This window comes from Choloepus didactylus, chromosome 3 (genome assembly GCF_015220235.1).
Source record: "Choloepus didactylus isolate mChoDid1 chromosome 3, mChoDid1.pri, whole genome shotgun sequence".
In the NCBI taxonomy this organism is placed as follows: domain Eukaryota; kingdom Metazoa; phylum Chordata; class Mammalia; order Pilosa; family Megalonychidae; genus Choloepus; species Choloepus didactylus.
In genome coordinates this window covers 84,478,055-84,550,143 of record NC_051309.1, presented here as the reverse complement: position 1 = coordinate 84,550,143, position 72,089 = coordinate 84,478,055, and positions in this window count along the sequence as shown.

Below are 72,089 nucleotides of genomic sequence, written 5' to 3'. Positions count from 1 at the left end.
AAAAGGGCAACAGCACAGGCACAAGCACCAAGAGGGGTAAATCCTGGTTTACCCTGTGAATTGGATGTGGCTAGTATTGACCTGGGCTTTGGGTGAGGTCTGTGGAAAGGCAACATTCTAAGTGAGTGTCCCTAGGGTTCTCATCACAATTACAGAAAGGGGCCAAATTAAGATATAGCCCTTTAGAAAAGCAACTGTGTGCTGCATATAATGCTCTGTTGCAAGTGGAATGCCTGATGCAGAAAGGTCCTGTAACCTTGAGGACTCCTGTAAATGCGTGGATTATAGACATGGCCAATAAGTCACACTCTGGCAGTATACAATTAAATATCTTAACAAAGTGAAAAGCTTATTTGTTGCAATGCAGTGTTTTCAATACCAGCCCTCTTAGTGCCAAGATGCATAAAATTTTAGGAGCAGTGTCATCTGTAGAAGATTCAACAACTAAAATTGCCACACCTGAAATAGATGTTAAAATACCCACTATAGAGGACACAGGAACAATTCCTGATTCTGCTTCGTATACCAATGGATCTGCTATTGGGCAGCCTCCCACATGAAAAGTTGTGGTACAACCCAATACTGACACTAGACAGTGGGAGACTGGTGTTATGCAAAGCATTCAATGGGCTGAATTAAGAGTGGTATTGATGGTTATAGTGCATGAACCAGGAGATGTGCTACCTGTACAAACAGTTGGGCTGTTTACAAATGCCTCATGACCTGGAATGGTAACCTGGAAAGAAGAACAATGGACAGCCATAGGTTACCCCTATGGGGACAAGAACTGTGGCAACACATCTAGGACACCTGCTACTGATGAAAGGTAACTGTCTATCATGGCCTGTCCATACTCCTAACATGCTACCCAGGAATGTTGATGTAGATGCCCTCACTTGAGTCGAGAGCCACACTACTGAAACCTGAGAAGCAGCCGAGTGGCTTCATCAAAAGATGGACACCAAGGGTATCAAATCTTATGGTGTTTAGCCCAGCAGTTCCAGCTACCCACGCCAAAAACTTATAGACATCACATGGGAGTGCCCATTGTGCTCTCTGTGATGACAATGTCAAGTGCTCCAACAGATGGGACACATCAGGGCAAGGTAGACATTCACCATGATACATACTGCCACAGGACTTCTGTTAGCTTTTCCAGTGGGGAAAGCTAATCAGCAAGCCACCATATACTGCCTAGAAAGGGTAAGTACCTTCTATGCGATACCTACACAAATAGACAGTGATCAGGGAACCCCTTTCACAAAATGACCCTAGCCTGGGCTATGGACTATGATGTAATGTGGACTTCTTATCTACCCTATAACTCCACAGGGACAAGACTTATAGAAAGAACAAAGGGCCTCTTAAAGGAACAGTTGAAAGATGGACAAATAACCTATATCGGGCCCTAACCCACCTAAACTCTACACCATGGACTGAAGCCCCAGCTCCATAGGCAGTGTCGATGCAAGCACCAAAGATGCAAATTAAAGGGTCAGCCACTCTACAGCCTAAAAGGGGGAATAATATTAATTTATTGTTGCCTATGCCTCAGACCATACAAACATAGGAAAATAAGGTCATCTGACCTTGGTGCTGGCCTATGCAGCTGTGCTAGTTAGGAATCATAAGCCCACAGGGAATAATAGTCACCCAAAATTTATACAAAAAAATGCCTGGTCAATATATTATCAACAATCTGGGGCCTCCTATTCCAACAGGAACCTCATGTATAGCTATGTGGTCCCTCCTTATGGCTACACTAATGATTGATGTAATGGTGGAGGACTCTCAAGATTTACGGGGGCAGAGTGTCTGCTATTTAAAACCTCCCCACAATGCCCCTCTGCCCTATACCTTATTATCTACCAATGGAACTCCGGTATTTATATTACTAAATCAACAAGATTAGCTTCTTATTGTTCCCCATGAACATCTTTCTTTTTGCCCACAGCACCCTAGAAAACACCTTTCTACAGTGGGCTTCAGTGGTATCTCATGCCCACAATTGAACCCAATGTTGGGATGGCACAAATTTGCCATCTTTGGGTGCTATGGGCCTTCCCTGGACTATAGCTCCTGCCAATTTAACCACATGGAACAACACCCTGTTGACATGGCAGAACATGACACACTGACAAACCTGGAGTGAGACTTTCTCTTTTAAAAATGAAGTCCAGTTACCATCTTATAATGAGACTCAAGCTTATATTTATTCCCTTGTGAGGAACAAGTAAATAAGCCGCAGCCTATTTTAGGGTATGCTGCACATGACAGAATAGGATGGTTGACAGTGGAAGCAGTAACATTAGACTATACTGTCCCTGTCTGCACAGAATGTCTTAAGGGGAACTGAGATATGGGGTGGTTACCCTCAGAAGTGTGTAATTTTACTGTCAAGCTACAAAATAACAGCCTTATCCAAAGACAAAGAGCCTCCAACAGACCCGGAGCATACGCCTCCCCCATGGGGTGGCTATGGACCTGTGCGCAATATGGATGGCCCTACTTACCTTACAATAGGACAGGACACTGTACATGTCCTTGCCTTATGTCCATGCTACATTGTATGATTCTTTACCACATACTCCTAGCAATTGGGAAATGGTTAAATCTAGATATTGAGTGAAGCATACTCCTGGTAGTTTTATCCCATAGCTCTTCTTGTCCCAGGGGGAGCTAGAATGGTTACCAAAAAGCATATAACAGCTTTAGCCAATCACACAGCTCATGTGCTTAATGAATCTAAATTTGCAATACCATTGTTAAATAATGAGACCACCCAATTATGGAAAACAGTCTTACAAAATAGAATGGCTTTAGACATTTCAACTGTAGCACGAGGCAGAACCTGTACCCTTATAAACATAAAATGTTGTGTATCTATTCCTGATCCCTCACATAACATTTCACAAGCTTTAAATCGTATGCAAGAGCACAAACACAGTATTGATCAATTTTCTACTGACCCCCTTTCTACTTGTTTTAATTCTTTTACTCAGCCTTGGCAACATTTCTTTGTAGACCTATCTGCCCTATGTGTTGGATTATTACTATTCTATTGTTTTTTATATTGTTGTTGTGGTATATGGATGCAATGCCCGTCCTATGGACAAAGCGATCTGTTATGCAAGGGGGGATTGTGGTGGCCCAGGGCCCAGGCCCCCTCCTAAATGGCAATGATACCTCAAGCATGTAACCAGACTGCTTTCGCCAAGGACAAAGTTCAAGAAAGTAAACAATATCCCTGGAGGGGCAAGAAAGTAATTATGGAGGTAAAATAGCACTGATGGCATCTTAGTCTTAAGCATTAATCTTAGTAAAACATCAGGTCTTAGGCCCCTTTAATGATTATACTAGGGACCCAATATTCTCACACTATATGGGATGTCTTTGTTTTAATCATATACAAATTGCTTTGTGCACTTCTGTTCCTCACTGAGCTCTAACCCTCTGGACTGCCACCACTGGAGAATCTCTCTTGTTCATAAGTCTTAATAAATCTATGCGTACTTCTGTGACTGGCATGTTTTTTGGTCTCTCAGCAGCATCAGCTTGCGCTTTGCACAACTTCAGTCTGGGCCCAAACAGCTGGTCTCCCGGGATAGCTGAAAATTGTTGCAGGGTCTGAGGTTGATAGATGGCAGCTCTACATGTCCCACTTTGTGCTTGAGAAGAGAGACAAATGTAGATTGCTTGAGGGTGACTTTTATCCCTGGGGTGGGGGGGGGGGCTTCCTTGATAAGTATCTAGAGCTGCTGGGTCCTGGTTTCTAGGTTTAAGGTCTGGCAGGGCCTTTTCATGAGACTTAACATCTCCCCCAGGCTGTGGAATGGCACACAATAGAAAAGGAGGTGGGAGTAGCAGAAGTCTACTTAGTATATGTGTGTCACCTCGCCATAGAAGGAGGTGGGATTAGTTGAGGTCTGGGTGATGGCCACTTAATAGATGTCTATAACTTCCCTAACACATTTCCTCCTAGATATTCCTTCAGGACCCTATAAAAGCACTTCCCACACTGTACTTATCCTGACTTCTAATCTCCTTATCTGTTTCCCTAACTAGCATATAAAGTTTGTTCACTATTATATCCCCTACTCCCTGTAAGTGCTGTGTACAAAGTAGGGACTCAGTGAATAGTTATTGATTGCCTAGATAAGAAAATTGAATTAAAATTAACAGCAAATCCTGGTACCTAGGAGATGGTTGTCAGAACACTATGTCTTCGAGACAGACTGGGGCTCAAGTTTCCCCAGCTTCCAAGATCTTCCATTCACACGTTCCTACCCACTTTGACTTCACATTGTCCCAAGCATTGTACTGAGCATGTGAAACTTGATTTCTCCTGTGGGTTTCCCCAACACAGGGTCTAAGTTGCTTACATGTTGGTGCTGTCTACATTCTCCCACCTCTGACCATAAGCCCAGATATCTCAGCCTTACCTTGCCTACTCCTCTCTGTTCATTGACAGAAGTCGTCGTGTTGGGCACTTTTCTCCAAAATGCAAAAAGACATTAGACAAAGCAATTCTGTGGGCCATTTCAAAGAACTAGTTCTTTTATGATCACAGAACATAGGATATCTAAGAACTTAAGGTCTAATCTCTCTTCTCAACCCTTCTGAATCATCTCTCTCTCATAGGAAGAGAAAGAGAAAGACTAAGTTCTGATGAACCAACATTGTAGACTGTGTTTACACCCAAGGTAACTTGGGCCACAAAGCCAAGAGAATGAGCAAAGTAAAATACCACATGGGAAAGCTGAGGTGTAGGAAGAAGCAGAGTTCAGAGGAGCATCAAAACAGAGTGGGATCGAAAGTACCTATCCAAGTCCAGGTGCGGAACCAGAGAAAGTTAAAAGCAAGTGCAAGTGAAAAAAATCACCCTGCTCCCCCTCCTCAGTTTGGAACTAATTGGAAAATAGATGCAGAAATCAGGCAGATTGACTCCCAGGGGTGTAAATCTCCCTGGCAACGCAGGATATGACTCCTGGAACATCTTCTTGACCAAAAGCAGGAAGCAAAATGAAACAAAATGAAGTTTCAATGGCTGAGACATTTCAAATGGAGTTAAGAGGTCACTCTGGTGGGCATTCTTATGCACTATATAGCTATCCCTTTCTAGGTTTTAGTGAATTGGAATAGGTAGAAGTAAATACCTGAAACAAACTCCAACCCAGTGGCCTTGACTCTTGAAGATGATTGTATAACCATGTAGCTTACAAGGGGTGACAGTGTGATTGTGAAAATCTTGTGGATCCCTTTACCCAGTGTATGCATGGATGAGTAGAAAAATGGGGACAGGGACTAAATGAAGATTGGGGTGGGATGGGGGGATGCTTTGGGTGTTCTTGTTTACTTTTGTCTTTTATTCTTATTTTTATTCTTTCTGGTGTAAAGAAAATGTTCAAAAATGGATTCGGGTGACGAAGGCACAACTATAAGATGGTACTGTGAACAGTTGATTGTACACCATGGATAACTGTATGGTATGTGAATATATCTCAATAAAACTGAATTTAAAAAAATCAGGCAAACGGAGATCAAAATGTCAATTGTTTTACTGGTAAAAAGTTAGTCTGGAGAATATGGGTGAGGTTTGCAGCCGAAAAGGCTTGCTGACACTCCTGTCAATTAGACCCAGTCTCTGCTGCCAAGTTCCCCGCAGCATCACACAGTGGAGCATGGCAGGCTGAGGAGATTGCACACTCTCTGGGGGCTAGGTCGGACTGGGATGCTCTGCTGGGCTTCTTCTCTGTACTAACCCCTGGCCACTCTATCCTCCTTCCCTAGGGGTAGTGAGATGCTGGCAGGGTTGCTCCCATCAAGTTCTTCCCTGGGGACAGGAAGAGTTCGGAGTATTTCCACCTATATGGCAGCAGCCACTGGGCCCTCAAAATGCTTGGTTCAGATCCCACCACAGAATATGCATTTCCTCAGTCTACAAGAGTCCTAGGAACTATGGACTTCTTTAGACTAATTTTGCTTTCTTGAAAGAAAGCACTATTAAACTGTTAAACTGTGTGATTTGGTGTGAGAGATGATGAAGGACTGCAAGTCTTCCACAGTGGCCCTCACATTTCTTTGCCCCCTGAGCTCTTCCTCCCTGTCCTTCTAGTACATAGGTTTAGCCCCTAACTCTTCCTTGCAAGCCCACTTGATGAAATCCAAATTGCCCAACAAGGGCTTCCATTCTTGCCTCTTCTGAGAAACATCATTGATCAAGGATGTTTCATCAGTTCCAGAAACTGGTTGAACTTCTGCCATCCCCCCTCCTGCTAAAGCCCTAGGAAATATTCCACATTTTTATACAAGTTAAAACACTCATTCGGAATCTCCTCAAGCCCAGAATTCTCAAGTAAAGGCTTAGACTAACGGTGCTTTCGCTTATTTTCTTCCACATTTGTATTCTCTGTTGGATCATTCTACCAGATTCATGGGTTCAAACTGGCCCATGTTGCAGAATCATTGCAAAGCATCTTAAACAAATGCAATATGTGAATCTATCAAACGAAGTCTCAGAGAAGTATAAAATCCTAGGACCCAGAGAAAGAGGCTGTTGGCTTCACAAATATACTGCTTCCTTAAATTGTCCCTACTGTTTGAGCCTGATAATTGTTTAATATGGCCTTCTAGGCACATTTAAACAGTTTAATTTATTAACCTAAATGTGATTTTAAGCTTGGCATAGTAAAATTATGTATGCCAGAGAATGTACACAGGATGATTACTAAAATGATAAGCTTACTTCACCAAGTCAACATAATCCATTTACCCATAGTGCTTATCTCTTCAAACAAGTCAAAATATTACTTGCTAGCAAACAGTTTTGTGCAGCAAAAACCAGATGGAGAAAATGATTATGGCAAAGCATTTTTGTGGTGCTTTGGATGGTTGTGCAGTCAAACCATCCCTGAGTCTCTGAGTCCAGCCTGCCCAAAGTTAAAGCAGTAGTATAGCAGAGAATGAGGAAAGACAGTGAGCCTGTGACCCCATGAGGGGCCCATTTGCCATGGTAGGTTTGTGAGTCTGAGTATCCAAACAACATAATGTACTCCTCACCATTCTGACTGGTCAATTTGGATGACATATTTTGGGCATCTCAGCGATTCCATGACTGCAACTTGTACACCGTCCACAAATCCCCATCTGCAGCTACAGATGGTCCACAATTTTTTCCCAGTGTTTAGAACAGCTTTCTGAGGGGGGGTGGGGTGGAGAATGAAGGTTTCACAGCCAAGCTGCCCTAGTCAGGTGAGTGTTCCATCCTGTTGAACTATAGTGCATCTAAATAACAAATTACAGGGCTGTACTTACTCAGTGCTGGCAAATCGTTGTCTCCAGAATTACGCTGCAGATATACACAAAAACTACCTAGAGAAAATTATCTTTGGTTCATCACATACCATTGATCTTTAAAGGGGGTTGAATGAAAAAACAGTTTCCTTTTAGAAGAATTTACACTTCCAATTATGTCATGGACACCTTAGAGCCATGCTGTCCAATATAGTAGCCACTAGTTTAGCCATGTATGGCTATTTAAATTAATTACAATTAAATAATATTAAGAATTCGGTGACACTCAGAACATAGCAAGTGCTTAGTAACCTCATGTGACTAGCAGTTACTGTACTACATGGCACAGAAATAGCATACTTCTATTAACACAGAAAGTTTATTGAACAGTACTGCCACAGAGGAAAACGACTTTATCAACAGTGGATATTTTTACCACAATATGTAATTGACTCTTAATACCACGAAAGTTGCTCAATGCTCTCTTTTCCTATCTCACAAACACCAAAAAGAACTTTTTTACAGAATGATCAATGGATCCTTTTTGGAAGGCACAATAGTGCCTCTACTATTCTAACATATCATGAAAATCATTGGTGACTCATTGTCTTTAGACTATTAAGTAGCTGAATACCATATTTTAGACTTGTTTCCTCTGTGGAATTGAGATGATATATAAAGTTAGAAGACATGTACTGCTCCAATAAATTCCTCTACTTTGGCCAGTTCACCTTTGCGATCAGCTAACTGGGAAGGACTTCCTGATCTATCTTATTTAATGAACATAACAGCTGGCAGAGTGCTAACCATTCCCTATTTTAGCCTTCACAACAACTACATGATGGATGTATTGTTCTTATCACATCCTCATCCCCATTTTATTTGTAAGAAAATTAAAGCTTAGAGAGGTTAATTAACTTGTCCAAAATAATTCATCAGAGCCAGGATATGACCCTGGTCTATCTGACAACTCTTAGCTCTTAACCACTATACTAACCTGCCTCCTGCTGAGTGCCTCACAAGTGCTCAGGGGAGCTTACCCAACCAAAAGTACCAACAAGCACACCTGGATTATGAAACCTTAACTCTTTCCATGGAGCTTATGAAGCAAGAGAGAAACATGCTCTGGTCGTTACACTAATCATTGGTTCCCAAACTTGATAACTTTCAACTTTGCCCAGAATCAGGAAGTAAATCCAGGGAAATCCTTAATTGCTCATGTGAAAGTGGAAATGACAGTCATTTTATTCATAAGCACAAACAAGAAGAGTTGACAAAAAGTGCTTATGGCTTTTACCTTTGGTTGGTGGATTGATTGTCTCACCTGCTCCTAACTTTTCAAAAAAGAAGCATTGTTGAAACTGAAAATACTGTATATAAGAAGGACTAACATATATTAAGAGATGACTGAAAGGTAAGTTTGCCATTTCTCCATCAAAGATTTAATGATGCTTTTTTTCCATAAGAAAACTGTCTCACATTGTTGGTGTCATTAAAGAAAATACCTTTCTGCCAACTGTTGTACTTCCTGTTATGTGCCAGCTGGCTACTGTCTTCCATAGCTGAGGCAGCTACCTGTCAACAAAGAGGCACAAAGAGACTAAAAAACCTAACAGGATTTCTTACAATGAAAGAAGGTATATGCCTGTGTGCATGCATAAAAGAGAATGCAAAGAAACCTTCTCTTGGAAAGATATAGGGATTATGTCACAAGGGAGAGTACAGATAGGCTAGCAGAAACCCTTAAAGACAACGCTTCTGAAAAACTGATCTAATACTAGCGATTAGGTGCGTAAACTTCACAAAAAAAGAACACTTTTATTATTGTGCATGCCATGAACCCACTTCAAATCTCTGTTTTAAACAATATTTCACAAAGGAATTTTATTCACATGACAGAGCTCATAGATTTGTATATTTACTGAAATAATTTTCCATCAAATGACAATACATTATATTATCCTTAAAAAATCAGGATATTATTACAATTTTCCAACAAATGATAGTAAAGTTTTAGAGGTAAGGATGCCATTTTTAATATATTCAAATTTACCATTGGGGCTAGTTGGTGGTTGTGTTTTAATAACATGATATTAAGACCTTTTTTAAAGTTAGAAAAATACACTTATTAACATAAGTGATTTTTTTACCACAAAAAATGTACTATTTTATTTTTAATTGAAAAAAATATATTTAAGGACCTGCCTTTCTGACTTAAGTTATAAAAGCTGTAAGCAATTAAAGTATTGATTTATTTGTTCATTCATTCACACAACAGATGTTAGTTAAATGTCTGGTGAGTGCCTGGCAACATGGTAAGTACTGGGATTTAACAATAATTAAAAATAAATGTGGTAACCTGCCAAACTTCCGGGGAATATGGCAGAGTAGGGAGATACAGGACACAGTCTTTCCACCAAAACAATTTATTAAACAGGCAGAAACTGTCTGAAACAATTATTTTGAAAGTCAGAGGCCAGAAGAACATTGCACAGCATCCAGGGAAAAGTGGGAGGAAGAGGCTAATAAACTACAGTAAAGAGCCAGCACCCATCCCCCCACTCTCATGGCAGACCCCAGTGGGTCCAGTCCCTGCCTAGCTTGCTGGTGACAGAAAGTGACATAAAAATCCTCTACCCCAGAAACAGGAGTGGGCATGGCCAATTGCTGATCATGGCTTGTGATCAGCAAATTTGGATCGCTAGGGGCCAACTCTGAAGGCAGGTATCGTTTCAACCCATTCTGGAAAAAAGTGGAAGTCAATAGCCATTGTGCCAACCCTCCCCAGACAGCGGTAGAGTCAGCGCAGTGGTTGCTCAGATCTGTGGGGGACATTTAGCTAAGGGTTGGATTTGCTGCGCAGGACAGGAAAGCTCGGCTTTGGGGAGTCATGGAAAAGGCTTTAGTGCCTGATACTTTCCCTAAGGCACTTTGGAGCTGGTCTGCACCAGCTTTGTGGGTCCCTGGTCCTATTTTGGCTAAGAAAGACTGACCTCTCTGGGGTGGTCCTCCTCCAGAATTTGCTCTCCAGGCAAAAGCAGCTTAGGACAATGAAAGAAGTGTAAAAAGCAATAGAGGTGGACAGTATATGACAAAGACCTGCTAGCTTCAAACACCTGAGAGATAGAGAGAGGTCTGTCTCATAGGAAACAGAGGAACAACTGACTCCTGTAAACAGGGGAACTCTAAAACAACCAGCAAGCAAAAGCCTAGGACAAGCCAAGGGTCCAGAAAGATAGGGAAAACCCTGCACACTGCATTCGCTTTGGGCAGACCTTCACGATAGGAGAGCTGAAGTTCAAGAAACTTTGGTTACAAAATTGAGAAACAGACATCCCAGGGAGTAAATCCTAGAGTTAATATTTTAAAATATCAAAATATGCAGTGTGCAACAAAAGAGAACAAGACAAAGAAAAACAAAATGATGGCCCATCCTAAGAAAAGGATAAAAATGCAAAAGCATCAACAAAGAAGATGAGAATGTGGACATATTGAACAAAGCATTTTAAAAAATGATCTTAAAATGCTCAAGGAGATGACAGAAAGCACAGTGAAAGAACTAAAGGGTATCAGGAAAACAATGAATGAGCAATATGACTGTGTAAAAAGATAGATATTTTTAAAAGGAAACATACAGAACTACTGGAGTTAAAGACCACGATAACTGAAATGGAAGATGCTCACGTGGGTTTCAAGGGCAGATTAGAGCTGGCAGAAGAAAGAAAAAGTGAATCTGAAGACAAGACACTTGAAAGGAGACAGGCTGAGGAGTGGAAAGAAAAGAAAAGACATATCAAAAGTGAAAATAGCCTAAGACAGCTATGGGACACCATCAAGCACACCAATATACATATTATGGATGTCCCAGAAGGAGAAGAAGGAGAGAAAGGGGCAGAAGGAATAGTCAAAGAAATAATGACAACTTCCCAAAGTTAGCAAAAGATGTGAAGAGGCATATCCAAGAAGCTCAGAAAACACCAAACAGGATAAAAATGAAGAAAAATAAGCCTCATATTGATTACACTATCAAATGCAAAGGACAAGAGAAAGCTCTGAAATCTGCAAGAGAAAAGCAATGTGTTATGTACAAGGGAGTACCAATTACACTGAGGGCCGATTTCTCATCAGATACCATGGAGGAAAGAGGGCAGTGGGTTGAAATAGTTAAATTACTGAAAGAAAACAATTGCCAGACAAGAATGTATATCCAGTGAGACTCTCTTTAAAAAACAAGGGAGACGGGGATGAATCTGGACCTGGCATCATGGGATTGAGAATATCTTCTTGACCAAAAGAGGGATGTGAAATGAGACGAAATAGTTTCAGTGGCTGAGAGATTTCAAATGGAGTCGAGAGGTCACTCTGGTGGACATTCTTATGCACTATATAGATAACACCTCTTAGGTTTTAATGTATTGGAATAGCTAGAAGTAAATACCTGAAACTACCAAACTCCAACCCAGCAGTCTGGACTCCTGAAGACAATTATATAATAATGTAGATTACAAGGGGTGACAGGTGATTGTGAAGACCTTGTGGATCACACCCCCTTTATCTAGTGTATGGATGAGTAGAAAAATGGGGATAAAAACTAAAGGACAAATGGGGTGGGATGGGGGGATGATTTGGGTGTTCTTTTTTCACTTTTATTTTTTTATTCTTGTTCTGGTTCTTTCTGATGTAAGGAAAATGTTCAGAGATAGATTGTGGTGATGAACGCATAACTATGTTATCATACTGTGGACAGTAGATTGCATACCATGGATGATTGTATGGTACGTGAATACATTTCAATAAAACTGAATTAAAAAAAAAACAAGGGAGAGATTAAGACATTTTCAGATAAATAAAAGCTTAGGGAGTTCATCCATCACCACCAGACCTGTCCCACAAGCATTGCTAAAGGGAGTTTGACAGACTGAAAGGAAAGGATACTAGACAGTGGTTCATTGCAGCATAAAGAAATAAAGACCTGCTTTAAAGATAACCATTTGGGAAATTATACATGCTAGTATTATTGTAATGTATTATTTGGCATGTGACTCTACCTCTTACTTCCAACAGGTGCTAAAATGCAAATGCATAAGAAGTAATGATAAATCTATGTTTTTGGACTTATGTACAAAGATATAGGTGGTAAAAAGTATAAAAAGTGGGGGGGGGCAGAGCGGTATTGGAAAAGTATATGTACTTGCTATTGAAGATAAGTTGGTGTCAAAACAAATATGGTTGTTATATATTTAGGATGCTGTATTTTAACCCCACAAGGAAAATAGATGAAAAACATATCCAGATAAAAATAAGAAGGCACTCAATATGGCACAAGACACACAAAAAATGAATAAATATAAAAGTAGGCATTAACAGAAGTGGGTTAAAAATGTACAGAACTTACAAAGGCTAAGTAGCAAAATGGCAGAAGAAAGTCCTGTGTTATCAATAGTGATTTTAAATGTAAATGGATTAAACTCTCCAGTCAAAAGGCAGAGACTGGCAGAATGAGGAAAAAGCATGTCCCAACTGGCCAACTATATGCTGTCTGTAAGACACTTATCTTAAATTCAAAGAAATGAGTAGGTTGAGGGTGAAAGGATGGGAAAAATATATACCATGTAAGTAGTAACCAAAAGAGAGCTGGGGTGACTCCTAAAATCAGATAAAATAGCCTTTAGTCAAAAACAGTCATGAGATACAAAGAAGGTCATTTTATAATGATAAAGGGGGGACAAATCAACAGGAAGATGTAACAGGTGTAAATACATATGCACCTAACAGCAGAGCCACAAAATATATGAAGTAAATACAGACCAATTATAAGGGAGAAATTGATGGTTCTACATTAATAGTAGGAGACTATAACACTCCACCCTCAATAATGGATAGAATATCTAGCCAGAAGATTAATAAGGTAATAAGGAAGTACAGGACTTGAATGATTCACTAAAATAACTAGGCCTAACAGACATATATAGAACACTGCAACAAACAAAAACAGTGTGTGTGTGTGTGTGTGTGTGTGTGTGTGTGTGTGTGTGTATTCCTCTTGATGCACATGGATCATTCCCTAGGATAGACTACATGTTGCATTGCAAAACAAGTCTCAAAAAATTCAAAAATACTGAAATCATGTGATGTATATTCTCTGACCAGAATGGAATGAAGCTAGAAATCACTAACAGAGGAAGAAATGGAAAATTCATAAATATGTGGAAATTAGAAAACATACTCATAAACAAGTGGGTCAAAGAGGAAATTAGAAGTCAAATGAGGAAATATCTTGAGGTAAATAAAAATGAAAATACAAAATACCAAAATTTGCAGGATGCAGTGAAGTCAGTGTTGAGAGGGAAATTGATAGTTCTACATGTACACATTAAAAAGAAGAAGGACTTCAAAACAGAGAACTAACCTCAAAATTGGAAGAACTAGAAAAGAAAAGCAAACTAAACCCAAAGCAGACAGAAGGAAGACAATAACAAAGATTAGAGCATAAATCAATGAAATAGAAAAAAATAACAATAGAGAGAATCAACAGATCCAAAAGCTGGTTCCTTGAAAAGATAAAAAATTGACAAACCTGTAGCTAAACAGACATAGAAAAAAATAGAGGTGATACAAATAAGTAAAATCAGAAATGAAAAGGGGGACATTACTACTGACCCCACTGAAATAAAAAGGACTATATCCTCATAGTAACCTCTTATAGTCCTTTAGATAACCTGGATGAAATGGGCAAATTCTTAGAAACACACAGACTATCTACATTGATTCAAGAAGAAATAGAAGATCACAACAAACCAATTATTACTGAGGAGATTACATTAGTCATCAAAAAACTCCCAACAAAAATAAGCCCAGGACCAGATGGGTTCACAGGGGAATTCTACCAAACATCCCAAGAAGAATTAAGTCCAATTCTGCTCAAATGCTTCAACAAATTTGAAGCATAGGGAACACTTCCTAATTCATTCTCTGAGGCCAATATCACCCTCATAACAAAGCCAGATAAAGATACCACAAGAAAAGAAAACTACAGACTAGTATCTTTTACAAACATGCAGGCACTGATCCTCAGCAACATACTAGCAAAATGAATCCAAAAGCATAGTGAAATAATTTTACACTATGATCAAGTGAAATTTATCCCTGGTATGCAAAGTTGGTTCAAAATAAGAAAATTAATTAATGTAATACACATTAACATAATAAAGGAAAAAATCCCACATGATCATCTCAATTGATGCAGAAAAGGCATTTCACAAAATCCAGAAACCCTTTCTTGATAATAACACCTAGAACACTAGGAATAGAAGGAAATTTCCTCAACCTGATAAAGGGCTAATGAAAATTCCATTGCTAACATCCTACTTCATGGTGAAAGACTTAAAGCTTTCTCTCTAAAATCAGCAACAAGCCAAGGATGCCCACCGTCATCACTGTTATTCAACATTCTTTCAGAAATTCTAGCCAGAGCAATTAGGCAAGAAAAAGAAATCAAAGGCATCCAAATTGGTAAAGAAGAAATAAAATGTTCTCTTGGCAGATGATATCATCCTATATACAGAAATTCCTGAAAAATCCACAACAAAGTTCCCAGGAACATAAATGAATTCAGGAAAGTGGCAGGGTACAAGATCAATACCCAAAAATCAGTTGTGTTTCTATACACAAGCAATGAACAACTGGAAGAAGAAATGGAGAACAAATTCCATTTACACAGAAGAAACTAGAAGAATCAAATGTCAAGAAAGAAATTAAACCCAGGTTGTAAAAGACTTGCACACAGAAAACTACAAAACAGTGCTGAAAGAAATTAAAGAAGAACTAAGTAAATGGAAGAATATTCCATGTTCATGGATTGAAAGACTAAATACTGTTAAGATGTCGATACTTCCCAAGGCAATTTATAGACTCAATGCAATCCCACTGAAAATTCCAACAACCTTCTTTGCAGAAACAGAAGAGCCGATCATCAAATTTATATGGAAGGGTAAAGGGCCCCATCTTGAAAACAAAGAATGAATTTGGACGACTCACACTTTCTGCTCTTAAAACTTACTACAGAGGTGAAGATCCAAGATGGCAGATTAGGAGAGAGAGAGCAAAATACTTCTCTATGAAAAAAACTAGATAAAAGAAAGTGCTCCAGAATACTAGCTCCAGTGTTGCACCAGCTGGACAAGGTCCGCTAAATCCACAGGGACTGTGCACTTGATGAAACCAAAAGTCTGCATTTGGAAATGAGTCAGTGAGGTTGCTGGGGAAACATCAGCCATGTTGTGATCAGGAGAAACTGGGGGTAAGCATTTGGAGACAGATTAGTTTAAACACCCCAAAAAGGGCTGCGGATCCAGCAGCAAGAGCCAAGCAGTCGAGTGTGGTAGGGAGTGCCTTCCATGTCCTGGGTACCTGCCTCAGTATCTGGCATGGACAACAGCCTTTCATACACCCACAGTACACCCAGAGCAAACTGTCCCAGAGCTAGGAAGGTGGAGGTCCCCTGCACAGCACCATGGCTGAGAACTTCCCTAGGGGATTTTGCTTGCCTGTGACTTTCTGCAGTCATCCCTCTGTGGAGGCCTGTAGAGGGCACAGCTTGGAAACAGAGTCCCACACAGAAGTCCCAAGGGCCCTACACCAATCCCAGGGACTTGTGGTCCTGCAGCAGAGAGACATTGTGGGGAGTCTGAACTGAAGTGTTGGACTCGTTCAACAGCTTTAAGCCTCCAAGAATGCCTGGGAGATTTGAGTCTTAAGGCTGCCTTCCTTCCCAAACTGCACAGGGCACACCCCCAACTTCAGGGTGGGCTGTACCAACTACACATGGAAACTTGGTGCATTGATCGGACCCCAACAAGATTCAGACCCCCACTCTCCACCTAGATGAAGTTGGGGAGAACTGACTTGAGGGTAATAGGTGGCTCTGGGGAGTCATCTGCTGCTAAGTCAGAGAAAGTGCACTCACCAAGCTGTAGCTCTGAAAAATTATAGATAATTCTTCAAATAAGTCTGCATATCCCAAAAGAACCCTATCAAGATAAGTAAATGCCAAGAGGCCAAAAACAACAGAAAATTTTAAACAATATGAAGACACCAGATATATGGATAACCCAAACCTAAATACCCAAATCAAAAAAGCAGAGGAGACACCATACTTGGAGAAATTCATCAAAGAAGTAATCACAAACAGCAACATCATGGCATGGAATAAAAAGGGCGTGAAGAAGACCCCAGAAGAGTATAAAAAAGAATTTGCAAGAGTAAATAAAAAAATAGAATATGTTACAAAAGTAAAGGAAACTGCTGATCAAATTAAAAAGATTCTGAATACACATAGTACTAGATTAGAGGAAGCTGAGAAAGAAAAAGAGAACTTGAAGAGTGCAGAATGGAAAGTGAAACTATAAAAGAAAGAATGGAGAAAAAAAGAAAAAAAATTGAAATGGATTTCAGAAATATGATGGACAATATAAAGCATGCAAATATAAGAATCACTGATGTTCAAGAAGGGGAAAAGAAAGGTAAAGTTCTAGGAAGAGTATTCAAAGAAATTGTTGGGGAAAACTTCCAAACCCTTCTAAACAATATAAATACACAAATCATAGATGACCAACAAACTCAAAACAGAATAAGTCCAACTAAACCCACTTAGAGACATATTCTGATCAGATTGTCAAATGTTGAAGAGAAGGAGCAAGTTCTGATAGCAGCAAGAGAGAAGCAATTCACCATATACATGGCAAACAACGTAAGACTAAGCAGTGACTACTCAGCAACTACCACGGAGGTAAGAAAGCAGTGGTGTGACATATTTAAAATTCTGAAAGAGAGAAGATGCCAACCAATAATTCTTTATCCAGCAAAGCCCTCCTTCAAATGTGAGGGAGAGCTTAAAACTCCACAGAAAATAAAATGCTGAGAGAATTTGCTAATAACAGATCTGCCCTACTTGAGATACTAAAGAGAGCCTTACTGGCAGAGAAACAAAGAAATAAGAGAGAGGTATGGAGAAGGGTTCAGAACTAAACAGATTTAGTATGGGTACATTAAGGGAAATAAGGAGAGGGCAAAAAATATATCTATCTGACAAACATAAACCAAAGGATAGTATGGCTGATTCAAGAAATGCCTTCATAGTAATAACATTGAATGTGAATGGATTAAACTCCCCGATTAAAAGATACAGATGGGCAGAATGGATTAAAAAAATATGAACAATCAATATGTTGCTTATAAGAGATTTATATTAGACACAGGGACACAAAGAAATTGGAAGTGGAAGGATGGAAAAAATATTCCATGCAAGCTATAGCCAAAAGAAAGCAGGAGTAGCAATATTTACCTCAGATAAAATAGACATTAAATTTGAGGATGTTATAAGAAACAAAGAAGGTCATTATATACTAATAAAAAGGACAATTCAAAAAGAACAAATAACAATCATAAAGTCTATGCACCCAATCAAGATGCCCCAAAATACGAGACAAACATTGGCAAAACTGAAGAAAGCAATAGATGTTTCCACAATAATTGTGGGAGACTTCAATATATCACTTTCTCCTATAAATAGATCAACCAGACAGAGGACTAATAAGGAAATAGAAAACCTAAACAATGTGATAAATGAATTTGAATTAACAGACATATATAGAACATTACATCCCAAATCACCAGGATATACATTCTTCTCTGGTGCACATGGAACTTTCTCCAGAATAAACCATATGCTGGGCCATAAAACAAGCCTCAATAAATTTACAAAGATTGAAATTATTCAAAGCACATTCTCTGATCACAATGGAATACAATTAGAAGTCAATAGCCATCAGAGACTTAGAAAATTCACAAATATATGGAGGCTGAACAACACACTCCTAAACAATCAGTGGGTAAAAGAAGAAATAGCAAGAGAGATTACTAAATATACAGAGACAAATGAAAATGAGAACACACATATCAAAACTTATGGGATGCAGCAAATGTGGTATTGAACGGGAAATTTATTGCTCTAAATGCTACATTAAAAAGGAAGAAAGATAAAATCAAAGAATTATTGGAACAACTGAAGAAGCTAGAAAATGAACAGCAAACTAATTCCAAACCAAGTAGAAAAAAAGAAATAACAAGGATTAAGCAGAAATAAATGACATAGAGAACAAAAATACAACAGAGAGAATAAATAACATCAAAAGTTGGTTCTTTGAGAAGATCAACAAGATTGACAAGGCCTTAGCTAGACTGTCAAAATCAAAAAGAGAGAAGACCCAAATAAACAAAATAGTAAATGAGAGAGGTGACATTACTGCAGATCCTGAAGAAATTAAAAATATATATATATAAGAGGATACTAAGAACAACTGTTTGCTAACAAACTGGATAATGTAGAGGAAATGGACAATTTCCTGGAAACACATGAACAACCTAGACTGATCAGAGAAGATACAGAAGATGTCAACCAACCAATCACATGCAAAGAGATCCAATCAGTCATCAAAAAGCTTCCCACAAATAAATTTTCAGGGCCAGATGGCTTCACAGGGGAATTCTACCAAACTTTCCAAAAAGAACTGACACCATCTTACCTAAACTCTTTCAAAACATTGAAGAAAATGGAACATGACCTAACTCATTTTATGAAGCTAACATCTCTCTAATACCATAACCATGTAAAGATATGACAAGAAAGAAAAACTACAGGCCAATCTCCCTAATGAATATAGATGCAAAAATTCTCAACAAAATACTTGCAAGTCAAATCCAAAGACACATTAAAAAACTCATACACAATGATGAAGTGGCATACATTCCAGGCAAACAAGGATGTTTCAACATAAGAAAATCAAGCAATGTAATACAAAACATTAACAAATCTAAAGGGAAAAATCAAACGATCATCTCAATAGATGCTGAAAAAGCATTCGACAAAATCCAGCATCTTTTTTTAATAAAAACACTTCAAAAGGTAGGAATTGAAGGAAACTCCTCAATATGATAAAGGGTATATATGAAAAACCCACAGCCAGCATAGTACTCAAGAGTGAGAGACTGAAAGCCTTCCCTCTAAGATCAGGAATGAGACAAGGATGCCTGCTGTCACCACCGTTATTCAACATTGTGCTAGAAGTGCTAGCCAGGGCAATCTGGCAAGACAAAGAAATAAAAGGCACCCAAATTGGAAAGGAAGAAGTAAAACTGTCATTATTTACAGATGATATGATCTTATATCTGGAATGCCCTGAGATACCAACAAAACAGCTACCTGAGCTAATAAACAAATTTAGCAAAGTAGTGGAATACAAGATTAATACACATAAGTCAGTAATGTTCCTATATCTAGAAATGACCTAACTGAAGAGACATTCAAGAAAAAGATACCATTCCCAATAGCAATTAAAAAAGTCAAGTACCTAGGAATAGACTTAACCAAAGATGTAAAAGACCTATACATAGAAAACTACATAGCTTTACTAAAAGAAATAGAGGGGACATAAAAAGATGGAAAAATATTCCTTGTTCATGGATAGGGAGGCTAAATGTCATTAAGATGTCAATTCTACCCAAACTCAGCTACAGATTCAATGAAATTCCTATCAAAATTCCAACAACCTACTTTGTAGACTTGGAAAAGGTAGTTATCAAATTTATTTGGAAGGAGAAGGTGCCTCAAATTGCTAAAAACATTCTAAAAAAGAAAAATGAAGCAGAAGGACTTACACTCCCTAACTTTGAAGCTCATTATAAAGCCATAGTAGTCAAAACAGCATGGTACTGACACAAAGACATATTGATCAACTGAATCAAATTGAGAATCTGGAGATAGAACCCCAGGTCTATGGTTCACTGAACTTTGATAAGGCCCCTAAAACCACTGAACTGGGACATAACAGTCTATTTAACAAATGGGGTTGGGAGAGCTGGATATCCATATCCAAAAGAATGAAAGAGGACCTCTACCTCACTCCCTGCACAAAAATTAACTCAAAATGGATTAAAGACCTCAACATAAGAGACAGTACCATAAAACTCCTAGAAGATAATATAGGGAAACATAATGCTGAGTGAAATAATCCAGGCAGAAAAAGAGAAATATTTTGTGTTACCACTAATGTGAACACTGTGAAAATGTAAAATAAATGGTTTACATTGTAGAATGTAGGGGACCTAGCAATAGACAGCAAATAGTGAAAAAGGAATGACAATCTAATAAGAAGAGATAAGTTATGGAGGGTAGGTAAACAATGTTCTGGGAATGCTCAGGAATGACTATGGTTTATTTATTTCTGGAGGGTATGATAGGAACAAGTTCACAGAAATGTAGTTATTTTAGGTTATTTGTTTTTCTTATTCCTTTGTTGGGTTATTCTGCTTATTTTGTTGGGGTAGGGTAGGATCATGTTGGAAGCAATGTAGTTGTTTCAGGTTATTTGTTTTTTCTTATTCCTTTGTTTTGGTTTTGTTTAAAATGTTGGTTTTTTTATTATCTGTTTTTTTAGTTTTTTGAAAAAGCTAAAAAAAATGAATGTGTATAAAAAAGGTAAATGAAAAATGGGGGGAAGGGGAATGTTTTGAATGTACTTTTTATTCGAATTTTCATTTTATTTTTTGGAGAAATGAAAATGTTCAAAGATTGATTGTGGTGATCAATGCACAACTATGAACAATTGATTGTACACTTTGAAGGACTGTATGTTATGTGAATATATCTCAATTAAATTGCATTAAAAAAACTTACTACAAACTTTGTAGAGAAGGGTACTGGCACAGGGACAGACATATAGACCAATGAAATAGACTTGAGTGCTCATAACTACATATAACTACATATAATCCCAAATAACTACATTTATGGAACTGATTTTTGACAAGGTGGCAAAGACCCCTCAAATAGAAAAGAATAGCCTCTTCAAAAAATGGTGCTTAGGTACACTGGGTATCCATTTGCAAGAAACAGGAGGACCCCTACCTCACACCACATACAAATACCAACTCAAAATGGATCAAAGACCTTGATATAAGAACTAGAACTATCAAACTCATAGAAGAAAATGTAAGGAAGCATCTTCAGGACTTTGTTTTAAGCAATGGTTTCTTAGACTTTACACCCAAAGCACAACAAAATTTTAAAAAGAGAAATGGGACTTCATCAAAATTAAAAGCTTTTGTTCCTCAAAGGATTTTATCATGAAAGTAAACTGACAACCTATATAATGGAAGAAAATATTTGGAAACCATATATCTGTTACAGGATTACTATCCAGAATATATACATATCCTTCAATTTAACAAAAAGACAAATAACCCAAATAAAAAATTGGCAAGAGACTTGAAAATACAGCTCTCCAAAGAAGATATACAAATAGCCAGAAAGCACATGAAAAGATGCTCTATATCATTAGCCATCAGGGAAATGCAAATCAAAAACCACAATGAGATACCATTCCACACCCATTGTAATGGTTGCTATTTTTTTTTAAATGGAAAATAAGTGCTGGAAAGGATGCAGAGAAATAGGAACACTCATTCTTTGCTGGTGGCAATGTAAAGTAGTGCAGTCACTGTAGAGGGCAGTTTGGTAGTTCCTCAGAAAGCTAAGTACAGAACTACCATATGACCTGGCAGTCTCACTACTAGGTATATACCCAAAATCACTGAAAACAGGGAATTTGCTAACTGATATTCATAGAGGCATTATTCACAATTGCCAAAAGATGGAAGCAATCCAATGTCCAGCAATCAATGAATGGATAAATAATGTGGTATTTACATACAATGCAATACTGTTCAGCCATAAAAAGGAATGAAGTCCTGATACATCTAACGACATAGATGAACCTGGAAGACGTCATGTTGAGTGAAATAAGTCAGATACAAAAGGACAAATATATGATCTCACTGATTTGAAACAATTAGAATAAGCAAACTGATAGCATCAGGACCTAGAATATAGGTTACCAGAGGACATGGTGGGGATAGGGAATGGGAACTTAAGGCTTAAAATGCACAGGTTTCCTATTTGGAATGATGGAAATGGCTTGGTAATGGATGGTAGTGATCGCACAATGTTGTAAACAAAATTAACAGTACTGAGACATATATCTAAATATGATTAAAAGGAGAAATGTTAGATTGTACATATGGTAACAGTATAAAATTTTTTAAAAATTATGGAACTACACTACACAGTGAGCCTTCAGCTAAAGCACAGACTTTAATTAAGAGCACAGTGATAAAAACATGCTATCATAAAGTGTAACAAAAGTTCCAAACCATACAATTTATTGTTTGTGGGGTGGTATATGGGAATCCTGTATTTTATGCATAATTGTTCTGTAAACCCACAACTTCTCTAATAAAGAAAAAAAATTCTTTAAAAATCAAATTGGTTCTGTTAATTTACTAATTTAAGGCAATTCCATTGACAATCCCCAAAAAGCTTTTTTTTTCCTGAAATTAGACTAGTTTATAGAAAAGTTTATATTTAAAACTTAAACATTCAAGAAGAGTTACAAAAACAATAATAAGAGGAAGAGCCATTGGGAAGTAGCATATGAGGTACTGAACATATTAATAGTAAGACCCTGGTGCATGAATAGTTAGATAAGAGAAAAAGAACAGCACAGCCAGTGATCAATTCAAGTAGATATGGACATTTAGCATATAATATAGGTAACATTTCAAGTCACAGGGGTAGATAAACTTTTAATAAATTATTTTGGTACTACAGAATATCAATTCGGAAAAAAATAAAATAGGATCTATACCTCACACAACACAAAACTATACAATACTAGAAGAGGACATTGTGGGGGAAAGCTTTCTAACTATGACTTAAAATCCAGGTTCAATTAAAAAATATACATTGATATTTTTTACTGCATTAATATTTAAGAAAACACCAAAAATCAAAACACAAATAATAACCAAGGAAAAAATATTTTCAATGCATATAATGGAAAATGAGGTAATATCCCTAATAGAGAACTCTTAAAATCAAAGGAAAAGGCATAATCAAGTATTAAGGATTCTGGTCCAGTTCTACAGTCCAGGACTCCTATAGGGGTGTAAGTTCCATCTCTTCCTTTAATGAGCCAAGCAGCCATAGGCAAATCACAAAAGTGTTCCTTTTTGCCACAATTTCCCCATCTCTAGAATGGAAATAAGAATACTTACTTTGCCTCACAGGTTTGTCATGAGGAGAACAATAGCATAATTGCAAAAGTGCTTGAAAACTAAATAACTATACAAATAGAAGGTATTATTTATATGGGTGATAAAAAATGTTTGAAGGTAGAAAAGTTATTCCACTTTTAAAATCAATAGCCAACTGTGCTGGTTTGAATGTATTATGTCCCCCAGAAAAAGCCATATTCTTTGATGCAATCTTGTGGGGCAGACATATTAGTGGGAATTAAGTTGGACCATTTGGATTAGGTTGTTTGCATGGAAATGTGCCCCACCCAACTGTAGGTGATAACTCTGAGTAGATATTTCCATGGAGGCGTGGTCCTGCCCATTCAGGGTGGGCCTTGATCAGTGGAGCTATATAAATGAGCTGACAGGCAGAGGGAACTCAGTGCAGCTGAGAGTGACATTTTGAAGAGGAGCTACAGCCAAGAGGGACACTTTGAAGAAAGCACAGGAGCTGCAGATGAGAGACAGTTTGAAAAAGGCCATTGAAAGCAGACTCTTGCTCCAGAGAAGCTAAGAGAGGACAAAGGCCCCAAGAGCAACTAAGAGTGACATTTTTGAGGAACTGCAGCCTAGAGAGGAATGTCCTGGGATAAAGCCATTTTGAAACCAGAACTTTGGAGCAGATGCCAGCCACATGCCTTCCCAGCTAACAGAGGTTTTCTGGACACCATTGGCCATCCTCCAGTGAAGGTACTCAATTGCTGATGTGTTACCTTGGACACTTTATGGCCTTGAGACTGTAACTGTGTAACCAAATAAACCCCCTTTTATAAAAGCCAATCCATCTCTGGTGTTTTGCATTCTGACAGCACTAGCAAACTAAAACACCAACTCTCACCTGTTATCATTTTATTATTAAGTGAAATATTAGGGCAGTAAATACCTTTCTTGGTCAAGTTTATAACAAAAACATATCTATGTGATACCCTACTTATTTTGTTGTTTATTTAAGCATGCTCTGTACTTTGAAAGAACATTGCTCTTAGAAGATATTACACCAAATTCTCTAAAAACTGAAATACTGTTGTTCAGTAATATATGCTTGAAACAATATTTTGCAATGACCAATATATTGCAATAACCAAGTCTCACCATAAAAAATAATTTACCATTGATAACCTGGAAAACTAAGTGTCTGTAAGTGGCTGCTCTTTATGGGTTATAGCATGGAAGTTTTAGTGACATCCAAGCATGATGAAACTGATGCATTTGAAAGAGCTAAAGAAATAATGCAAAACTTTGGTTTCCTAAGAATCTACTTGTGTTTTTAAAGTATTTAACTCTGTAGAACCATGATTATGGAAAGCTCAGTAATGCTCCTAATGATATTTGTAAAATGCACATCTAGTGTAGTATGATTTTTTATGTATACTGGGGAGAGGTAGTAGAGGCTTTAGAGTTTTACTTTAGAACAAGAGGAGAATCTTCCAAACAGCCCAGGGTATAGTAAGATATAAAGTGTCAATGGAAAAAGCTGATGTAATCTTGCTGCCATGCTATGTTATCAATAGTTCAATGATAATAATAAATAAAGATTAGACTTTAATATAGTCTTTAAATCAAAAATGTTACAAAAGACAAAGATGGACACTATGTATTAATAAAGGGTCAATTCAACAAGATATAAAAATTATAAAAATATATATATGCACCTAATCACAGAACACCAAAAATATATGAAACAAATGTTAAGAAAACTGAAGGGAGAAAAAGACTTTTCTACAATAATATTTGGAGATTTCCATACACCATTTTCAATAATGGAGAGAACATCTAGACAGAAGATCAATAAAGAAACAGAGGACTTGAATAATACCATAAATGAGCTAGACATAGACACAGAACATTGTACCCAACAACAGAATAATACATATTCCTCTCAAGTGCATGAGTCATTCTCCAGGATAGACCATATGTTAGGCCACAAAACAAGTCACAACAAATTTAAACAATTGAAATTCCACAAAACATCTCATCCTACCAAAAAAGAATGAAGCTATAAATCAATAACAGAAGGAAAACTGTAAAACTCATGCATAGTGGAAATTAAGCAAACACACTCCAGAACAACCAATGGGCCAGAGAAAAAAATCACAAGGGAAATCAGAAAATTCTTGTAGATGAGTGAAAAGGAAAATACAACATACTAAAATCTATGGAATGCTGCAAAGATAGTACTCAGAGAAAAATTTATAGCCATAAATTTATAGCCATAAATTTTTACATTATAAAAGAAAAAAGATCTCAAATAAATAACTGAACTTCACATCTTGAGGAACTAGATAAAGAAGAGCAAACTAAACCTACAGTTAGTAGAAGGAAGGAAATAAAGATAAGAGCAGAGATAAATGAAATAGAGAACAGAAAAACAATTGAGATAATGAGACAAAAGTTGGTTCTTTGCAAAGATCAAAAATGGACAAATCTTTAGGTAGATGGACAAAGAAAAAAAGAGAGAGATGCAAATAACTAAAAAACAAATTGAAAATGGGGACATCACTACTGTTCTTACAGAAATGAAAAGGACTATAACAATACTACGAACAATTCTATGCCAACCAATTAGACAATCTAGAGGAAACAGACAAACTCCTAGAAACAACTTACCTAAAATGACTCAAGAAGAATTAGATCTCAACAGATCAATAACAAGCAAAGAGATTACATCCATAATAATAAATCTAGCAACAAAGAAAAGTCCATGATCAGGTAACCTCAATGGTGAATTCTGTTAACATTCAAAGAATTAATAACAATCCTTCTCAAACTACTGAATATTGAATAGGACAGGAACTCTTCCTAGCCCATTCTCTGAGGCTAGCATTACTCTGATACCAAAGCCAAATAAAGACATTAAAAAAAAAAAAGAAAGAAAGAAAAGAAAAGGAAACAACAGGCCAATTTCCCTTATAAATATAGATCCAAAAACCCAAACAAAATATTAGCAAATCTAATCCAGAAGCATATTAAAAGGATTATGCACCATATCCAAGTGAGAGTTACCCCAGGAATGCATCAGTAGTTCAGCATAAGAAAATCAGTCAACATAATACATCACATTAATAGAATGAAAGGGGAAAATCACAGTACTATCTCAATTGATGCAGAAAAGACATTTGACAAAGCTCAACATCTTTTCATGGTTAAAAATAAATAAATAGGATGAGTTGTCAAATTTAGTTTCTCCTCTAGGGCAGCTGGTAAATAGCCAGGAACTGTATGAAACAGCCTTTTCACAGTCTTCTGTGACCAGTCACACATTGTACATAAGTCTGGAATGAGTGGAACAGCTGGGATCAGAACAAAAAACTGTAACTTTCCCCAGGCAGGGAGCTGGCACCTCTCTCCCACCAGGCATGGCAGACTGTCTTGGAGCAGGTTCCCTGAAGGAAAAAGAAACAATCTATGCTGGGAGCAAGAAAGGGGGCTCAACACAGCCTCAATTACAGAATTAATTAATAAATTCAGACTGACGAATAAAAGCTCCAAGCACAGATAAACCAGGGGCAGGCACATGAAGAACCCAGGGAATTCAGAACCCAGGGAATTTTTGGCCCAGCAGAGAAGAGGTGGGGCTAACAACAACAGAGAGAGAGAGAGAGAGAGAGAGAGAGAGAGAGAGAGAGAGAGAGAGAGAGAGGGAGAAAGAGAAAGAGAGAGAGAGACTTTTGGAGTTGGAGTTGTTCAGAACACTGGAAAAGGGGCTGGGCTCCAAGAAAAAGGACCAGGCTATCATTTGCAAACCTGGGGAGCTGGAGTCCAGCTCTGAAAAGGGTCCTCACCCCTTTTCTTTTCTTGATCTCTGACTCTTTACCTTTTTACTTTTCAATAGTCCCTCAGAGCTCCTGCTTCAGCACTGCCCCAGGCAAGGGCAGAATTAAAGCTGTCTGGAGTAACTGTTCAGGTCAAAGAGATAATAGCTGAAAAGGCATATCTTTAAATAGTCTATACTGGGACTGACAAAACTTGGAGGCTGAGGAAAAGCCTTGAAAAGTGATTGTTTTAAAAAACAAACTATTCTAAGTAGCTGTTTACAGAAAGCCTCACATATTTGCAAATGACCTCTGGACCCAGGCAATGGCAGAGCTAACAAAGGTCTGAGAGACAAAGCAATGAATCCAGTGGGGGAGACAATTTCCTAAAGGGCATAACTTCCCCAAGGAAAGGAGTGTGTGGCACAGCTCAAGTGGCCACCCTCCTTCAAAGATCTCAGACCCCAGTGGCTGGAAAATAGAAACCAGCTTTAGTCAGTCACAACCCCTGGCAGGGACAGGGTCTGCAGAAAATTAAAGGCACCTGTAGCACCTCTTTATATCGGTGAGGAGCTGTGGGCTGACAAGCATGATCTGCTGGACAGAATAGGAAAAGCACAGAGTCTAGAGGCTTCACACATGGGTCTACAACCTTCAGGGTCTCATGCTCAGGGAAACTTCAAACCTTCCTCCTGAGAACTGGGCCTATCTGGACTGGGTAAATCTGTTTGGGATTGACCAAATCTGAGGAGACCCTCTCACAAAAAAGTTACATAGAGGCGGGACAAGAACCAAAAAACTAAGAGACGAAAAATTCTGATCAACTGAACAGAAGCCATGTTAGAGGCCTAGAATAAGTTGAACTGAACACCAAATAACAGATAAAGAACAAAGCCAAACAACAAGAAAACCCTAGGTAAAAGAGTGGAAATGAGCTCCAGAATAAATTAATTAAGAAAATCATATGCTTACACAGCTAAAATTAATGAGACATAATAAGAAACATGAAAATATGGACCAGCCAAAGGAACAAACTAACAGTTCAACAGAGATACAGGAATTGAAACAACTACCTAAAGATGTTCAAACAAATCTCCTAAACCAAATAAATAAGCTGAAGGGTAATGTGGCAAAAGAGAAGAAGGACATAAAGAAGACACTGGTTGACCATAAAGAAGAATTTGTAAGCTTGAAAAAACAAATGGCAGGAGTTATAAGAATGAAAGGCACAATAGAAGAGATGAAAAACACCACGGAGACATACAACAGTAGATGTGAAGATGCAGAAGAAAGAATCAGTGAACTGGAAGACAGGACATTTGAAATCATACACACAAAAGAACAGATAAGGAAAAGAATGGAAAAATTCAACAGGGTCTTGAGCTGAATGACAACATGAAGTGCATGAATATGTGTGTTACAGATGTGACAGAAAGAGAAGAGAAGGGAGGGGGGCAGAAAGAATAATAGAAGAAATAATCATGGAACATTTCCCAACTATTATGAAAGACATAAAATTACAGACTCAAGAAGTACAGCATACTCCAAACAAAAGAGTTCCCAATAGAACTACTCCAAGACACTTACTGATCAGAGAGTCCAATGTCAAAGACAAAGAGAGAATTCTGAAAGCAGCAAGAGAAAAGTAATCCATCATATACAAGGGAAGCATGACAAGTCTATACACAGATTTCTCCACAGAAACCATGGAGGTGAGGAGGCAGGGGTATGATATATTTAAGATACAGAAAGAGAAAAACTGCCAACCAAGAATTCTATATCTGATAAAACTATCCTTCAAAAATGAGAGAGATATTAAAATATTTTCAGACAAACAGACACTGAGAGAATTTGTGAATAAGAGACCAGCGCTACAAGAAATACTAAGGGGAGTGCTACAGCCTGATAGGAAAAGACAAGAGAGAAAGGTTTGGAAAAGTGCATAGAAATGAAGACTATCAGGAAGGGTAAAAGGAGAGAGAGGAAAAAAGTAAAGATATATAAAATCCAAAAGACAAAATGGTAGAAGAAAGTACTGCCCTTACAGTAATAACACTAAATGTTAATGGAGTAAACTCCCCAATAAAAAAAAAAAAAACATAGACTGGCAGAATGGTTTAAAAAACAGGACCCATCAATATGCTATCTACAAGAAACTCACTTTAGACACAAAGAGAAAAATAGGCTGAAACTGAAAGGTTGGAAAAAGATATTTCACACAAACAACAACCAGAAAAAAAGTGGGAGTAGCTATATTAATATCAGACAAATTAGATTTCAAAAGGAAAATAAAAGAGACAAAGAAGGACAATATATACTAATAAAAGGTCAATTCATTGAGAAAACATATCATAAATAGTTATGCACCAAGGCAGAGTGCCCCAAAATACATGAGGCAAACACTGAGAACACTGAAGAGAGAAGTAGATACCTCTACAATAATAGTTGGAGACTTTAATACATCACTCTCATCCATGAATACAACATCCAGACAGAAGATCAATAAAGAAATGGAGATGTTGAATTGTACAATAAATGAACTAGACTCGACAGACATTTATAGAACACTACACCCTACAACAGCAGGATACACATTTTTCTCAAGTGCTCATGGAACATTCTCTAGGATAGACCACATGTTGGGTAACCAAGCAAGTCTCAATGAATTTAAATATACTGATATTATACAAAACACTTTCTCAGATCATTATAGACTATAGTCAGAAATCAATAACAGGCAGAAGGTCACAAAATTCACAAATATATGGAGGCTAAACAACACACTCTTGGACAAACAATGGGTAAAGAAAGAAATTACAATAGAAATTAGTAAGTACCTTGAGGCAAATGACAATGAAAACACAACACATCAATGCTTATGGGATGCAGTGAAGGTAGTGCTGAAAGGGAAATGTATTGCCCTAAATGCCTAAATTAGAAGAGAGAGCAAAAAATGAAGAATTAACTGTTCACCTGGAGGAATTAGAGAAAGTACAGAAAACTAACTCCAATGTAAACAGAAGGGAAGAAATAACAAAGATTAGAGCAGAAATAAATGAAATTGAGAACAGGAAAACAATAGAGAATCAACAAAACCAGAAGTTGGTTCTTTGAGAAAAACAATAAAATGATGGACCTTTAGCAAGGCTAACAAAAGGAAAAAAAAAAAGCAGATGAAAAGAAATACAATCAGAAATGGAAAAGGAGACATAACTACTGACACTGCAAAAATAAAGGAGACAATGAGAAGATACCATGAGCAACTAATTGCTAATAAACTAGACAACTTAGATGAAATGGATAACTTCCTAGAAAAGCAAGAACAACTAACATTGACTTGAGAAGAAACAGACGACCTCAGCAAACCAATCAGAAGTAAAGAGATTGAGTCAGTCATCAAAAAGCTCCCCACCACCACCAAAAAAAAAAAAAAAAAAAAAGGCCCAGGACCAGATGGCTTCACATGTGAATTCTACAAAGCATTCAAGAAAGAATTAGTACAAATCCCACTCAAACTCTTCAAAAGAATCGAAGATGTGGAAAAGCAACCTAACTCATTCTATTAAGTCAACATCACCCTAATACCCAAGTCAGACAAAGATACTACAAAGAAAAAAAAATTATATACAAATCTATTTAATGAATTTAGATGCAAAAATCCTCAATGAAATACTCGCAAATCAAATCCAGCAGCACTTTAACAGAATTACACACCAGGTATGCAAGGCTGGTTCAACACAGGAAAATCAATTAATGTAATACAGTACATCAATAAATCAAAGCAGAAGAACCACATGATCATCTCAATTGATGCAGAAAAGGCACCTGACAAAATTCAACATCCTTTCTTGATGAAAACACTTCAAAGGATAGGAATAGAAGGGAACTTTCTTAAGATGATAAAGGCAATATATGTAAAACCCACCACTAACATCATATTCAATGGGGAAAGATTGAAAGCTTTCCAATTGTTGAATAACCACTGTCACCACTATTATTCAACACTGTGCTAGAAGTTCTAACTAGAGCAATCAGAAAAAGAAATAAAAGGCATGCAAATTGGAGAGGAAGAAGTAAAACTTTCACTGTTTGCAAATGACATGATCCTATATGAAAAAAAATCCAGAAAATTCTACAGCAAGAGGACTAATCAATGAATACCACAAAATGGCAGGCTTAAAGATCAACACACAAAAATCTATACTGTTCCTATACACAAGTAATGTGCAACAGGAGGAGGAAATCAAGAAAAAATTCCATTTACAATAGCAACCAAAAGAATCAAGTATTTAGGAATAAACTTAACCAAGGCCACAAAAGACCTACTTTTGTACAAGAAACTGCTAAAGGAAATTGAACAGGACCTAAAAAAGTGGAAGAACATACTGTGTTCATGGACTGGAAGAGTAGATATAGTTAAGATGTCAATTCCACCCAAACCAGTTCACAGATTCAATGCAATACCAATTAATATCCCAACAACTTACTTTGCAGAAATAGAAAAGCCATAAACCAAATTTATTTGGAAGGGCAAGGTGCCCCAAATAGCCAAAAATACCTTGAGAAAGAACAAAGCGGGTGGCCTCACACTACCTGAACTTAAAGCATGCTACAAAGCTATAGTTATCAAAACAGCATGATATTGGCATAAGGATAGATACACCAAACAATGGAGTTGAATTGAGTGTTCAAAAATAGACCCTCGCATCTTCAGACAACTTATCTTTGATAAGGCAGTCAAGCCAAAGCAACTGAGACAGAGCAGCCTCTTCAATAAATGGTGTTTGGAGAACTGGATATCCATATCCAAAAGAATGAAAGAGGACTCCTATCTCACACCTTATACAAAAATTCACTCAAAATGGATCAAAGACCTAACATTAGCACTAAGACCATAAGACTCTTAGAAGAAAATGTAGAGCAACATCTTAAATAGCTTGTGATAGGAGGTGGTTTCCAAGATCTTATACCCAAAGCTCTAGCAACCAAAGAACTAGATAAATTGGTATCTCTTCAAAATTGAACACTTTTGTACATCAAAAAACTTTGTCAGAAAAGTAAAAAGGCAGCCTATGCAATGGGAGACAAATTTGGAAAACACATATCAGATAAGGGTTTAACATCCTGAATATATAAAGGGATCCTACAACTCAACAGAAAGACAAACAATCCAATTAAAAAATGGGCAAAAGACATGGACACTTTTCTGAAGAGGTAATATAAGACATATGAAAAGATGCTCAACTTCACCAGCTATTAGGGAAATGCAAATCAAAACCACAATGTGGTAGCATCTCACACTTACCAGAATGGCCATTATCTAAAAAACAGAAAATTTCAAGTGCTGGAGAGAATGTGGAGAAAGAGGCACACTTATTCACTATTTTTGGGAATGCAGACTGGTGCAGCCACTTTGGAAGGCAGTGTGGAGGTTCCTCAGGAATCTATAGATTTGCCATATGATCCAGCAATTCCATTACTAGGTATATACTCAGAGGAACTGAAAGCTAAGACACGAAAAGACACTCGAAAACCAATGTTTATAGGGGCATTATTCATGATTGCAAGGAATAGAAACAGCCCAAATATCTATCAACAGATGAGTGGACAAACAAACTGTGGTATATACACACAGTGGAATATTGCACAGCTGTAAGACAGAACAAAGTCACGGACATACAATAATGTGGATGAACCTTGTATTAGTTAGGGTTCTTTAGGGAAACAGAATCAATGAGAGGTGTCTATGACTATAAAATTTATAAAAGTGACTCACGCAACTGTGGGTATGCACCAGTCCAAATTCTGTAGAGCAGTCAGCAAACTGCCAACTCCAAGGAAGACGTCCAATGAACTCCTCAGGAAACGAACCAGCAACATCGACGAACTCCTCAGGAAATGCTTCACTGGGCAGCCGAAGAAGTGAAGGTCTTCTGACTGTCTTCTCGCTTATAAGTCTTCAACTGATTAATTGCATTAAATCCAGCCAATTGCATTCTCTCATTATGGAAGACACGCCCTTTGATGAGTCATCAGTCACAGCTGCAGTCAACTGACTGATGATTTAATAAACCAGCCTGTTGGTTTATTAACCAGCCAAACGTCCTCGCACTTGTTAGGCAAGTGTTTGCTTGGCCAGACAGCTGGGTACTATCACCTGGCCAAGTTGACACATGAACCTAACCATCACAATCCACCCCTTGTCAACTTGGCAGTTATACACATTACCTAAAACCATACTTTATCTCTAAGTAGATAACAATAACAGACATATATTTTGCCTAACAATAATCCGCTGTGCAGCATGCAACTGGAAACGCACTAAATCTCTCCAGAATAGGGTGCAAGTCCTTGGGTGACATTAGCTCTTAAAATTGATTTCCTTTAGCTTAAATACAGCAAAATGAACAGTACAAGTTATGCCATATGATAAGGGGATAAGACAGAGAAGAAAGCAAATATTTTCTTTACAGACAAATACAAACATAATCATAACAAAACAAGGGGCAAATATTCATACCATCATAGTCCTCGTTTCTGTAACTGGTCACGTGGCCATAGTTCATATTTATCACTACCTTCTTCCACTACTCATTCCATGTTCCCTTTACCCTCAGCAAGCACTTCAGCTGGCTGTGGTTCTTTGTCTGGTGGGGTAACCCAAACCTTCATTCCTGAAGTTTCTTGGCCATTGGTAGTCCTGCCTGGATTGGGTTGTTGCAGTTTTCCATTGACTTTAATCACAGGGCATGGTAGTACTAAGAGACACCCTAGGGGATCTCCTGTATTCCAGGAAAACTCTTCTTTACTTCCATTGTGTAGTTGCAGTGCTATTTCCCCTTGATAGTCAGGATCAATCACCCCAGGCAGTACAGTAATCCCCTTCCTTGCCTGTTGATTCAGAGGCATAAGAAGACCAAAGTGGCCAGGTGGCAGTCTTAACTTCCAGTTCAATGGGATTATTGTTGTGTTTCCTGGTGGAAGCACTCCTCCTTTTGGAACCAAGACCTGTAGACCAGCAGAGCTTAAATTTGCAGGGACAGGAAGCAAAAATTTACCTAGTGGATCACTAGGAGTGATAGTGAGTGGCACCACTCCTGTTTCCACCCCTTGATTCCTGGACCCATGAATCCTGGCTATGGGAGAAACAGCACCAACAGTGGACACTGATTCAGAGCATACACAGCCTCCTGGAGAACACTGCCCCAACCCTGCAAGGTATTGCCACCTAGCTGGCACTGTAATTGAGTTTTCAACAGGCCATTCCATCACTCGATCAACCCAGCTGCCTCTGGATGATGGGGAACATGGTAAGACCACAGAATTCCATGAGCATGTGTCCATTCCCTCACTTCATTTGCTGTGAAGTGGGTTCCTTGGTCTGAAGCAATGCTGTGTGGAATACCATGACGGTGGATAAGGCATTCTGTAAGTCCATGGATGGTAGTTTTGGCAGAAGCATGTCATGCAGGGAAGGCAAACCCATATCTGGAGTATGTGTCTATTCCAGTAAGAAATAGCTGCCCCTTCCATGATGGAAGTGGTCCAATGTAATCAACCTGCCACCAGGTAGCAGGCTGATCAACCTGAGGAATGGTGCCATATAGGGGACTGAGTGTGGGTCTCTGCTGCTGGCAGATTGGACACTCAGCAGTGGCTGTGGCCAGGTCAGCCTTGGTGAGTGGAAGTCCATGTTGCTGAGCCCATGCATAACCTCCGTCTCTACCACCATGACCACTTTGTTCATGAGCCCATTGTGCAATAACAGGAGTTGTTGGGGAAAGAGGCTGATTGGTATCCACCAAATGGGTCATTTTATCCACTTGGTTATTAAAATCTTCTTCTGCTGAAGTCACCATATGGTGAGGATTCACATGGGACACAAATATCTTCATGTTGTTCGCCCACTCAGAAAGGTCTATCCACATACCCCTTCCCCAGACTTCTCTGTCACCAATCTTCCAATCATGTTCCCTTCAAGTCCCTGACCATCCAGCCAAACCATTAGCAACAGCCCAGGAATCAGTATACAAACACACCTCTGGCCATTTCTCCTTCCAAGCAAAGTGAACAACCAGGTGCACTGCCCGAAGTTCTGCCCACTGGGAGGGTTTCCCCTCACCACTGTCCTTCAGGGACATCCCAGAAAGGGGCTGCAGTGCTGCAGCTGTCCACTTTTGGGTGGTGCCTGCATCTCGTGCAGAAACATCTGTAAACCAGGCCCGAGTTTTCTCTTCCTCGGTCAACTGATTGTAAGGAACTCCCCAAGATCCCACAGCTGTGGGCTGGGAAAGAGAAGGTAAGGTGGAAGGAGTGGGGGCCATGGGCATTTGGGCCACTTCCTCATGTAACTTACTTGTACCTTCAGGACCTGCTCGAGGTCTATCTTGTATATACCATTTCCATTTTATGATGGAGTGCTGCTGTGCATTCCCAACTTTATGGCTTGGTGGGTCAGACAATACCCAGCTCATGATAGGTAACTCAGGTCTCATGGTAACTTGGTGGCCCTTGGTTAAGCATTCTCTCTCTACTAAGGCCCAGGAGCAGGTCAACAGCTGTTTCTCAAATGGAGAGTAGTTACCTGCAGAAGATGGTAAAGCTTTACTCCAAAATCCTAAGGGCCTGCATTGTGATTCTCCTATAGGAGCCTGCTAAAAGCTCCAAACAGCATCTCTATTTGCCACTGACACTTCCAGCACCATTGGGTCAGCTGAATCATATGGTCCAAGTGGCAGAGCAGCTTGCACAGCAGCCTGGACCTGTCGCAGAGCCTCATCTTGTTCTGGTCTCCACTCAAAACTAGAAGCTTTTCTGGTCATGCGGTAAATGGGCCAGAGTAGCACACCTAAATGAGGAATATGTTGTCTCCAAAATCCAAAGAGGCCAACTAAGCATTGTGCCTCTTTTTTGGTCATAGGAGGGGCAACAGCTTATCCTTCACCTTAGAAGGAATATCTCGACAGGCCCCACACCACTGGACACTAGAAATTTTATTGAGGTGGAAGGCCCCTGTATTTTTGTTGGATTTATCTCCCATCCTCTGCCATGCAAATACCTTACCAACAAATCTAGAGTAGTTGCTACTTCTTGCTCACTAGGTCCAATCAACATGATATCATCAATATAATGGACCAGTGTGATGTCTTGTGGGAGGGAGAAATGATCAGGATCCCTGCAAACAATATTATGACATAGGGCTTGAGAGTTGACACAACCCCGAGGTAGCACAGTGAATGTAAACTGCTGGCCTTGCCAGCTGAATGCAAACTGTTTCTGACGGTCCTTACTGACAGCAATTGAGAAAAAAGCATTTGCCAGATCAATAGCTGCATACCAGGTACCAGGGGATGTGCTGATTTGCTCAAGCAATGATACCACATCTGGAACAGCAGCTGCAACTGGAGTCACCACCTGGTTAAGCTTATGATAATCCACTGTCATTCTCCAAGACCCATCTGTTTTCTGCATAGGCCAAATAGGAGAGTTGAATGGGGATATGGTGGGAATCTCCACCCCTGCAACCTTCAAGTCTTTAAGACTGGCATTAATCTCTGCAATCCCTCCAGGAATCCAGTATTGCTTCTGGTTCACTATTTTGCTAGGCAGAGGCAGTTCTAGTGGCTTCCACTTGGCCTTTCCCACCATAATAGCCTTCACTCCATGAGTCAGGGAACCAATGTGAGGATTCTGCCAGTTGCTGAGTATGTCTATCCCACTTATGCATTCAGGCATTGAGAAAATAACCACAGAATGGGTCCGGGGACCCACTGGACCCACTGTGAGATGGACCTGAGCTAAAACTCCATCAATCACCTGACCTCTATAAGCCCCAACTCTGGTGACCAGAGTGATGTTTTGGGTCTCCAGGAATTAATGTCACTTCTGAACCAGTGTCTAATAATCCACGAAGTATCTGATCATTTCCTTTCCCCCAATGCACAGTTACCCTAGTAAAAGGCCATAGGTCCCCCTGGGGAAGGCTGGGAGGAAGATTAACAGTATAAATTTTTGGCAGTGTAACAGTGTCCTTCCCCAAGGGTACCCGGCCTTCCCTTCATTCAAGGGGCTCTGGATCTGTAAACTGTCTCAAGTCTGGGAATTGATTAAGGGGCCATGACTCTCTGTTTTTGTAATTCAAGGGAGACTTTTGTTTACATGACCTAGAATACTTCTGCCTATACAGTTCAAACAAGAATTTAGTCAACTGACCATCTATTTTACTACTTGGTACTCCATGATCCACTAGCCAATGCCATAAGTCTCTGCGAGTCATATTATTTTGACTGCTGCTTTGAGCCTGTTTTCCATTATGGTAGCCATGTCCATCTTGTCTGTGGTGATTAACTGCAGCCACTTGGCTTCTGCCGACTCGGGACCCGATTATCCCCGTTGTGTTTAAGGATTCCAGCTCAGTGACAGCAGTTCCTACAGTAATATCTGATCTACAGAGAAGGGTGACTACAGAGTTCTTCAGGGATGATGGAGCTAGACTCACAAGTTTATTCCTCACAGTCCTGGTAAAAGGTGTGTCCTCTGGGCATTCCAAGGGTGTGTGAGCAGGTCTTTCATGATAAATCCACTCTAACATTCCAAAATCTCTAAGCCTCTGAATCCCCTCCTCCACATTGTACCAGGGCAGTTCTGGCATTTCAACCTCTGGTAATGCTGGCCACCTTTTGATCCATGTTTCAGCCAACCACCCAAACTGTTAACACCCTTTCTAACCCCTCGAGCTACAACACTGAATGCAGAATCTCTGCTTAGTGGGCCCATATCAGTAAATTCAGCCTGATCCAACCTTATATTCCTTCTACCATTATTCCATACCCTTAATATCCATTCCCACACATATTCCCCTGGTTTCTGTCTGTGTAAGTTGGAAAACTCATACAGTTTCTTTGGAATATAGCATACTTTTTCATGGGTCACACTTTGTACCTCATCCTTCAGGGCCTGTTGGGACTTTAGTCTAGTTACAGGTCTTGAAGCAAAGACTGGTGGTGGGGATGGGTCATGAAAAGAGTTAGAGTTATCCCTCAAGCCATTTACTCAGGACATTCTGTTGCATTTTCGTCTCTTAAAACAGGATTAATCTCTCCAGAGAAGTGAGGGCTGCTTCCTCAGGGGAGGTGATTATAGGATTAGCAGGCACTGAAGGGTTAATCTCTTTAGGTGGGGGTTTGATGGCAGGGTCCTTAGGGAAGACTGGAGGTAGGGAAGCTGTTTCCTCAGGACAACCCTCTACAGGTAAATCTAATAATGACTCAGCAGAATCCAGGGTTCCAATGTCCTCACTGCCATTATTATCAATCCATATGTCCCCATCCCAAGTTTCTGGATCCCATTCTTCTCTAATCAATGCCTTTACTTTAACAGCAGACACCCTGAGAGGTTGAAATTTTAGTTTACATTGTAAATCTGCTACTCACACAATGAGAGTCTGCATCTGGTTTTCAGAAACTTCAAGTCTGCGGGCACAGGAAGTAAGATTTTCTTTCAGGGCACACATAGAAACCTTTACATCTGTCGTACGCGTTTAAGTTTTGAATTTGAAGCCTTTCACTCGTCCCTTTCTCTTAGAACTTTATCCAAAGTATCTAAGAGCAGCCAGCCAACATCATTATACCTCTTAATTCTGCAAAACTCTGTGAAGGTGTCAAAAACACTGTTACCCAGAGCCTTGCTTCGTACTAGAGTATGATTAGGAGAATCAAACAGTGCTATTTTGCTATCTCCTTTGCCAACTCAAGCCATGGACAGTCAGTGCCCCCTTGATTACTGGACATAGAGTCATTAGTGCCTTTGAATCTAATCAGAGTACAAAACAAAGTGTAAAAGCCTATTTTAAGATTCTGTTTCTCAAGAACCACTCCCAGTACCAAGTTGTATTAGTTAGGGTTCTCTAGGGAAACAGAATCAGTGAGAGGTATCTATGATTATAAAATTTATAACAGTGACTCACGTGGGGGAGGCGGGGCAAGATGGCAGACTGGTGAGCTGTATGTTTTAGTTACTCCTCCAGGAAAGTAGGTAGAAAGCCAGGAACTGCGTGGACTGGACACCACAGAGCAATCTGACTTTGGGCACACTTCATACAACACTCATGAAAACGTGGAACTGCTGAGATCAGCGAAATCTGTAAGTTTTTGCAGCCAGGGGACCCGCGCCCCTCCCTGCCAGGCTCAGTCCCGGGGGAGGAGGGGCTGTCAGCTCCGGGAAGGAGAAAGGAGAACTGCAGTGGCAGCTCTTATCAGAAACTCATTCTACTGATCCAAACTCCAAACATAGATAGACTGAGACCAGACACCAGAGAATCTGAGAGCAGCCAGCCCAGCAGAGAGGAGACAGGCATAGAAAAAAAACAACACGAAAAACTCCAAAATAAAAGCGGAGGATTTTTGGAGTTCTGGTGAACATAGAAACGGGAAGGGCCCTGAGGCACATATGCAAATCCCGAAGAAAAGCTGATCTCTCTGCCCTGTGGACCTTTCCTTAATGGCCCTGGTTGCTTTGTCTCTTAGCATTTCAATAACCCATTAGATCTCTGAGGACGGCCCGTTTTTTTTGTTTTTGTTTTTGTTTTGTTTTTTTTTTTTTTAATCCTTTTTTCTTTTTCTAAAACAACTACTCTAAGAAGCCCAATACAGAAAGCTTCAAAGACTTACTATTTGGGCAGGTCAAGTCAAGAGCAGAACTAGGAGAGCTCTGAGACAAAACGCAATAATCCAGTGGCTGAGAAAATTCACTAAAAACCACAACTTCCCAAGAAAAGGGGGGTGTCCGCTCACAGCCATCATCCTGGTGGACAGGAAACACTCCTGCCCAACGCCAGCCCCATAGCCCAGAACTGCCCCAGACAACCCAGTGTGACGGAAGTGCTTCAAATAACAGGCACACACCACAAAACTGGGCGTGGACATTAGCCTTCCCTGCAACTTCAGCTGATTGTCCCAGAGTTGGGAAGGTAGAGCAGTGTGAATTAACAAAGCCCCACTCAGCCATCATTTCAGCAGACTGGGAGCCTCCCTACACAGCCCAGCAGCCCAGAACTGCCCTAAGGGGACGGCACTCACCTGTGACATAGCACAGTCATCCCTCAACAGAGGACCCAGGGTGCACGGCCTGGAGGAGGGGCCCACTCGCAAGTCTCAGGAGCCATACGCCAATACCAAGGACTTGTGGGTCACTGGCAGAGACAAACTGTGGCAGGACTGAACTGAAGGATTAGACTATTGCAGCAGCTTTAAAACTCCAGGATCACCAGGGAGATTTGATTGTTAGAGCCACCCCCCCTCCCTGACCGCCCAGAAACACGCCCCATATACAGGGCAGGCAACACCAACTACACACGCAAGCTTGGTACACCAATTGGACCCCACAAGACTCACTCCCCCACTCACCAAAAAGGCTAAGCAGGGGAGAACTGGCTTGTGGAGAACAGGTGGCTCGTGGACGCCACCTGCTGGTTAGTTAGAGAAAGTGTACTCCACGAAGCTGTAGATCTGATAAATTAGAGATAAGGACTTCAATTGGTCTACAAATCCTAAAAGAACCCTATCAAGTTCAGCAAATGCCACGAGGCCAAAAACAACAGAAAATTATAAAGCATATGAAAAAACCAGATGATATGGATAACCCAAGCCCAAGCACCCAAATCAAAAGACCAGAAGAGACACAGCACCTAGAGCAGCTTCTCAAAGAACTAAAGATGAACAATGAGACCATAGTACGGGAGATAAAGGAAATCAAGAAGACCCTAGAAGAGCATAAAGAAGACATTGCAAGACTAAATAAAAAAATGGATGATCTTATGGAAATTAAAGAAACTGTTGACCAAATTAAAAAGATTCTGGACACTCATAGTACAAGACTAGAGGAAGATGAACAACGAATCAGTGACCTCGAAGATGACAGAATGGAAAATAAAAGCATAAAAGAAAGAATGGGGAAAAAAATTGAAAAAATCGAAATGGACCTCAGGGATATGATAGATAATATGAAACGTCCGAATATAAGACTCATTGGTGTCCCAGAAGGGGAAGAAAAGGGTAAAGGTCTAGGAAGAGTATTCAAAGAAATTGTTGGGGAAAAGTTCCCAAATCTTCTAAACAACATAAATACACAAATCATAAATGCTCAGCGAACTCCAAATAGAATAAATCCAAATAAACCCACTCCGAGACATATACTGATCACACTGTCAAACACAGAAGAGAAGGAGCAAGTTCTGAAAGCAGCAAGAGAAAAGCAATTCACCACATACAAAGGAAACAGCATAAGACTAAGTAGTGACTACTCAGCAGCCACCATGGAGGCAAGAAGGCAGTGGCACGATATATTTAAAATTCTGAGTGAGAAAAATTTCCAGCCAAGAATACTTTATCCAGCAAAGCTCTCCTTCAAATTTGAGGGAGAGCTTAAATTTTTCACAGACAAACAAATGCTGAGAGAATTTGCTAACAAGAGACCTGCCCTACTGGAGATACTCAAGGGAGCCCTACAGACAGAGAAACAAAGAAAGGACAGAGAGACTTGGAGAAAGGTTCAGTACTAAAGAGATTCGGTATGGGTACAATAAAGGATATTAATAGACAGAGGGGAAAAATATGACAAACACAAACCAAAGGATAAGATGGCTGATTCAAGAAATGCCTTCACGGTTATAACGTTGAATGTAAATGGATTAAACTCCCCAATTAAAAGATATAGATTCGCAGAATGGATCAAAAAAAATGAACCATCAATATGTTGCATACAAGAGACTCATCTTAGACACAGGGACACAAAGAAACTGAAAGTGAAAGGATGGAAAAAAATATTTCATGCAAGCTACAGCCAAAAGAAAGCAGGTGTAGCAATATTAATCTCAGATAAAATAGACTTCAAATGCAGGGATGTTTTGAGAGACAAAGAAGGCCACTACGTACTAATAAAAGGGGCAATTCAACAAGAAGAAATAACAATCATAAATGTCTATGCACCCAACCAAGGTGCCACAAAATACATGAGAGAAACACTGGCAAAACTAAAGGAAGCAATTGATGTTTCCACAATAATTATTTCAACACATCACTCTCTCCTATAGATAGATCAACCAGACAGAAGACCAATAAGGAAATTGAAAACCTAAACAATCTCATAAATGAATTAGATTTAACAGACATATACAGGACATTACATCCCAAATCACCAGGATACACATACTTTTCTAGTGCTCATGGAACTTTCTCCAGAATAGATCATATGCTGGGACATAAAACAAGCCTCAATAAATTTAAAAAGATCGAAATTATTCAAAGCACATTCTCTGACCACAATGGAATACAATTAGAAGTCAATAACCATCAGAGACTTAGAAAATTCACAAATACCTGGAGGTTAAACAACACACTCCTAAACAATCAGTGGGTTAAAGAAGAAATAGCAAGAGAAATTGCTAAATATATGGAGACGAATGAAAATGAGAACACAACATACCAAAACCTATGGGATGCAGCAAAAGCAGTGCTAAGGGGGAAATTTATAGCACTAAACGCATATATTAAAGAGGAAGAAAGAGCCAAAATCAAAGAACTAATGGATCAACTGAAGAAGCTAGAAAATGAACAGCAAACCAATCCTAAACCAAATACAAGAAAAGAAATAACAAGGATTAAAGCAGAAATAAATGACATAGAGAACAAAAAAACAATAGAGAGGATAAATATCACCAAAAGTTGGTTCTTTGAGAAGATCAACAAGATTGACAAGCCCCTAGCTAGACTGACAAAATCAAAAAGAGAGAAGACCCATATAAACAAAATAATGAATGAAAAAGGTGACATAACTGCAGATCCTGAAGAAATTAAAAAAATTATAAGAGGATACTATGAACAGCTGTATGGCAACAAACTGGATAATGTAGAGGAAATGGACAATTTCCTGGAAACATATGAACAACCTGGACTGACCAGAGAAGAAATAGAAGACCTCAACCAACCCATCACAAGCAAAGAGATCCAATCAGTCATCAAAAATCTTCCCACAAATAAATGCCCAGGGCCAGATGGCTTCACAGGGGAATTCTACCAAACTTTCCAGAAAGAACTGACACCAATCTTACTCAAACTCTTTCAAAACATTGAAGAAAGTGGAACACTACCTAACTCATTTTATGAAGCTAACATCAATCTAATACCAAAACCAGGCAAAGATGTTACAAAAAAGGAAAACTACCGGCCAATCTCCCTAATGAATATAGATGCAAAAATCCTCAACAAAATACTTGCAAATCGAATCCAAAGACACATTAAAAAAATCATACACCATGACCAAGTGGGGTTTATTCCAGGCATGCAAGGATGGTTCAACATAAGAAAATCAATCAATGTATTACAACACATTAACAAGTCAAAAGGGAAAAATCAATTGATCATCTCAATAGATGCTGAAAAAGCATTTGACAAAATCCAACATCCCTTTTTGATAAAAACACTTCAAAAGGTAGGAATTGAAGGAAACTTCCTCAACATGATAAAGAGCATATATGAAAAACCCACAGCCAGCATAATACTCAATGGTGAGAGACTGAAAGCCTTCCCTCTAAGATCAGGAACAAGACAAGGATGCCCGCTATCACCACTGTTATTCAACATTGTGCTGGAAGTGCTAGCCAGGGCAATCCGGCAAGACAAAGAAATAAAAGGCATCCAAACTGGAAAAGAAGAAGTAAAACTGTCATTGTTTGCAGATGATATGATCTTATATCTAGAAAACCCTGAGAAATCGACGATACAGCTACTAGAGCTAATAAAGAAATTTAGCAAAGTAGCGGGATACAAGGTTAATGCACATAAGTCAGTAATGTTTCTATACGCTACAAATGAACAAACTGAAGAGACACTCAAGAAAAAGATACCATTTTCAATAGCAACTAAAAAAATCAAGTACCTAGGAATAAACTTAACCAAAGATGTAAAAGACCTATACAAAGAAAACTACATAACTCTACTAAAAGAAATAGAAGGGGACCTTAAAAGATGGAAAAATATTCCATGTTCATGGATAGGAAGACTAAATGTCATTAAGATGTCAATTCTACCCAAACTCATCTACAGATTCAATGCAATCCCAATCAAAATTCCAACAACCTACTTTGCAGACTTGGAAAAGCTAGTTATCAAATTTACTTGGAAAGGGAAGATGCCTCGAATTGCTAAAGAAGAAAAACGAAGTGGGAGGACTTACACTCCCTGACTTTGAAGCTTATTATAAAGCCACAGTTGCCAAAACAGCATGGTACTGGCACAAAGATAGACATATAGATCAATGGAATCGAATTGAGAATTCGGAGATAGACCCTCAGATCTATGGCCGACTGATCTTTGATAAGGCCCCCAAAGTCACTGAATTGAGTCATAATGGTCTTTTCAACAAATGGGGCTGGGAGAGTTGGATATCCATATCCAAAAGAATGAAAGAGGACCCCTACCTCACCCCCTACACAAAAATTAACTCAAAATGGACCAAAGATCTCAATATAAAAGAAAGTACCATAAAACTCCTAGAAGATAATGTAGGAAAACATCTTCAAGACCTTGTATTAGGCGGCCACTTCCTAGACTTTACACCCAAAGCACAAACAACAAAAGAGAAAATAGATAAATGGGAACTCCTCAAGCTTAGAAGTTTCTGCACCTCAAAGGAATTTCTCAAAAAGGTAAAGAGGCAGCCAACTCAATGGGAAAAAATTTTTGGAAACCATGTATCTGACAAAAGACTGATATCTTGCATATATAAAGAAATCCTACAACTCAATGACAAAAGTACAGTCGGCCCAATTATAAAATGGGCAAAAGATATGAAAAGACAGTTCTCTGAAGAGGAAATACAAATGGCCAAGAAACACATGAAAAAATGTTCAGCTTCACTAGCTATTAGAGAGATGCAAATTAAGACCACAATGAGATACCATCTCACACCGATTAGAATGCCTGCCATTAAACAAACAGGAAACTACAAATGCTGGAGGGGATGTGGAGAAATTGGAACTCTTATTCACTGTTGGTGGGACTGTATAATGGTTCAGCCACTCTGGAAGTCAGTCTGGCAGTTCCTTAGAAAACTAGATATAGAGCTACCATTCGATCCAGCGATTGCACTTCTCGGTATATACCTGGAAGATCGGAAAGCAGTGACACGAACAGATATCTGCACGCCAATGTTTATAGCAGCATTATTCACAATTGCCAAGAGATGGAAACAACCCAAATGTCCTTCAACAGATGAGTGGATAAATAAAATGTGGTATATACACACGATGGAATACTACGCGGCAGTAAGAAGGAACGATCTCGTGAAACATATGACAACATGGATGAACCTTGAAGACATAATGCTAAGCGAAATAAGCCAGGCACAAAAAGAGAAATATTATATGCTACCACTAATGTGAACTTTGAAAAATGTAAAACAAATGGTTTATAATGTAGAATGTAGGGGAACTAGCAATAGAGAGCAATTAAGGAAGGGGGAACAATAATCCAAGAAGAACAGATAAGCTATTTAACGTTCTGGGGATGCCCAGGAATGACTATGGTCTGTTAATTTCTGATGGATATAGTAGGAGCAAGTTCACAGAAATGTTGCTATATTAGGTAACTTTCTTGGGGTAAAGTAGGAACATGTTGGAAGTTAAGCAGTTATCTTAGGTTAGTTGTCTTTTTCTTACTCCCTTGTTATGGTCTCTTTGAAATGTTCTTTTATTGTATGTTTGTTTTCTTTTTAACTTTTTTTTCATACAGTTGATTTAAAAAAGAAGGGAAAGTTAAAAAAAAAAAGAAAAGAAAAGAAAAACAAGGAAAAAAAAAAAGAGATGTAGTGCTCCCTTGAGGAGCCTGTGGAGAATGCAGGGGTATTCGCCTACCCCACCTCCATGGTTGCTAACATGACCACAGACATAGGGGACTGGTGGTTTGATGGGTTGAGCCCTCTACCACAGGTTTTACCCTTGGGAGGACGGTTGCTGCAAAGGAGAGACTAGGCCTCCCTATGGTTGTGCCTAAGAGCCTCCTCCCGAATGCCTCTTTGTTGCTCAGATGTGGCCCTGTCTCTCTAGCTAAGCCAACTTGAAAGGTGAAATCACTGCCCTCCCCCCTACGTGGGATCAGACACCCAGGGGAGTGAATCTCCCTGGCAACGTGGAATATGACTCCCGGGGAGGAATGTAGACCCGGCATCGTGGGACGGAGAACATTTTCTTGACCAAAAGGGGGATGTGAAAGGAAATGAAATAAGCTTCAGTGGCAGAGAGAATCCAAAAGGAGCCGAGAGGTCACTCTGGTGGGCACTCTTACGCACACTTTAGACAACCCTTTTTAGGTTCTAAAGAATTGGGGTAGCTGGTGGTGGATACCTGTAACTATCAAACTACAACCCAGAACCCATGAATCTCGAAGACAGTTGTATAAAAATGTAGCTTATGAGGGGTGACAATGGGATTGGGAAAGCCATAAGGACCACACTCCACTTTGTCTAGTTTATGGATGGATGAGTAGAAAAATAGGGGAAGGAAACAAACAGACAAAGGTACCCAGTGTTCTTTTTTACTTTAATTGCTCTTTTTCACTCTAATTATTATTCTTGTTATTCTTGTGTGTGTGCTAATGAAGGTGTCAGGGATTGATTTGGGTGATGAATGTACAACTATGTAATGGTACTGTGAACAATCGAAAGTACGATTTGTTTTGTATGACTGCGTGGTATATGAATATATCTTAATAAAATGAAGATTAAAAAAAAAAAAAAAGACATAATGCTGAGCAAAATAAGCCAGGCACAAAAAGAGAGATATTGTATGTTACCACTAATGTGAATTCTGTGAAAAATGTACAATGTTTTATACTGTAGAATGTAGGGGACCTAGAGATAACAATTAGTGGAGGGGGAATGATAATCTAATAAGAACAGATAAACTATGGAGGGTAATCTCAATGTTATGGGAATGCTCAGGAATGATTATGGTTTGTAAACTTTCTTGGATATAGTAAGATCATGTTGGAAGCAATAGAGTTATTTTAGGTTTTTTTTTCTCTTATTCCTTTGTTTTCTTAGGGGTTGTTAATTTTCTTGGAGTATGGTAGGAACATGTTGGAAGCAATGTAGTTATTTTAGATTATTTGTTTTTCTTCTCCTCTGTTTGGACAGGGTTTATTAATTTTCTTGGGGTATGGTAGGAACATATTGGAAGCAAAGTAGTTATTTTAGGTTATTTGTTTTCCTTAATCCATTGCTTTGCTTGAAATGTTGTGGGGTTTTTTTGGTTGTTGTTTGCCTGTTTGTTCTTAATTTTTTGATAAACAAAGTTAAAAAATTGAAAAAAATCAGTAGAAAAATGGGAGTAAAAACTAAATGAGAAATAGGGTGGGATGGGGGGATGGTTTGGGTATTCTCTTTTCACTTTTATTTTTTATTCTTATTCTGATTCTTTCTGATGTAAGGAAAATGTTCAGAAATAGATTGTGGTGATGAACGCATAACTATATGATCATACTGTGAACAGTTGATTGTATGCCATGGATGACTGTATGATTTGTGAATATATTTCAATAAAACTGAATTAAAAAAAAAAAAAAAGTGACTCACGCAACTGTGGGTATGCATGAGTCCAAATTCTGAAGAGCAGTCAGCAAATTGGCAACTCCTAGGAAGATGTCTGATGAGCTCTTCAGGAAATGAACCAGGAACTTTGACGAACTCCTCAGGAAATGAACTGGGATCTTTGAAGAATGTGTTCGATGAACTCCTCAGGAAACAAACCGGCAACTTTGACGAACTCCTCAGGAAATGAACTGGGATCTTTGATGAACGTGTTTGATGAACTCCTCAGGAAACAAATTGGCAACTCTGACGAACTCCTCAGGAAACGCTTCGCTGGGCAGCCAAAGAAGAAGCGAAGGTCCTCTATCTGTCTCGCTTATAAGTCTTCAATTGATTAATTGGATTAAGTCCAGCCAATTGCATTCTCTCATTGTGGAAGATAAACCCTTTGGTGAGTCATCAGTCACAGTTGAAGTCAATTGACTGATGATTTAATAAACCAGCCTGTTGGTTTATTAACTGGCCATAAACATCCTCGCAGCAACTGTTAGGCCAGTGTTTGCTTGGCCAGACAGCTGGATACTATCACCTGGCCAAGTTGACACATGAACCTAACCATAACAAACCTTGAGGACATAATGTTGAGCAAAGTTAGCCAGAAACAAAAGGACAAATACTATGTGGTCTTGCTAATGTGAACTAACACTGATGAGCAAACTTTAAGAGTTAAAACCTGAGAACACAGATTATCAGGAGATAGAAAAAGGGTAGAGATTGGGCATTTGGTGCTGAAGGAGAAGAGAATGTTCAATAGGATTGATTGTATAGATCCAGAAATGGATAGCATAATACTGTGTGATGGTAGCATAATATTATAAGTACACTGAACAAAGATGTCTGTGAGTAAAGCTGAAAGAGGAAGGCTAGGGACATATATGACACCTGAAGGAAAGATAGATGATAAAGACTGGGACTGTATAACTTAGCAAAACATAGAGTGGTCAGTGATTGTGACTAAATGTACAAATACAAAAATGTTTTGACATGTGGGAGAACAAATGTATGCCAATCTTGCAAGGTGTTAAAAAAGGGATGGTATTGGGGAAAAAATATAATCAAAGCAAACTGGAATCTATGGTTAACAGTAACATTGTAATATGCTTCCAATAAATGTAACAAAATCAATATACCAAAGCTAAATGTCTATGAGAGGGGGCTATAAGAGAACGGTATGTGAATCTTGATAGTGGTGTTTTCATCTGACCTTATTATTATATTGTATTTTATGGTATTTTATTTTTTATTATCTTTTTTTATTATTCTTTAAAAAAATTTTTTTTAGTAATGAATATGTTCAAGTGCTGTTGTGATGAATGCACAACTATATGATGATATTGTGAACACTTAATCATACAGTGTGGATGATTGTATGGTATGTGAATATATCTCTATAAAATTGCAGGAAAAACATGAACAGGGGCACAAGTGCTGGAGAAAACATGGAGAGAGGGATATACCAATTTACTGTTGGTGGGGAAGTAGAATGGTGTAGCCTATCTGAAGGACAGTATGGTGGGTCCACAAGAATCTAAATAGGTGGGTGCCATAAGGTCCTGCAGCCTCATTATGGGGTATATACTTGGAAGATCTTGGAGCAGGGACACAAATGGACACTTGCACACTGATATTAATGGAGGCAGTATTCATGATTTGCAATGGATGGAGGTGGCCTAAAGGTGCATCGACTGATGAACAGAATGGTGAACTGTGATATATTCATACAATGGAATATTGAGCAATTGTGAGAAGGAGTGAAGCTGTGAGACACCCAACTAGGTGAATGGATCTGATGTATGGCATTTTGAGGCAAGTACTCCAGAAACAAAAAATCAGACATTATAATGCCTCACCACTATGGACTAACTACAATGTATGAACTCTGAGAATTGAATCTAGAGCACAGCTTATCGGGGGAACACTTATTGTAATAGTCCCTAGATTGTAAGCTCTTACAGCAGTCAATTCTATTCCTGAGTTGTAATGGCTATCACCAAATTCTGAGATGCTGAGCTCCTTTTGATTAACCTGGTTGGTCTCTGGAATTTTGGGTATCTGTGTGACGCCTGTAACTCAGAGCTAGAGCTCAGCAGCTATGAATATCAGTATTAGCACACACAGAAACTGTTAAAAAAGCTGAAAAAGAGTCCAGACTTCAATTAGAAATAGGAATGAGGCAGATCTGGTTAGGATTAAGGCAAATCAGGCCAAAGGGTAAAGGACACTATTGACTGTGCTTTAAAACTTCAACTTCTGTGTGAGACCAAGGGAAGAGATGTTTATTTGGTGTAGGATATATATTTTCTGCAGCACACTAAATAATGCAACTTGTACAGTCAGTTTATTCAAACACCATAATTACATGGAAGTTTGAATAGGAAGTGAGATGTGGTAGTGTTTGTACAGGTTAGTGTGAAATCCCAGTATATCCCCAAAGCAATTTGGGCAGAGAATAAAAAATATATTTTCGGGGTCCCCCTGAGGAGCTGGGGGAAAATGCAGAAATGTTGGATGCCCCCACCCGGGTTATCACTGACATTTTCACAAACATTGAAGACTGACAATTCAGTAGGGTAAGCCCTTGATCTTGGGGCTTGCCCTTATGATGCTTATTACTGTAAAGGAGAGACTAAGCCTATTTATAATTGTCCCTAAGTGTCTCTCCCAGAGAATCTCTTTGTTGCTTAAATGTGGCCCTCTCTCTCCAGCTAAGCCAACTCAGCAGGTGAACTCACTGCTGTCCCCCTATGTAGGACCCGACTCCCAGGGGTGTAAATCTCCCTGGCAACACAGGACATGACTCCTGGGGATGAGCCCAGACCCAGCATTGTGGGATTGAGAAATCTTCTTGACCAAAAGGGGGAAGCGAAATGAAACAAAATAAAGTTCCAGTAGCTGAAAAATTTCAAATGGAATCAAGAGGTCACTGTGGAAGGCCTTCTTCTGTGCTATATAGATCTCCCTTTTTAGGTTTTAGTTTATTGGAATAGCTAGAAGGAAATACCTGAAACTGTCAAAATGCAACCCAGTAACCTTGGTTCTTAAAGACAATTGTATAAGTATGTAGCTTACATGATGTAATGGTGTGATTGTGAAAATCTTGTAGCTCACACTCCCTTTATCCAGTATATGGATGGATGAGTAGAAAAATGAGGACAAAAACTAAATGAAAAATAGAGTGCAATGGGGGATGGAATGATTTACTTTGAATTTTTATTCTTATTTTTATTCTTTTTGGAATAAGGAAAATGTTTAAAAATTGAATGAAGTGATGAATGCACAACTATATGATAGTACTATGAACAGCTGATTGTATACCATGGATGATTGTATGGTATGTGAACATATCTCAAGAAAACAATTAAAAAATAAGTAAATAAGTAAATAAATAAATAAATAAATGTCAATGCCATGAAATCTGGTGTTCATGAACAGGAGGAGAATATTAAGATGTCAATACTACTCAAAGCAATGTACAGATACAACACAATCCCTATGAAAATCCCAGTAGCCTTTATCGCAGAGACAGTAAAGCCAATCCTCAAATTCATATAAAATCACCAGGGGCCCTGAGTAACTGAGTCAATATTGAAAAAGAGGAGCCAAGTTGCAGGTTTCATGCTTCCCAATTTTAAAACTTACTGCAAATCCACAGTAGTCAAAACAATGTGGTACTTGCATAAAGATAGACATATAAACTGATGGAAAAATAATTGAGAGTTCAAAAATAAACCCATAATCTATGGCCAACTGGTTTTTGATGAAGGTACCAGGTACATTAATTAGGGTAAGAATGGTCTCTTCAACAAATAGTACTTGGAAAACTGATATGTACAGGGAAAAGAATGAAATTGGATGCCTACCTATAACCATATACTACAAAAACTAACTCTAAATGGATCAAAGACCTAAACATAAAAAGCTAAGACCACAAAAATCTTAGAAAACATAGGGGAAAACCTTCATAACCTTGGATTTGGCTGTGATTTCTTAGATATGGCACTAAAGCACAAGCAACAAAAGAACAAAATAGATAAAATTGACTTCATCAAAATTTAAAACTTTTGCACATCAAAGGACATTATCAAGAAAATGGAAAAACAACCCATAGAAATGTAGAAAATAATTGCTAAACATATATTTAATAAGGTTTTAATATCCAGAACACATAAGTGCTTCAACTCAACAACAAAAAAAACCAATAATACAATTTAAAAATGGGCAAAGGACTCAAATACACATTTCTCCAAAGAAGAAGGCACATAAAAAGGTCTAGCAGTCCTAAAAATGTATGCACTTAATAAGAGCATCAAAAACATGAAACAAAACTGACAGAACTAAAAGGAAAAATACATAAATCCACAATCATAGTGAATTTAACACATACATCTTAGTAACTGATAGAATTAGTAGACCCCCCAAAATTGAAAGCATATAAATGATTTAAAAAACATAATTAATACATTTGACCTAATTGATGAAATAGCACTCTGCAAACTTACCAAATACACATTATTTACAAGAATATATGGACATGAACCTAAATTGGATAATATTAAGTAATAATTGCTAAACAAACTTATTTGCATGTGTAATGGTATTGTGTTTGCGGGATACTGATTACGTGCTTCAACTTGGCGGGCCTGGGCTGGGGGACCTGATCAGCCCCTGGGGAGGGTGGTGGGCACGGGCGACAGCGCCCTCCACAGCCCCCCAGGCCTGAGAAAGTGAGGCCGGAGGCAGGCCCCATTTCCTCACCCAAAATACCACCGTTAGGGGAGGCTTGCCGGAGGGAACCGCCTTTTCCCCACCCCCTTATCTTGCCCGCACACCCCCCGTTGCCAGAGCAACTCCCGCCACCACCAGTGCGCATACACTGTTGCCAGACACCGTTGCCAGAGCAACTCCTGCCCCTTTTCAAACAACCTCCGCGCCCTCTTAGAACCAATCCTAACCTCCGCACCCTCTCAGAACCAATCCTAGCCTTTATCCCCTCAGCATTGGCTTGTAACAACCCCCGCCCTCTATGCCAGCCTATATAACCTGTGCTCACCCCTAATAAACGCTCTTGGCTTTACCCTCCTGAAAAAAGCGTCCCGCCTGTTCCTTTCTCGCCGCCCTCCATACCTTGCACGCCACCGCCGGGGACCTGGCCAAGTCCCCTGCCTCGCCCTCGCCTCCAGGAAAGAGCCCCCGCTGCCGGTACTCTCCGAGCAACGCCAAGAGCCGAGGGTTCAGCAACCGGCCGCCATCCCCCCAGACGATTTAACTGCGACCGCAGTGTTTATATATATTTTAAATAGTCCTTACCTTTTAGAGATACATATTGAAATATTTATAGTTGAAATGAGGTCTAGGACTTGCTTCAAAATAATCTGTTAGTTTGCATTGGTGACACTTAGTGAAGAAACAACACTTGGCATGTTTTGATAATTTGTTTAAAGCAGGATTGGCTGTAAAAGGCTTAATATAATACTCTTTCTACCTTGTATATGTTTAAATTTTTCATAATAAAGAGTTTTTTTTTTTAATTCTCCTGAACCAGATTACTTCACCAGGGAATTTTTCCAAACATTAAATTGAAATAACACCATTCTTTCACAGACTCTTCCACAGAAGAACAAAAATAGGGATCAGAGTGATTCTGAGAAGAAGGAAGCTCAGACAGCATGGGATTTTAATTTCCCCAAATCTCCCCATGAAAACAGATAAAGGAAAAAGATTAGCAAAGCCAAAACCCACAGACAACATCTACAACAAAACTAAGTGACATGGTACCTCTAGAAACTCCAAAATTTCAGTAGGTATAGACAAATCAGCAAACCTTGTCATATCAGCTACAACTCCTGTAGTATAAGAATAAGGCAATAAGCTTCTATAGCTTACACAAAGATAATCTCAAAAGTTCCAACAGTTACTCACTGGTAAATGCAGTGGGATGATATGAGAACAGTAGGTGAAACTGGAAGGATATTGTATAGAATCCAATTCATTGGTGACTGCAAGATCTGACAGTGCTGGAAAGGTCTTGGCTGCATGAACTATCAAAATTAACATAATGAATCTCCCTCCCAGACAAAATTCCACACTGAGAGAAAACTACTTGGACTTGAACCCAAGTGAAGAATATAGAAATAACAGGGGCAATGTAAAAAGAAGGTCCAGATAAGAACGGGGAATAACAGAAGAAGCAGAATTCAAGAAGTACAGAGAGATCACTACATGAAAATAACAGAAGAAAGATCTCTAGAGCAGTGAAGCTAGAAAAGATTTTCTGGCTCATAATTCTTTCTTAAAAGTTATTTAAAAAATTCATAAAAGTGAGCAACAATAAAATGTCATGGTCAAATTTCCTACAAAGTTGTATTTAAAAAATAAAAACAAAAATAACATCCCTTCAAAAATTGAAAGCATGCTCTACAAACATGCCCCCCAAAAAATGTAAAAGCTATAACCTAATAGATCAAAAAAGAGTTAAAAAAAATGATAGATGTTTAACTGAACAATATAAATCAGAATTAGAAAAAACAGAAATTAGATGACTGAAGAAAAGGAGTACTTTAAAAGAGAGGCAACAGAACTTGGGATGGGATTGGAAATAAAAGGGAATAAATTTAGAAATAGATTTTAGAATTTTAGAAATAAAGACTAAATTAGAACACAAGTGATTAAACACAACCAACACAGCCTTAGTAGAAAATGGAAAGAAGGAAAAAGTTTTAAATCAAAAAGAAATAAAGAGATAAAAAAAGTTTCTTTAAGGAGTCTAGATATAAAAGAAAGGCAAAGAAGATCCAACATTATAATAGGAAGCTCTGGAAAAGAAAACCAAAGCATTGGGACAAAACACATACTACAAACTGTAATGCAAGTAAATTTTCTGTAAGTAAAGATAACCTGAAACTACATGTTGAAAAGGCACACCAAGGACCTAGAAGATCAACACAGGACTACAATCCCTGAGCCCCACTCTAGTAAAACAAATGAACAGCAGAGAAAAAAATCTTTCAGGAAGAAAGTCAGATTGTCATCATACTTTTCAACAGCAACATTCACATCAGAATACAATGGAGCAACAAATTTAAGATATTCAAGGAAGTAAAATTTGAACCAGGAATTTTATTTGCAGCCAAACTGATTTTTTAAAGACCCTGGACAAATCCTTATGACATGCAAAAATTCAAAATATTGTTCCCATGAGCCCTTTGAGGAATCTACTAGAGAAAGACCTTCAGATCTTCAAAGTGCTGGAAGGGACAGAAACAAAATACGGCTAATGGTGAGCATAAGTATCTATGTACTTACAGAACCCAGATTAATTAATGATTACTATAAGGAAGGCACAATAATATGAAATACAATGTGCACTGAAAATAATAAAAATTATGAAAATGTTGGAAAATAGGGAAAGAATATGAAAAATAGAATAAGTTGATTGTCTTAGAAATATAAACTGAGATGTTGAAGTATATGATTTCAAATCATATTCTGTGTATATTGATATTGCTTATACTAGGGAACAGATAGAAAGCAGGCCCCACAAAAATCATAATATTAAAGTTATTATATAGAAGTATTAAAATAAAAGTAACCAAAGAAAAAGAACAAACCTTTCTAAATACCAAAAAATATAAAAGAAAACCTTTCAGTAAAATACATAGTGAAACTACATAGAAAATAGAGTATATATATTTGCTTACATTTTAAAAAGCAATGAAAGGAAAAATTGTTAAATAAAAAGGTAGTTACAATAGGAAGGAGAAGACAACTATCAAAGCTAGATCTCCTTGAATATATATTCTTTTGTAGGTTTGGCTTTGAAACCATGTAAATATATACTTTTCAAATTTGTAAGACAAAATCAAATATGTTCAAAAAGCAATCTGACTCCCCCCTACATAGGACAAACTCCCAGGGGTGTAAATCTCCATGGCAAGGTAGGATATGACTCCCGAGGATGAATCTGGACCTGACATAATGGGTTGGGAACATCTTGACCAAAAGGGGGAAATGAAATGAAACAAAATAAAGTTTCAGTGGCTGAGAAATTTCAAATCGAGTTGAGAGGTCACTCTGGTGGGCACTCTTACACACTATACGGATAACCCTTTTCATGTTTTAATATATTGGAATAGCTAGAAGTAAATACCTGAAACTGTTGAACTGCAACCCAGTGGCCTTGACTGTTGAAGACGATTGTATAACACTGTAGCTTACAAGGGGTGATAGTGTGATTGTGAAAGCCTTGTGGATCACAATCCCTTTATCCAGTGCATGGATGGATGGGTAGAAAAAAGGGGACAAAAACTAAATGAAAAACAGGGTGGGAGGAGGGGATGATTTGGGTGTTCTTTTATACTTTCATTTCCATTCTTATTTTTATTTTTTCTGGCATAAAGAAAATGTTCAAAAAATAAATTGGGGTGATGAACGCACAACTATATGATGGTACTGTGAACAGTTGATTGTATACCACAGATGACTGTATGGTATATGAATATATTGCAATAAAACTGAATTAAAAGAAAAAAAGAAAGTGAAAAGACAACATACAGAATGGGAGAAAAAAGGAATCTGAAATATCAAAAGCGAATATATGATTTATGAATCTAACTCTTTATCTAGTTTGTGGCACAGCCCCTGTAATAGTCTTCCTCCAGTTTTTGTTGTTTGACTATGGACTGTTTCCAAGTCTCACTCCTCCCCTTTCTTCTTCCTATATCAGGACAAACTAATTGGAAAGCCTGGATGCTCCCTCCTTTGGCACCAGCAGGAGGTTCAATCCACACAAGCCCCTGCACACTTATGGAACCTTTACCCCAGCCCCACCCCTATCACCATTTAAAAAAAAAACACACACACACACATAAACCCAAGCCAGTCTCCTTTCCCTGCTCTCTAGCCATTTTTCAACCTGCTTGAGGGGACTGCCCTGCTCTCCGCAGAAAGCCTCATAAAGTGAGTAATAAACCTTTTCATACTCTCCTGATGTGTCTGTAGAAGCACAAGTCTCGACATTTGAACCAAATTTTGGGTCAGGGTCCATCCCATTTCTGTGGTGTTTCCACAACAACCCCATAGAGAGGAACTATTCCAAGTGAGTTTGAAACACACTACTTTGATGTACCTCTCAATGTGATATATCTTAAGGGCAAAAAAGCAGCAAAACCAATCATTGTAATCTACCACGTTAACAAAATAAACAAGAAAAAAAAATCATATAATCACCCAAGAAATACAAAAAGCAATGATAAAATTCAACATTCCATCATAATTTCTTAAAAAACATCTTAGCAAAAAGAATAAAAAGAAATTTCTTAATCTGTGAATGTAATATATTAGCAGGGTCCTAGCAGGGTCCCATCTGAAACAGATGACACACTTAATACTGTTAATGAAAGAACCACTTACAAAGGTGTGCTTAGTTTCTAAGGGAACCCACAAAGGATGGTGAGGCACCTTGTAACTAGCAACAAAAGGAAAGTATAACTGTTGCCATCCCTGAAGGGAAAATGTGAGGAAACAGTTAACAGCTCCTGTGAGAGCTGTAGAGGAGACCTGATGAGAACAGTGGCAGAATGCAATCACTGACATACAGAGAGGTGTCTGGGAATATGAAGACCACACTGTTTTCTTCTTTCACTCTCCTGATCTCCTGTGATTACCGTTCCTTGGCCAAACCTAACCAGAAGCCAGTAGGCAAGAGGTCCAGAATATGCAATGCATAAAGAACAGTCTACTGGGGCAAAAATCAAGGTAGAGAAGGATAAAGGGTAGTTCCGGGGAGGCCAATGAAGAATACAGCTAGCTACGAAATACCTACAGCAAACATCATATTTGAAATATTGAAAGCTTTCTTTTTTAGATGAGGAAAAATACAAAAATACCTGCTATGCTCCCTTCCATTTAACATCCTGAAGGTCCCAATGAATGCAATAAAAAGAAAAATAACAATATATAAGGATAGAAAAGAAAAAACAAAACTAATATCATTTGAAGAAGATATGACTGTATATGCACAATATCCAAAAGAATCCACAGATAAATTACCAAAATAAATAATTGATTTTAGCTGGTTTTTTCATTCAAAAACAATATTCAACAATAAGTTGTACTTTATTTGTAAGTAACAAGCTAAAAATTACATTCTTTTAACAAGCTAAAAATATGTACCATTTAAAATAGTATCTATCATCAACACTATCAAATATTTAGGAAAAAAATTTTTAAAGCAACATATCCACACAGAAGTCCTTCCCTACCAGATACCAAGACCTATTGGAAAACTACAGTAATTTTTAAAGTAGGTTATTTATGCAAGGATTAACAAATATACCATTTGAATAGAACAGAGCACATAGAAGGGATCCATGCAGAAATGAACCCTTGATTTATAACAAATGTGTAAAGCAGTAGGGAAAAAAACCATTTTATCAATAAATGGTGCTGAGTCAATGTGATTCACTCAAAGGAAAAAAAATTAACACTTGACCTCTACTTTACACCATACACTACACATTAATTAGTAGAATGTAGTTGTAAATATGGATTAAAAACAAAGTTCCCCGAAGATACTATGAGAAATTATCTTGATGACATCAAGTAGGAAACTACTTATTAAATAGGGTGCAAAAACAATAATTTTTGATAAATATGAAAGTGTTCAAATTAAGAACTTCTCTCCATCAAAAAACACCATGCATGGGGCTAAGAGGCAAATCAGAGATGTAAGATCTTTTGAACACCAAAAACTGACAAAAGACTCATATTCCATATACATACAGAACCCCTATTTCAGCAGAAATTAGGAAATATGTAAATAAAAAAGACATGTAAAAGAAAATTCAAAGCAGCATTATTCATAACAGTCATATTCAGGAAACAATCCAAACGTGTATCAACACTAGAATGAATCAAAATAAATCAATAAATGGTAATGAACCCTGATTATGTATAAGAAAAAGTCAAATTCCTATCTCATACCACAAACAATAATCAATTCCTAAAAATGAGAAGCAAATCTTTTAGGAGAAAATGTAAGAAAATATATTTATCACTTGGAGTAGGAAAAGACTACTTAATTAGACACAAACTGCACTAACCATATATACAAAAATGATAAATTGATTATATTATAATAAAAGTTTCTGGGCACCTAAAAAATATCAATAAAAAGGATGAAAAACAAGCCACAAACTTGGAGAAGAAATATGCAACACAAAAAGGTTTGGTAACTAGAATATATAGAGATTTCCTAAAAATCAATAAGAAAAAGGCAAACATCCAAATTTATTTAAATGGCTGGAGATACAAGCAATTCACAGAAGAAGCAAGATTGTTCATGAAACATAGGGAAAGAAGTTCTGACTTACAAATTAAAACCTCAATGAGATCCATTTCTCATCCATAGCTGGAAGAAAATTTCATGTCTGACAAATACATACATTGGTCATGGATGTAGAACAGGGACACCTACCTAAGGAAAGGAGTTTTTATTGGTACACCATTTAGAGAGTAATTTGGCAATTTTAAGTGAGATTGATACAAACATACTCTATCATTCAAAATTTTCCCCTCTAGATAAGGACTCTAAACAAATAATCTGACACTTGTGCACAAGGAGTTAGGCACAAGAATGCATATAGCAACATCGTTTTTTTTTTTTTTTTCCTTTTTAATTTTTATTGGGATTGTTCAGATACCATACAATTATCCAAAGATCCAAAGTGTACAATCACTTGCCCCTGGGTACCCTCATACAGCTGTGCATCCATCACCACACTTAATTTTTGTTCAATTTTTAGAAACTTTTCATTACTCCAGACAAGAAATAAAGTGAAAGATGAAAAAAGAAAAGAAAGAAAAGGAAACTCGAATCCTCCCCTATCCCTAACCAACCCCCCTCAATTGTTGACTCGTAGTGTTGGTATAGTACATTTGTTACTGTTTATGAAAAAATGTTGACATACTACTAACAGTAATATATAGTTTGCAATAGGTATATATTTCTTCCCTATATGCCCCTCTATTATTAACTTCTAATTGTATTGTCATACATTTGTTCTGGTTCATGGAAGCGATTTCCAGTATTTGCACAGTTGATCATGGACATTGCCCACCATAGGATTCAGTTTTATACATTCCCATCTTTTGACCTCCAACTTTCCTTCTGGTGACATATATGACTCTGAGCTTCCCCTTTCCACCTAATTCACACACCATTCGGCACTGTCAGTTATTCTCACATCTTGCTACCGACACCTCTGTTCATTTCCAAACATTTAAGTTCATCCTAGTTGAACATTCTGCTCATACTAAGCAACTGCTCCCCATTCTTAAGCCTCATCCTATATCTTGGTACCTTATATTTCATGTCTTTGAGTTTACATATTATAATTAGTTCCTATCAGTGAGACCCTGCAATAATTGTCCTTATGTGTCTGGCTTATTTCACTCAGTATATTGCCCTTGAGGTTTTGTCATCAACCCATTTTTTTCTTTATATGGTTTTGTTCACTCACCATACATTCCATCCTAAGTAAATAATCCATGGTTCTCTGTATGGTCATATATTTATGTGTTCACCACCTTCACCACTATCTATATAAGGGCACCTACATTTCTTCCACAAGGCAGGAGGGAGAGTCAAAGAAGGTAGAGAGGCAAAAGAAAGAGGGAAAAAAAAATGACAGCTAGGAAGCAGCAAAAGGAAAAATAACCTTAAATCAAAGTAAAGAATCAGACAATACCACCAGTGTCAAGTGTCTAACATGCCTCCCCCATCCCCCCTCTTATCTGCATTTACCTTGGTATATCACTTTTGTTACATTAAAGGAAGCATAATACAGTGATTCTATTAGTTACAGTCTCCAGTTTACATTGATTGCATCCCTCCCTGAATGCCTCCCCATTTTTAACACATTGCAAGATTGACATTTGCTTGTTCTCCCTCGTAAAAGAACATACTTGTACATTTTATCACAATTGTTGAACACTCTAGATTTCACCAAGTTACACAGTCCCAGTCTTTATCTTTCCTCCTTTCTTCTGGTGTCTCACATGCTCCCAACCTTCCTCTCTTAACTGTATTCATAGTTATCTTTGTTCAGTGTACTTCCATTGTTATGCTACCATCTCCCAAAATTGTGTTCCAAACTATGCACTCCTATCTTCTATCACTCTGTAGTGCTCCCTTTAGTATTTCCTGTAGGGCGGGTGTCTTGTTCACAAAGTCTCTCATTGTCTGTTTGTCAGAAAACATTTTGAGCTCTCCCTCATATTTGAAGGACAGCTTTGATGGATATAGGATTCTTGGTTGGCAGTTTTTCTCTTTCAGTATCTTAAATATATCACACCACTTCCTTCTTGCCTCCATGGTTTCTGCTGAGAGATCCACCCATAGTCTTATTAAGCTTCCTTTGTATGTAATGGATCATTTTTCTCTTGCTGCTTTCAGGATTCACTCTTTGTCTTTGACATTAGATAATCTGATTATTAAGTGTCTTGGCGTAGGCCTATTCATATCTCTTCTGTTTGGAGTACGCTGCACTTCTTGGATCTGTAATTTTATGTCTTTCATAAGAGATGGGAAATTTTCATTAATTATATCCTCTATTATTGCTTCTGCCCCTTTTCCCTTCTCTTCTCCTTCTGGGACACCAATGATACGTACATTATTGTACTTTGTTTCATCCTTAAGTCCCTGGAGATGCTGCTCATATTTTTTCATTCTTTTCTCCATCTGCTCCTTTGCATGTAGGCTTTCAGGTGTTTTGCTCTCCAGTTCCTGAGTGTTTTCTTCTGCCTCTTGAGATCTGCTGTTGTATGTTTCCATTGTGTCTTTCATCTCGTGTTGTGCCTTTCATTTCCATAGATTCTACTAGTTGTTTTTTAGAATTTTCTATTTCTGCCTTATGTATGCCCAGTGTTTTCTTTACAGCCTCTATCTCTTTTGCAATATCTTCTCTAAACTTTTTGATTTGATTTAGCATTAGTTGTTTAAATTCCTGTATCTCAGTTGAAGTGCACGTTTGTTCCTTTCACTGGGCCATACTTTGTTTTTCTTAGTGTAGGTTGTAATTTTCTGTTGTCTAGGCATGGTTTCCTTGGTTATCCAAATCAGGTTTTCCCAGACCAGAACAGGCTCATGTCCCAGAGGGAAGAAATATTCAGTATCTGGTTTCCCTGAGGGTGTGTGTTAGAAAATGGCTCCACCCTGTGATGCCTCAGGTCACTGTGCTTTTCTGCCCAGCAGGTGATGCCTGTTAGGGTATAATTCTTGACTGGTGTGAGGAGGTATGGCCAGTTACCCCAGGCTCTGGGGTCTGGTTCTGAATGGAAAGGGCCCCACCCATTTCCTCTTAGAGAAGACAGACCCCCTAGGGGGAGGTCATTAGCATTTCAATGGTCTCTCTCTCTCCTTGTGCTGTCTCCACCCTTCTCTGAGTCACAGCCCTGGAAACTGAAAATGACTGGGGCTTTCTCCACTGAGCCAGAAAAGAAACAGATAGTCCCCTTCAGACCTAGTCCAAGGTGACCCTCTGGCTCTCCAAGGTCAGTCATCACCCAAAGCCTCTGTCTGTTTTTTGGGGATTTGTACCTGTAGTGAGCAGTTCACACTCACTACTTAAAACCCCAGTTGGAGCTCAGCTGAGCTATATTCGCTTGCTGGGAGAGAGCTTCTCTCTGGCACCACGAGGCTTTGCAGCTCAGTCTATGGGGGAGGGGTCTTGCGACTTGGATCCAAAGGTTTTACTTACAGATTTTATGCTGTGATCTTGGGCATTCCTCCCTGTTCAGGTTGGTGTATGATGAGTGGATGGTCTCGTTTGTCCCCCCACAGTTATTCTGGATTATTTACTAGTTGTTTCTGGTTTTTTTTAGTTGTTCCAGGGGGACTACTTAGCTTCCATTCCTCTCTATGCTGCCATCTTGCCCCATCCTCGCAACATCGTTTTTAACACTGAAAATTAAAAAGACAAATGTTCGTCAATAAGGAAATGGATACATAATGTTTGTGATCCATTCTTACATTGGAATACTACTTGTCAGTGAAAATGAGTGAACTAGAGCTATGCAATCGACATGGATAGCTCTCACAAAAATAATAATGACAAAACCATTTTGCAGAATACATACAATAATGGCACAATTTATATCAGGTTTTAAATAACCATATGGATAACCACATCTGTAGTAAAAGTATAAATAATAAACTCCAAATTTAGAATAGTAGCTATCTATCCTTAAGACAAAACTAGGGAGGAATACTGAGGTATTTGCAATATTTTATTTCTTAAACTGGATGGTGGGTACAAACATACTCTTTAAATCATTATTTTGGCATAAATTAAACATTTCATCATTCATTTTATTTAAGAGAAGGTGGCCAGACTATGAGCAATTTGAAATTTAGGGATGCTGCATTTAATCAGGAGACAACAGGGAGCCACATTGTACCATGATGTAGGGAGATTATGGGACAGCAGTATATAGAACGTTTCAGGCAGAGGAGAAGCTATAATTTGAATAATTTTGTTCTCAGATGATGATAGTCATCCCTGGGATCTGGGGATTGAAAAAAGAGGAGGAAAATCAACAGGCACCTTGTGGCCTCTGTCTCTACCTGTTCTCCTCCTCCCCCTTATACATAAGGGGATATCCTGAAGAAAACTTAGCCAAGGCGACAAGACAGTGGATAATCTTTGTGTGCCAAAATCCAGCAGGGTTGTGTCTTATCACCTACAAAAGTTGCCTTGAGGGAACAATGTCAAATATAAAGCTTCTCTGCTCCTTCCAACCTGGAAAATCTCAAGTTTTAGACTATGCTCTTTTTATTTTGGGTGATAAATATGTTGAGTTTTATGCCTGAAATGCATTACTTTTCTACTCAGCCAAACATATAATTTTTATTTATTTTAGATCTAACTACTTGGCACTGACTTCTTTTCTCAGCAGGGCTAACTAAAATTAAGAGTTCAAGCAGAGTGTATATCTCTCCCACCTAGACTAGCCTGTAGCATTCCTGCTTTCTCTTTTGAATTCTGATCTATCAAGAATATAGTCTGGGTCTTTGCTTTCTCCATGTTTAGTGAATACAGATTTACATGCGGCTATAATTACATTCATCAACAAGTCTCTATCGACTATGATAAAATAGGGTGAAATTTTTTACTGGTTACATTTGTGGTAAAAATGTGCTCTTAGTTATTACGTAAAGTGGAAGGTTTGTTACCTGAGCTTATTTTTAAATTTAAATTGGTGACGGTGGAGCTCAGAGTTCACCTCTGTACTTTTTTACTACACCAAACTGCCTCTATTTCATAGCATAATGGATTTCAGTAAAGCATCTGATCAGATATCTCATGATACATTTGCAGGTAAAATAGAGAGCTGTGCATTAGCGAGCCAGTGCAGCTAAGAAGATCACTAACTGGTTGAATTAACAGTGCCAATTAATGAAGGAACAGTGCCTGGAAAGCAGGTTGACTTTTAGTAACTAGACCAAATCATAGCCCACACCTGGAGCCTTGCTCTACAAAATATTTAGTTTCTGGTACCTCAAAACAGGGCATTGATGGTGATTATGCTGATCTAACATGCAGGTGAAATTAAGTTGAGAAGATGGATTTAACACAGAGGAGAGAACCAGAGTCCAAAGTACTCTCCACTGCCTGAAATGACAGTCCACATGTTAGCAAAATAAAATTTAACAGGGATAAATATACAGCCATTTTTCCATCAAACATGCATTTCCATTTTCCCACCTACTATGCACCAAGCTCTATGCTGGGTGTTTGGCCAAACAATGATCTTCACTGCTGGCATTTCCTTCCCAATGGAGGCACATCCATTAGGGTAACATCCCCGGGCTGCTCACTCACTTCTCCTCAAGGAAGGAGGAATTACTCACCAGACTGGTGAGTTTGGAAGCATTGGCTCAGTCCCTCCACCTCTCCTTCCTGGCAACAAGACTGCCCCCAGAAGACACTCTCATTTTCTCCACCCCATAAATCTAGAAGGGTAGGTGTCCGTGTGGGGAAGGTTGTGGCTGGTCAGTCCTGTCTCACTGAATGTGCAGTCTAATTCTGGGATTCAGTATTAAGAAATTCATTATTGCTGCAGATGTAAACCATTCCTCCATGCTATCTTTTATCAGTAATAAAGCTAAAAATAGGTATATTTTATATTCATCTGCCTGAATTTTGTCCACTGCTCAACTGTCTCTGAATTGGCTGTCAGGAAGTTTAGTTTTTGGACCCCCTCAATCCCCAATATCAGAGTCTGAGGATATAGGTGGGCAGAGGGGAATTTGCTGTATCATGCATTATAGCTGACTCTTTACCAAGGTCTTCTCAGCCAGTGCTCGAAATTCTGATGGATAGGTGATCATTCATAGTTTGCTACTATGGAGAGAGAAGCTTAAGAAGTGCAGTGATGGAGAGAAATTAAGATGGTGGCTAGGTGAGACAGGGCAAAAATACACCTCCATGAAAAACACTAGATAAAAACCATAAAGTGACCCAGAATACTGGTTACAGTGATGCGCCAGCTGAACAAGGTCTTCTAGTTCCACAGAGGCCATATACTTGGTGAAACCAGGAGTCTGCACTCTGAAACGAGTGAGTAAGCTGGCTGGAAGACCCACAGCTGCGCGGCGGTCTGGGAAAGCCAGGGTTTGGCATTTGGAGACCGATGAGCTCTTTAAAAAAAAAAAAAAAGGGAAAAACCCAGGAGTGGCTGCAGATGCGATAGTGGGAACCAAGCAGTAAAACACAGCAAGAGGGGGCTGGGCCGGCCTCTCGGTGTCTGGCCTGGAAGATAGCCTGCTGCAGATACCCTTGGGGCTGGGGGAATGGAGGGGAGAGCCAGAAGCAGAAAGAAACCCTGTGGCTAGCAGCTGGCTCCCCGGAGGGCTGGATAAACTCCTGCCCGGGGCCATGCCCACAGCCCAGAGCCCCACCAGTTGTCCCAGAGCTGGGAAGGAGGAACTGTGCGAGGAGGGGGGTGTGGAGATGACCCGTTCAGTCATCTTTGCATCAGGTTGAAAGCGCCCCGGCACGGCCCGGCAGCCCGGGGCTTCCCTTGAGGGATGGCGCGCACTGGTGACGTAGCACAGCATTCCCTCAGCAGAGGTCCTGGAAGATCGTGGCTGGGTGGGAGGACCCGCTCAGAGAACCCAGGGACACTACATCAAGTCCAGTGGTTTGTGGGACAGAGAGAGAGAGGGTCTGGGGTGGGGGCTGAAATGAAACTTGCGGCAGTCTTGAATCCCTGGGAACCTGAGCAATTTGAATATTAAAACTGTCCTTCCTTCCTGGCCACCCGCACACATGCCCCACATTCAGGGCGGACGGCTCCAGCAACACACCCAAACTGAGTTCTCCAACTGAACCCCACAAGAATCATTTCCCCACACACAGCATGGACAAGGTTGAGAACTGACTTGAGGGGGATAGGTGACTCACAGACGCCATCTGCTGGTTAGTTAGAGAAAGTGTACACCACCAAACTATGTTTCTGAAAAATTAGATAGGTATTTTTTTTTTACAACTTGAAAGAACCCTATCAAGCAAAGCAAATGCCAAGAGGCCAAAAACAACAGAAAATCTTAATGCATAAGATAAAACCAGACGATATGGAGAATCCAACTCCAAACACACAAATCAAGATACCAGAAGAGACAAAGTACCTTGCACAATTAATCAAAGAACTACAATCGAGGAACGAAAACATGGCAAAGGATTTAAAGGACATCAAGAAGACCATGGCCCAGGATATAAGCTACATAAAGAACACCCTAGAAGAGCATAAAGAAGACACTGCAAGAGTAAATAAAAAAATAGAAGATCTTATGGAAATAAAAGAAACTGTTGGCCAAATTAAAAAGACTCTGGATATTCACAATACAAGATTAGAGGAAGTTGAACAATGTCTCAGTGTCCTAGAAGTCCAGAGAACAGAAAATGAAAGAACAAAAGAAAGAATGGAGAAAAATATCGAAAAAATTGAAATGGATCTCAGGGATATGATAGATAAAATAAAACGTCCAGACTTAAGACTCATTGGTGTCCCAGAAGGGGAAGAGAAGAGTAAAGGTCTAGAAAGAGTATTCAAAGAAATTGTTGGGGAAAACTTCCCCAACCTTCTACACAATATAAATACACAAAGCATAAATGCCCAGAGAACTCCAAATAGTATAAATCCAAATAAACCCACTCCGAGACATATTCTGATCAGACTCTCAAACACTGAAGAGAAGGAGCAAGTTCTGAAAGCAGCAAGAGAAAAGCAATTCACCACATACAAAGGAAACAACATAAGACTAAGTTGTGACTACTCAGCGGCCACCATGGAGGGGAGAAGGCAGTGGGAAGACATATTTAAAATTCTGAGAGAGAAAATTTTCCAATCAAGAATACTTTATCCAGCAAAACTCTCCTTCAAATTTAAGGGAGAGCTTAAATTTTTCACAAACAAATGCTGAGAGACTTTGCCAATAAAAGACCTGCTCTATTTCAGATTCTAAAGGGAGCCCTACCAACAGAGAAACAAAGAAAGGAGAAAGAGATACAGAGAATTTTAACAGACATATATAGTACCTTACATCCTAAATCAACAGGACACTCATTTTTCTCTAGTGATCACGGATCTTTTTCCAGAAGGGACCATAAGCTGGAACATAAAACAAGCCTCAAGAAATTAAAAAAAAAAAAAAAAATTGAATATACTCAAAGCACATTCTCCAACCACAATGGAATACAAATAGAAGTCAATAATTTTTGAACTGTAACTCCACTATTTACTTCCTACATGATATAAAATACACAAACTCTAATGACAAATCAGTGGTTTTGAACTCAATGTAAAATAAGTCATTTTAGACAACTATATAAAGGTGGGGGAATGGAGGAGTATAGGAACATAGTTTATGTGTCCTATTGAAGTTAAGTTGGTATCAAAGAAAAACAAGATTGTTATGGATTTAAGAGGTTACTTTTAAGCCCCACAGTAAACACAAAGAAATTATCAGAGAATATAACCATAGAGATGAAAAGTAGAGTTTGGATTAAGAGAAATGGGGGAAGGGGCAATGGGGAGTTAAGAAATGAGTGTAGGGGTTGCTGTTTGAGGTGAAGGGAAATTTCTAGTAATGGATGGTGGGAAAGAGCATTACAACATTCTAAATGTGATTAATCCCACTAATGGAAGGCTAGGGAGGGGTTGGAATGGGAAGATTTAGGCTGTATATATGGCTCCACAATCAAAAAATAAATAAATAAAAAATAAAGACAGTCTAAATAGATGACAATTGAATGCCAAGGATGAACTTGGATGGGATTGGAGGATAGAGGACAGGTGGCTTAAAGGGACAGAGTTGAGACATAAGGAAAAGGAAATATAGAATGTAAGCTTCGTATCATTGTCGAATCTCTTGTACTTCTTAGCTGCACTTAATGGGATTGCATAAAAGAATGTTCTTGTTCATGGGAAGTGTATATGTGAATTATAGTGTATGTTCAAGGATGTGTGCAGCTAGCTCTCATATGTTCAGAAGACAGAGCAATAGATGATGGATGATAGGGAGGGAAAGAAATAGTGATGTGACAGCACGTTAAAGCCGGTGGATTGAGCTATCGGGTGTGGGGGGTCAGGGTATGATGGAATTCTGTGTATGGGGTTAGTATTGTTTTTGCAACTGTTCCTATAACTGAATTTATTTCAAAAAAAAAAAAAAAAAAAAAAGTAGTGTAGTGATGTGCCCAAAGCCACCTAGCTAACAAGTCATGAAGCCAGAAACAAACCAAGATCTGGCTGCTGCAGACTATCTTGTCTCCTGCTTTTGGTGGCCTCATAAAGATAATCAGTGAGAGTCCCTGTTCTTAAGGAGCTTCAGCTTAGCTGGAAAGCCCAGTCTTGTTCTTAGGGCCCTGAAACACCTGCTATTTCTTACTGCACCCCTGATGTAATCTGACTCTTAAGGGCCCAGCAATTCTGGATTATTCCTGGGAAATATCCTGGCTTTGTTTTTCTTTTGAGTAAATAATCTAATGTCCAGTATTAGTTTCATAATATATATATAAATAATTTTAATGTATGTGGTGAGGAGCCTTGCTATTGAAAGGAAATACTTGGTAAAGCAAAATAGTCTTCAACAATTCAAATATTTATTCCTTAAATTTTTATGAATTTAAATATTTAAATGGTGGGATTCCTATCAACTTTGTAACTATTTTTATCATAGACCTACTTGTTAACATAAATATGAAAAACTGAAGTGTCAAGACTTTTTTCATCTTTGAAATTAGAAGGTTGGAGTTGGACTAGATGTTTAACAGGTCTTATCATATTTATTAATTTCCTAACTTTGCAAAGCAGTTTATAGTTGTCAAAACACTTTAGCATGCATTCCCTCATTAAACTCTTACAACAACCCTGAGAGAGTGGAGAGCAGCTGTTATCATCTCCATGTCCCTGATGAGCTAACGCCCATTCTGTAATGTAGCTCAGGCTGCATTAGCAGAGGAGCCTAGAGCCCAAGTTTTCCAACTTCTAATCCCCTATTGTTACCACAACACTGAAATGTTTCTCCTGAATTGAGAGTCTATGCTGAGGGACTTCTTCCTCAGCAGTTGAGGGAAATGTAGCTCTAGCAGCATCTAGGGCTTACAATCAATTTACATATCAGATTAGCCAGGACGGCTAAGAGAAAATTTGCCCTACTGAAAACAAAAAAAAAAAAAAAAAAAAAAAAAAATGAGGAATTCTCTAGGAAAGGAAAAAGGCTAAAAATGTTAAACAGAATTTGGTTTGATACGCAACATTATCATGCCTGAGGTCCAATAATTCATCCCATGTCCATGCCCTGCGCCCTGCACCCCATCTATCCCTCCTCACACACTTGTTGTTGGTCCTGTAGACAGGGTTCTGTGTGCATCTTCTTCAAAATGCAGTTCCAAGCCATTCAACACAGAGAATGGGAAGAGAGAAGGAAGAGCGAAAGAAGCTTTGAGCATGCAAGGAGAAAGTAAGAATGACTAAGAAAAGCAGTGAAAAGCTTTTAAGTCCATACAGGGGCAACTATAAGATTTTCTACCTATATCCTTAAAAGCTGCTGAGTGAATACTGGAGTAAATGGTCAAAGCATCATGAAAATGGTCCAAAACATCTTCCAGGTAGGAGACAAAATTGAAAGAGGCTCAGATTATGATAATGGCACTGGTTCTGCATATTATTGTATTTAGGGAACGTTTTCTCTTAGCCAATGCTCTAACTAGGAGTTTTTATTTAAAAGTAGAAAATAAACTTACTGGACTTTCACAATGGTGTTGAAACAAATGCTGTAAAAAAATTAAAAGAGGTCAGGTGAAAGTTCTGTGGATAGCAATACACATGATCTACACCAAAAAGGCTATACATTTTTGCAGAGGCTTACACCTAAAATTGGAATGCACATTATCATTTTGGAAATGTTTTCAAATATGGTTCCCCTAGTGATCCCAAGAAATATTAGCATCTGAGGGGACTTTTTATTGAACTATAATATACATCCACAAAAGGGCAAAGATCTTAAGGATACATACAACTTGATGTATTTTCACAAGATGAGGGCACCTGTATAAATCATGCCCAGATTAAGAAAAGGACATGATCAGCCTAGCCTGCTCCTATTTGCTGTCACTCCCCCAGCAAGGTAGCACTATTCTGACCTCTTCTCATAGTCTCATTTTGGCCTAGATTTTTAATTTTCATCTTAAAAATGAGGAAGACAGGGTTCGGAAAGATGCAGTAACCTCTCCACGGTTACCTAATTCTCCAGTTGGCCAGATCCAGTTCTGCTGATGCCCAGCCCAGTTCCCTGTTCTCTGTCCCACACTGCTACATTTTTCTTCAACTTCCTGGAAAATAGGGATAACTTCTGTCCCTTAACTGTTGTCCTTTTAGTTCTGAAAGGACGCTGCAATTATCAGCTTGAATGTGGAAGCCCAAATATGATTTTTTAAGAATATTACATGCAGTAAATGCCACTTCTGGTTGCTGCCTTTCTAGCCTTTGTTGGGAATGGACTCATACTTTAAAACATCAATTTTTTTACCACTTTTTAGCCCTTTTGTCACACAATTTAATAACTGTCTTCATATCATCTTTGAAATACATCATGCTATTTTTGTTTTTTCCCAAATCCTGGTGAAATAGTAAAAATATTATAAAAAGGGGAGATACTTTGACACAAACAGCTACAAGAAAAACACAAAAACAACTACCAGATAATGATGAAGTTAGCAGTCTCTATAAGGGAATAGTGCATTTCTTCAATAAAGTTAATGCAATTGATTTTTTCAGGTCCCTTCATTTTTCCATGAGTAGCTGACACTTAAAGGAGTTGATCTTTCCACTTTCCCTGTGACTTGAGGAAAAGTATTTGTCATAATATTGCTGGCTTTTCAAATATATTGCCTTAAATCTTCTAAATACTATATATACATTAAACTGATCTGAAAATTATTTTGAAGAAGCAAAATATTTTTTGACTGTAGAGCAATTCTGATACTGAATGCAGTATTTTGGTTCATGGGCCAGAATTCATATAAACCATGGTTTTTTAAAAAGATAAATGATGTATATTCTGCTAACACATTTCATGTAACTGCAGATAACGAGCCTATAATAGCAAAAATAATTACAATTGTGCAGAAAAAAATCTCATCCCTAAAAGATTAGGTAAGCAAGAGGCTTTACTTCCTCTTTAATGTCAGCATTAGAAGCAACTAGAAAATAGAAAAAGTAAAAACAACCTCTGAATGAGGTAATAGAGAAACACCATTCTTACTATTGCGCTGAATTATTCAAAAATATAATGAAATTCCAGGAAACATCAGATGCTGCAGGTACATGAAGATAATTTAGTTTTTATAACCAATTTCAGGCAGATAAATACTGGAATCCTTTCCAATTTCTCCCCTATGAAACTGAAGTATCACCAAGATTTACAGCCCCCTCAAGTTCTCTTTTCACAGGAGCATTCATTTACATAAACAGATAATCCTAGATAAAAATTTCCATTAGACAAAGGTGAAATGGATCAATTTTCTCTGCCAAGACAAATCTTAAATCTTGAACAGATAGGGTCATTATTACACCAGCCCCATTTCAGAAATAATGTATTTTTTAAAAATCAGCCGATAGCAGCCATTTCCAGCTTTCCAATTATCTTTA